This window comes from Centroberyx gerrardi, chromosome 5 (genome assembly GCF_048128805.1).
Source record: "Centroberyx gerrardi isolate f3 chromosome 5, fCenGer3.hap1.cur.20231027, whole genome shotgun sequence".
NCBI lineage: Eukaryota > Metazoa > Chordata > Actinopteri > Beryciformes > Berycidae > Centroberyx > Centroberyx gerrardi.
The window spans coordinates 35,735,300-35,796,247 of NC_136001.1; the positions used below are offsets into that span (position 1 = coordinate 35,735,300).

The 60,948-nt window shown below is 41.6% G+C and overlaps 2 protein-coding genes across 2 annotated transcripts in view; both read left to right on the plus strand.

The window, feature by feature from the left end:
- The window catches only part of lmcd1 (LIM and cysteine-rich domains 1), a 19,901-nt gene extending 2,772 nt beyond the window's left edge, over positions 1-17,129 (plus strand). Inside the window, exons 3-8 of the mRNA XM_078283627.1 lie at positions 6,438-6,553; positions 7,492-7,747; positions 10,704-10,853; positions 11,613-11,864; positions 13,635-13,853; positions 16,756-17,129. Of these exons, the coding sequence (XP_078139753.1) occupies positions 6,438-6,553; positions 7,492-7,747; positions 10,704-10,853; positions 11,613-11,864; positions 13,635-13,853; positions 16,756-16,866 (1,104 nt within the window). The 3' untranslated portion in view covers positions 16,867-17,129. The remainder of the gene's footprint in view (positions 1-6,437; positions 6,554-7,491; positions 7,748-10,703; positions 10,854-11,612; positions 11,865-13,634; positions 13,854-16,755) is intronic.
- Positions 17,130-30,057: 12,928 nt separating this feature from the next.
- On the plus strand, positions 30,058-57,812 carry LOC139911877 (monoacylglycerol lipase abhd6-B-like). The gene is made up of 8 exons (XM_071899480.1): positions 30,058-30,199; positions 42,414-42,573; positions 42,877-42,990; positions 43,845-43,977; positions 51,310-51,467; positions 51,856-51,910; positions 56,542-56,642; positions 57,633-57,812. Exons 1-8 carry the CDS (start codon positions 30,081-30,083, stop codon positions 57,810-57,812), a joined length of 1,020 nt encoding a protein of 339 aa, XP_071755581.1. The 5' UTR covers positions 30,058-30,080.
- The last annotated feature ends 3,136 nt before the right edge of the window (positions 57,813-60,948 follow it).

Below are 60,948 nucleotides of genomic sequence, written 5' to 3' on the forward strand. Positions count from 1 at the left end.
GGGGAAATGAACTCGGCATCGAAGTCAAACTCATCGGCCCATCGTTTCCCCTTTTTCTGTGAAGTCAGGATGTGAACCTGTCGGCCCGGTCGCAGGTGAAACCAGCTCGATGTCTTTCGACTTTAAATAACGAGCTCCATGCAGGAAAGGTGAGAGAAATACGTTTCCTTCGGCTTCAGTTCCCAACTCAGTTTTCTGCTGAGCTAAGTTTTCATTTTCAGACAAAGTTTTTTTCTTAATTGGACCAGGAAGAGCTGGAACAAAAACTTACAGGACCGGACTGGGAAACACTGCCGAAACCCCCGGTCTGTCTGCGGGTCGGCCATGCATGTCTGAGCCGGCTTTGATCTCAGGGGGTGAGGGGGGGCTGTGGTTGGAACAAGGGGGACTCACCCCCCCTCCCCCCGCCCCCGCCCCCTCCCCCCTCCCCCCGCCCCCCGCCCCAATCCCCCCGTAATCTGAACTCTGGTTGTCCGTCCAGCAGTCAGATCTGTCCGAAGAAGATAACCAGACGGATCGGCGTCACCTGTCAGGGGTTTGATCCCCCTCGGCCCACCGGTGCTGGAAAAACTGGCGTAATCACAGTGGAAATACCCCCCCCCCCCCAAACACACACACACACACACACACACACACACACACACACACGCCGAGCCCCCCCCGACAGCTTCACCATCAAGTCCCACATTGTTCCAGCGGCAGTGGTGAGCTGGAATCTCAACCACAGTCAAGTCTGTCAGGAGGACACTCAACACACACACACACACACACACACACACACACACACACACACACACACGCCGTCTGACAGCAGAGAGAGGAGAGACAGAAAACAAGAGCATACGTTTAGAAAAAAAGACAAATTTTAGAGAATAAGTTGGATTTGTTGAACCTTTATCTCTACTCAGATTCACATCCAGGTTTCATCCAGTTCCACTCACAGATTTTCCCTGCCAGTCTGGGATTCAGTCGACAAATCAACAGAGAGACGAAGAAACAGGGAAACTCACACACTCACACACACACACACACACACACACACACACACTGACTAACCACTGAATCACAGCAGCAACAGACAAACTGCAGACAAATCATATCACACACACGTTTGGCGCCTTGTATAACGCTTGCTTCGTAACTCTGTGGTTTGTATAAAAAAGGTTTTAACAAATAGTCAAAGCCCAAAAGCTTCTTTGCGCTCGTTGCCTCATTGGCGGCAGGCACACACACACACACACACACACACACACACACACAGGTTCACAACACACACCTTTCCAATAGATGGAGATTGCAACATGTGGAATATTATCCTCTGGTTTTGCTCATGTGGAACTTGATGAGGAGACGTTTCCAATATTTTCAGATGTCGGCATCAGAATTTGAAAACCTCCTTCGTCAATCAAACAGTGTGGGCGGAGCTTGGATTTTCTGTTGCTGCAGTTTGAGTTTCTCTTCTCTCTGTATGTTCAGCCATGATGGCTATCGCTGCTCATGCTAACTACCCAGTTCTTCTTCTTCTTCTGTTGATTCCAAACAAAGCGGAAACGTAAAACGCATCACTTCCTGAGTGGCAGGAAGGAGCGACCAGACTCCGGCTGTTCAGAACAGACAGAGGAGAAGATTTATGAACTGACAGAGGCTGGATCAGTTGAGTTAGAGAGAGAGAGAGAGGAGCAGGACAGATATTTTGTTATATCAAAATGTCACTGATTATTACTTTAAAATAAACAAATAAATGAACATGGAGGTGATCCAGTGTGTGAAGGAATAAACTTACGATGGCTGCCATAGGATGTTTGATAATGTTGTCATGAAAACATCAAATCAAAAAGGTGATGTGTTACTATGGCGATGGCGTCATTTACCCAAATATTCCAACTTTCTGAGTCTCACGCATGGCCAGTATTTTAAATGATGTTCATTCTCACGGGACATGTCGACCAGCGCCCCTGCTGGCCGAGTTCACTCCTGACAAAATCCCAAATTTTTATTTGGGATTCATTTATTTGATTTATATGAAAATGTCTGAGATTGTTACATTAGTGCTGCGGGCAGACGGCCGGCGGCCCTCTGACCTCCAGCTTCTTATCTCATTGCGTTTCCTGCAGTTTCCCGTTCACATAGCTGGCGTGTTTCAACGCAGCAGAGCCGGCGCTCCGCCAAGTCTGATCCACTTACTGAATATCAGCCTTATCTGACCACTAAATATAGCACCACAGAAAATACAAATACCGCCGTGAAAATACAAGTCTTGTTTGGCTGCTGGGTCGCACACAGTTCAAGGAATAGTTCACCCAAAAGTGAAAATTCAGTCATTATCTCCTCACCCTCATCCCAGCTGAAACACAGTTTGTCGGTCCATATAACACCGCTGGGGCTTCTCCAAAAGAACGGAAGTCTTTGAGGACTGATCTTTAGAGTTCTGAAAAGAACAAAAAATATCCATAAAATTACTCCATGCAGCTCTGCAGCAGTCTCCTGAAGCCAAGCCAATGACTGAATTTTCTTTTTTGGGTGAACTATTCCTTTAACTCCGGGACAGGAAGCTTCTTTTCTTATTCACCTTCTGCTGTAGCTGCTACGACCCAAAATCAACTAGAATTTAAAAATTCCAGCCAATCATTTGACGGACGGCGACATGTAAGAGGGGCGAGTTCAACATCAGCCTGAACCAGCACAAAATTTGATTAGCCTACAATATGATATTATGTCAGAGCAAAAATTAAAGCTCCATATTCTCACTGTCCAGAGTTTTATTTTGTGTCTTTCTGTCCATTCAAAGCTGTGTGTGTGGTGTCATGAACCAAAAACACTCTCAATCCATTTCTCCACGTTCATTTTCCAGCATCTCTCTGAGCCTTACCAAGAACAGGCCGTTTCTGTCTCCGTGTCTTTAAGGCTCATTAATATTAACGACCCTCCGTTCCGATTGGCTAACCGTTTCGAGAGTGAAACGTGAGACGCCGCGGCCCGGCGGCTACAGGTAGGGAAAACTCTCCGGTAATAAACGATGACGACCGCTCGACCGCTTTGAAAAAAACACTTTGTTAGTCTATTATTTCTTACAGAAATGATAATGAGCGAACCTTTGTGACGCCACAAAGTTACGGAAGTCCAAACGGCTCGTTTAGAGGCTCGCTTTTCTAATATGGATTGTGTGGATTTAGTTTTGATACTTTCACCATGTTTAGATACACATCCAACTCCTTTATCATCACAGAGGAGAGGGAGTCCTGTTTACACCATGTGGACCTTTAATGGAAAACTCTTCCACTGTTCTGATCTCATCAGTCCACTGATGTCGGCATCCAAGACAATCAAAATCTAAATTAATCAATTACTTTCACTGTGTACTTACAATAAGTGAGTAATGGCCGCTGCACTTTGTTTCAGTCAGGAGCCTCTGTGAGATAAACCATTTAGTGCAACAAATGGTAATGTAGTTGGATTTTGGCAGTGTGCCTCTGCTCAAAGAACAAATGGATGCAGCGTGACACAGATTTGGCTCGGAGCCTGAGCACATCACTTCAATATAATTACAATATAAGAGACATACTGAGCCAACACAGTATGAATTCCTGCTGCTGCCGGAGGAGCGAGCGCCGGATCTGTTTCTACAGAGTTAGTCCGGTTAGCAGAGTTCGGGCGTGGTGGGATGTGATTGGTCGGCGTGTGGAGGAACTGACGTGTGATTAGATTTGGACACATGCATTTCTCTTTGTTTTTACTATTTTCCACATTTTAGAATAACAGTAAAGACATCAAAACTGTGAAATAATTATTAATTAATTTATTATTAATTAATTTATTTACTTATTTAGTGAAATAAGAGAGATGCTGGGAGTCGGGCGGACGGAGAGATTCGTTTTCAAACTGCAGCAACATTTAACATTCACCAGTATTTAACTGGAGGCTGCTGGTCTTCCAGTGATCAGATCTGCCCTGCAGTTCTCTGTCAGTTCATCAGCTCAGTTACTTCAGTGTGGAGGCTGGTTGGACTGCACACACACACACACACACACTCTCTCTCTCTCTCTCTCTCTCTCTCTCTGTCAGTGGATTCCAGAGGGATGTAATGAAGTGTTGTTGTTGTTCAGCTGTTTCTATTCCAGCTGTCATCAATGTAACCTTTTCAACAGCAGGCGATCAACAGGCTCTTCACTGTCACACACACCTCTCTCTCTCTCTCTCTCTCTCTCTCTCTCTCTCTCTCTCTTTCTCTCTTCACACCTCGAAACACTCTCCATCTCTCTTCTCTCACCACTAATGACCGGCCATCCCTCTCTCTCTCTCTCTGTCTCTTTCTTTCTGCCATTGTCTCAGCTTTCTCTCTCTCTATATAGTTTAGGTGTAAGTAAATTTTCATGTTTGACTGGTTGAAATAAATGAGTGAACTAGTCAGAAGGACAACTGAAAGTCCCGGTCTGAGGTTAGTCAGTCGGTACCTGTAAACATCTATAAATCTAAGGATCTACATCTAAAAATCTAGAGGATCCAAACTGTAAAAGTGTTCCCCACTGTCCTCTAAAGAGTACTTTAAGACCTTTAACACTATTGTAATACACTAGTCATCATTCATCATTCAGTGGCTCTAAAAAAAATCTAGAAGATCCAGTCTGTAAAGTACAGAAGAGTATTAGGGCCATTGTAGGTGAATTGTTTTTGGGGTTTTTTCTCGCAAATTTCTGATCTCAGAATTTCTAAAAGTGTCCTCAGTCATAAATTTATATAAATATAGGCAGCGGTTCATGTTGATACCTGGTGACAGACAGACAGACAGCGGCAGGTTATTTTAACAGAACAGTAGTCAGGTTTCTTGCCAGAAGCTTTGTAAAGACTTTGTAAAGCTCTTTACTGTGCGCACCGGCTGCAAAACCTTCATATGGTGTGAAAAATCAAAGGTTAACGAGCCGTCAACGGGTCATCGTCTGATTATCAAACCTTTATATAACCAGGTCGTCCCACTGAGAGACCTGAGCAGGGCGTCAACAATGTCATTTGCCACCAAAACTACCAAACCCACTGACTGGTGACTGACAACATATTATTATTTGGGCAGCGTGATAAATAAGAAACTAAGAGAAGAGAAGAGAAATTTTTTAAACATTGTTACTGTAATTCTTGGACATTTTTGGATGGATTTCCCCTTTAATGTACTTTATGCTTTATGTGCGAAAAAAAGAAAATTAATTCAAAAGCAATAAGATGAAAGAGGGAGAAGAGGTGAGTGGAGGAGGTGAAAAGAGAGGGCAGGAGGTAGGAGGTGAGGAGAGAGGAGACGAGAGGAGAGAGGAGGAGATAAGAGGCAGAGGTGAATGTATTTGATTTTAAGGATTTTAAGGAGAGGAGAGGAGGGGATAGGAGAGAGGAGACGAGAAGCAAGGAGAAAGGAAGGAAGAGAGGAGGACAACATGGTAGAAGAAGAGAGGAGTGAGGAGGAGAGATGAGAGGAGAAGAAAGGAGTGGGAGAGAAAAGAGGATAGAGAGAAGAGAAGAAGAAAGGAGAGGAGGAGAGGAAAGGAGGAGTGTTAGGACTCCAGATAGTGTCAGCAGGATAGTGATGATGTAACTGGGTGGACCTTCCTGAGAGAAACACAATGAGCTCATCCACCCTGCATGTGTGTGTGTGTGTGTGTGTGTGTGTGTGTGTGTGTGTGTGTGTGTGTGTGTGTGTGTCTTTTCCACACCTCTGACCTCGTCTCTCAACTTTCACAGCTGCTCTAGTTCAGTCACTCCCTCTCTTCCTCCTGTACTCACAGCAATATCTTGAAAACTCTCTTCTTTCTTTCCTCTAGCTCTTCTCTGTCATCATCATTCACAGGAGAATTCGTTCCATCTATTGTCTGGGTGCTGCGAACTCTGACCTTTGACCTCCTCACTACTGATTCCTTGTAATGTTGGTGATCGAGGAATTGAAGCTGATTCTACTGTTGACCTCATTGCATCAAACTAAATAAATTATTAGAATGTCAGGGTTCGCACAAGGTCCTCAAAGTGAAAAAAACATCCTAAAAAAGTCCTTGAATTTAACTTTTCAAAATTGAAGTCCTGGAATCCCTGGAAAATCAACCTCTTATGTGAGATGGTGCTTAAAAAGACCTTGAAATAAATAAATAAAATGTTTGCAGTGTTTGACAGAATGCAAGTCAAAACATAGAAAAGAAGACTGACGTGAACCTGTGATTTAAAGCATCGATGGTTGTTAAAACACAGTAAGGCTTTGGCAAATGTTTCTTGCTTTTTGTGTGGAGTCCTTATGAACAGAAAAATAGTGCTGGAAAAAGTAATTGAAAGTCTTTGAACTTGATTTAATATTGTGTATAAGAACCCTGGAATGTGTTAGATAGTGCATCCGACTTTATTTGTTCAGTTTGTATTTTTGCTACACTGTATCTGTGCACTCCTCTTTTTAATCTCTCCTCTCCTGTCAGATGACTGTAAGGCAGAGTGCAGGAGGAGGAGGAGGAGGAGGAGGAGGAGGAGGAGGAGCGGCGGTGTGTCTGATATGTAAGGAGAGCTGCTCTGGATTCCAGCCACATTCCTGGAGGTAAAAATCCTTCCCTTTCTTCTCTTTTTTTCTCTCCCTGCCAGAAAAAAACGAAAGAAAAAGAAAAACAATGAAAGGAATGAATGAAAAAAAATGAAAGGGAAGTGGCAGCGAGCTCCCAGTGTTGCTATTTCTCCTTCTCTCCTCTCTACTCTTCTATGCTCTTAAAATTAGATTGGATGAAACTTAATTGATCCAGTGGGGAAACTGGGTGGCTGCAGCGCAAGTCATCAGAGATGTAATGGAGGGTAAATTCAACTAAACTCAGTTTACCCAGAACCAGAGACAAGGCGGCAATAAATTCTATCAATGTTGTTGTGATTCCCACTAGTTGCCAATAGAGATCATAGACTACATAATACCGCTTTAAAATCCTGAACAAGCTGGACATGTGAAAGAGATTTTTGTTTGATGCCTCTCAATCCTCTATGAAATATAATTTACTTTCCTCTCATCCTCCATCGTCCCTCTAGCCTGGTGAGACCATCCTGATCACGTGACCTCACATCCTGTTTCGCTCCACGGATCAGCCTGGACTTCCCGCCGCCCACATCGATTTCAGTGGGCGGGAGCACTCGTCTTGACAGACAAACTCCTTCAGCCAATCAGCGAATCCAAATTCAAATCCAGTCGGAAGAACGGCAAAAACGTCTTTTCCGCTGAGAAAATCCGCTAGTGCATACTCTTGTTCTTGTTTAATTGTTGTTATTGAGTCTATTTCTGCAATAACTGCACTTATGGCTGTGTTTACTCTGCTAATGTTAACGTTACCGCTGTTACTGTTTTGCCAGCGGCGGCCTGTATTGGCCCGGTTACATTGTAATTTCAAAAAATCGATGTGGGCGGCTGGAAGTCCAGACTGATCCGTGGAGCGAAACAGAATGTGAGGTCACGTGATCAGGATGGTCTTACCAGGCTATCGTCCCTCCACTATACAGGAAAGCCTGCATGGTGTGTGGCTGCAGTACCATAGACCACGCCCCCGGCAGTGATGTCGAAGACGACTGGCGAATGGGACGCCTTCTGGCGGACTCGCCCTGCTCCCATTTGACGGCGAAGGTGAAAGGAGGCGGTGGCCTTCGTCTGTACAAGAGGAACCGCATGATCGTGACCAATCCGGTGGTGTCGCGCAAAGACCCCACCTTCAACACCACGACGTACGACTGGGCGCCGGCCGGCCTCAACCAGAAATTGGTGAGGATTAAACACACGGGCATTGAGTAAAGTTTAGGTTTAAGTTTTTAAATTTATTAAGTACTCACATGGCAGCTGACAAGTCATCTGAAATATGTTTAAACGGTACACATCATGAGATAATAAATAGCCACATTATAGATTATCAAAACACTGTGGAATAAAAAGACATTTCAGCACATTATGCACCAAAATATGAGCCAGTATATATAAAAAGGAAATAGTAAAAGAGTAGGCTACAGATAAAAAAAGCTATTACAAGTCTTTATTTGGGTTAGTCTGGTTTGGTTTAGTTTGGTTTAGTTTACAACTAGGCCCTGACTAGCCTCAACCAAGGAAAAACTCCCATGAAAACCTCATTAGATAACAAAATGGAAGAAAAGTTTAGGAATTGGGAGAGGTCGTTCGGTTCAATCGGTATATAGAGTTTAGTGTCGTCAGCGTAGCATTGAAAAGAAACGCTGCCGATTTCACAGAGAAGTGGCGTGTCGATGGAGAATAGCAATGGGCCCAGAACAGAGCCTTGTGGTACACCAAAGTCCACATTGTAATACTCTGAGGTCATGTTGTTGTAGAAGACACAATGCGTTCTTTCTAAACCGAAACCACGAAAGCTCAGATCCTCGAATACAAATATAGTTGTCGAGACCAAAGAGTATGTTATGGTCGACCATATCAAAAGCTGTGCTCAGGTGGGGTAGTAATATCACTGAGGTTGAATCAGAATCAATAGCAAGTAGGAGATCATTGACCACTTTAGTGAGTGCTGTTTTGGTAGAATGAGAAAATCTAAAACCCAACTGAAATGTTTCATATAAATCATTACTACTGGGCCCACTAGTTCAGTTTAAAACTGAGCCCCGGCTGGCCTCTACCAGAGACTGGTGAGGATTAAACATTGATACTGGTTTAGTTTGGTTTAGATATGTTTGGTTAGTTTGGTTTGGTTTGGTTTGGTTTGGTTTAGTTTAGTTTCTGTAGCCCTCTCTCCCTGCCAAACAATCCAGACTGCCTGGTTTCCTTTAAAAACAGACTTCTGTCTGTTTCAAGTTTCACAGCCTGTAATTATAATGACAGTGATTATTGAGCATGACACTCAGTCTGTTTAGTCAGCTCTGAGTGCGTATGTGTGTGTGTGTGTGTGTGTGTGTGTGTGTGTTTGTGTGTGTATGTGTGTGTGTGGAGGAGGTGGAGGAGGACGGGAACATTACTGTGGTTTAGCTTGTACAGACAGGTCCAAACCCAACACCATGCCTGATCGCTCTCTCTCGCTCTCTCTCTCTCTCTCACTCACACACACACACACACACACACACACACACACACACACACACACACGCACACACACACTTAGAGCAGTACATAGAAAGTTTCTGTCTTTGATTCTTTCTTTTTCAAGGCTTTTTGGAGAGTCACAAGACAACAGCAGACAGCAGGCTAATGCATACAAATTATATAGAATACAAAGGTTACAAATAAATAAACACACAGAAACATGACTGTCATGAAAATATGATCAGCGGTATCTGCGATATTGTGCGTGATGTACACACAATTAAAAAAACGTTGTAGCGCCTCCCTTAGGCCAATCAGTGTAATTTTGAAAATGCAAGAGCGGAGCAATGAGACGTGTAATTCCCCAAAGTTTTGTCAAAATCTGATCAGTGGCATGCAAGATATTGTGCGTGAAGGATGGACAGACGATCCATAATCCCTCCTCTGATTTCATTGTGGGGGACAAAAAGTAGATCCTGAACTGTTTGACATAGGACGGCTTCTGATGTTACTGGTGTATAGAGGGCTTTTAGGTGACCTAACCCCCCCTCTGGCAGCCATATTGGAGGTCCTCAGCTCTTGGACAAAGGTGGCTGTAAACAGCTTATGGTGTTTCTAAATGTACAACTTGTCCGTCTCAACAGAATTGAACAGACGGTTAATTTCTGTCTGTTTCTGACTGAACTGATCATTTCATCACTGATCCATCTGATTGATTTGGTGTTTAGATAATGTCAGCTTGTTAGCTAGCTAACTGGTCAAGAAGACACTTTTCACAGTTCACAGTTTACTGACCTCACTGCACAGGGTTCCTAGGTAATGAAATCCTCAACATTCAAACTGCCACCTCTCACGGCCACTAGGGGCCGCCAAAGTGCGAAATCACCTTGTGCAGCTTCATGTCCTTGGTTGACTCCAGATGGTGGTTCTTTTTAGCCCCACGACAGCAGGGGGTCTATGGATGGTTTTGTCGGTCGGTCGCTCCCGTCACCACTTCACGGGTCACGTGGCCCGCAGGGAGTTAAACTGCAGACTCTGAAGCGGGAGACCCGAGTTCGATTCCCGGCAGAGACGCTTCCACAAAATTCAACGTCGCGGCTGTTAGACTCTAGTCTTGTTAAAGTAAGTAAGGAACTTCAGTCCCTGGTGGACTAAATGAGAACAGTTTTACAGACTGGATCCTCTACAGTTTAGAGATATTGAGTGATGAACTTCAGGTAATGATTTTATTGTAAAAAAAAAAAAAAATGAATGTATTGAATGTAATGAATGTATTTAGAAAACTTTCAAGCCAACCCTTCCTCCTTCTCTTCCTCCTTTTCCCTCCTTCCCTCCCTAACTCTTCCTCTCTTCTTCCTCCTCCTCTCTCTCCCCTTCCTTCCTCTTTCATTTCCTGCTCTCCTCCCTCTCCTCTTCCTTCTCTCCCTCCCCTTCTTCCTCCCTCTGTCCTCTCCTCCTTTCTCCTTACCTTCTACTCCATGCCTCCCGTCCAATTCTCCTCCTTCGACCCCCTCCTCCTCTCCCTCTCTCCTTCTCCTCCCTCTTCCTCTCATCCTGCTATTCTTCCTCCATTTCCTCCTCCCTTTATCCTGTCCTCCTCTCCACCTTCTCCTTCCTTCTCCTTCCTGTCATCCTCCTCTTCCTCTCTCCTTTCCTCACCTCCTGCCCCCCCCCCATCCAGGCCATGCAGTACATGGAGCTCCTCCCTGAGGGCAGCCGTCCGGTCTCGGGGACGGGGGGGGCGTTGGAGCGGCGCAGGCAGCTCCTCGGTCAGCTCCCCGCCTACGATCAGGACCCCATGCAGTGTCAGGGCCTGGCCGGCCCGGAGGAGGTACAGTACCCTACTGGGACCCCAAAAGTCATAGATTACTTCTTACTTAGTTCAAAAGTAATCACTTCATGACACAACTCGTCATATTACCTTACATATTCCTCCCTGGTTGCAGGGATTACTGTAGTTACACTGCTCATTATATTATTTTACTTATCATGCTGTAGTTACAGTAATTAGTTACACTAATCTTTACAGGGTATAGTTACAGTACTTGTTATATTAATTTGCTTATTACTCCACTGAGAGAAATAATTTGTTAATCTAGTCATTACAGTACGTAGTTACACTACTCATTATATTACTTTACTTATTACTCCCTTGATAGAAGCAGTTACTTATTATACCTGTTATGTTACTTTGCGTACTACTCCCTAGCAGCAGCAACTTACTTACTTATTATGGTCTGGTAGCAGTAATTAAGTACACTACTCACTACAGTACTTAGTTACACTACTCATTATATTACACTATTTATTACATCTTGGGAGCAGTAATTGGTTAAACTACTTATACTAGCCTACTAAATACACTACTTTACGGGCCGGGAAGTGAGTTTCGAAAGCCAGAAATCTCAGCAGCTGGCCAAGTAATTGATGAGTGACTGGTATTGGTCAACAAACCTATCAACCCCTGCAGATATATTATGGTCTGTTCGTGATATGGGACAGTAAAAACAGAGTTATTTAACAAATCCATGGGTTCTTTGCGTCATTACGGTTCTATATAGAACCAGTGATTCAGAGTGTCGTCCTCCAGATCTCCTCCATGCTGCTGTTTGTAAAGCACTACAAACAGGAGGTGCTGGGAGTCGGGGAGGTGGCCTTACCCGGGGAGGGCGGGGCTCTGAGGGAAGCAGCCAATCAGAGGAGAGCGAAGGAGGCCAAGGACCACGGCAACACCGATAGCAAGGCCGGTCCGCAGCACCAGGACCACGGCCCGACCGAAAGCAATGCTGCTGCTCTCGCCAGTTCCACCAATGGGACGGATAACACTGAGAAGACTGAACATGTAAGTACTGAAAACCTCCATCTGCGATCATTTCTATGTGTCTCCCAGCATTCCTCTGTCATCCATGATCATTCTGGGGCCACGGGTATATTTGTTCCATCTATCAGGTGAATGTCCAATCCAAGAACACACAAGTCGACACTTGTGTCCTTGTGGAGAACAAGGTCAAGTCAAGTTTATTTGTCTAGAATGGAGAAGGTACACAACACAGAGTCAACACAGTAAGAACATTCGGGTGAAGCCTGCGGATCTGACGTGGGGCATCAGCGTCAACTCGATCGCCATCGTCAGCAACGACGGCAGGTGAGGGACCTCAGCACAGATCTCAAGAACCTGGGGGCATCTGTCACAGTTTGAGGTGGACTGTTTGCTTGACATCGCGTGATCAATTAAGGCGTTTTCCCAGCTAATTGAACTGGCTCAGTATGGAGACAACGGAGGTGTTTGGATGTGATGTGTTGTTCTCGCAATGAAACTTCTCCTCCTCTGCCGTTCTTTTAGATGCTGGAGGACACAAGAACGCACAAGAATGCTTATTGAGAAAGCATGCATTGTCAGGGTGCTGTGACCTCTGACCCTTGACCTCATTACCATTGGTTGCTTGTAATGTTGTTGATCTAGGAATTGAAGTCACAGAAATGACTAGAATGGAAAACCATGTCCGTACTGTATAGAAAAGAATCCTGTTTCTTAAAGCTATTTTTAGTTTTTAATATACTACTCATACCTACACTACTTCTTTATATTCTACCTCATAAAGAGACCTATTCCCTAATTTCTACTTCAGTTTTTTTATGTACTACTTCTTTTATAATTTTGTGTTAGTTTATGTTTAATGTGACCTAACCAGCACTCCGTCATCAAATTGCTTGTTTGTGCAAACATAGTTTGGCCAATAAAACTGATTCTGGTTCTGATAATGCCAGTCAGAGCCTGTGGAAACATAAGGCTGAAACCAGAGAAGCCTCTAATTGGTTCAAGACCCTCTTCCTGTGTGTGTATGAGTGTGTGTGTGTGTGTGTGTGTGTGTGTGTGTGTGGTGGCAGGGTAAGAAAGGGAAGGTGGAGGGTTGTAATGCTTTGCAGAACTGCTTTGAGGAAACAGAAATATTACATTTCAGACTAGATCTTACCCGGAGTGACTAACGTTGCATGTTGGTGGCCCCAAATGGTGGTGAGAGGTAACTGTTTGAATTTTGCACACCACAACACCCAGAAATCCTGTCAGAAAACCGATCTGTGACAGTTTGTACCACAAGATACCACAGGGACGAGAGGGGAAAAAACGTTGGTGAGTCCAGCTTTCTGTGGACGCTCGCTGCTGCTGTTTAGGAGACACTCTTAAAGAAAAACTCCTCCCAGATCCTTTTCCACTGTTCATCTGTGATGTTCAACACATTCCAGGAGTTATTTAGTGATGAAGTGTTGTAATTTACTTTTTTGTTGTACACACTTCCTCAACCTGCCTCGTCTACTTCTACCCAGTGATTTCCTGTATTTGGGGCGTGCAGCACCGATGATGATGGCCTAATGGGCTGAAATGTCTGCTGTAATTGTTCTGTACTATTTTGCACTTTTTGGGCAATTTTTGCACCATGTCTTAGTAACGAACTCAAAGAACAAGTATGTGGGTTCCTCTGTTGGCTAATGTTGTACTGGGCAGCTGCCAGTGACCGACGGTAAAACACTGTGTTTGTACTCCCTGAATAAATAGGGAGGTTAAAAAACAAGGATTTCTCATATTTACATTCATATTCTCTCCTCTCTCTAGTTGTGTACTGGTTGCCATGGAGAGGTTGCTAAGGACAGCCCGGTTGTTTACGCCGAGCGGGCCGGTTACCATAACGCCCTGTGGCATCCCACCTGCTTCCTGTGTTCGGAGTGTGGCCAGGGATTGGTGGACCTGGTCTATTTCTGGTCCAACCAGAAGCTGTTCTGCGGACGACACTACTGCCAGACGGTCTGGCCACGATGCTCAGGCTGTGACGAGGTGAGGACAGTCTAAAGCTGAAACGAAATACTGGGAAAACAAGATACACTTTTGGTTATCTGGTGTAAACCACAATGTATACCACACAACACCATACCATACCGTGGCGTACCATACTGTACCACACCATACCAAGCCTCGCGTAGCTAGACATCAAGACTCGAGACCATACGAGCTTCATCTGGTAAACTGTTCCGTAGGCCGGGTGAACTCAACGCTGGGAGCCAACGGCCTCTCAGTCATTGGGTAATTTCACAGCAAATCAGCTCTTCTTTTTGTTTGGTCCGTCAATCTTTGTCATCCGAAGAGCAACAAGATAAAAATAATAGCTACCCGCTGAGCTGTTCCTCTTAACCAAATATCAACTCTGAAGCTACAACAGAGTTTCCGACAGCAGCGACAAATGTCTACAACTGGAGGGAGTCGCCATGTTGGCTCTTTGCACCACTCCGGACAGTGTTGAGATGCCCCACCGATGCTCCTCCCACAAAAAGCCCTATGTAGACATGATGGCGCTAGCTGGTGAGAAGGTTCCACTCTTCTGTAATGGGTGAGCCAGGCGAGTTTCCCCTGTCTGTTGAAACAGAGTTAAAGAAAGACTGGGACTGACTCTATACCATATCATATCATACCATACCGTACCGTCCCGTAACGTACCACTGCTCCAAATCTGTGGCCACATCAGTTCTCAAGCAAATCTGTGTCGTCATGATAGACTTTATGGCTGTATTGCACAGGCTTGTGTTGTCACCATAGCAATTAACCCCTAAAATTCCACAATCGCCATTTTATGCTGTACTAGCCAAATTACCACGGCAAACAGTGAAATGCCATTTCAATCCAATTCAAGTTCTGTGGATGTACCTAACACCAAGGACCTGATACAGGCCAAAACAAATTACTAAGATTATATTTACTGGAATGTTCCACCATGTTCTCAGTAGGTTACAGATAGCATCTCAGTCATATCTCAGTACTGTATCCTTTTTTTTTTTTTTTTAACTGCCTCCTGAACGTTGGGTAATTAGTAGCCATCTTTGGGCATTTGGCTAGCGCTGCCACCAACGTGATGCTAACCGCCCCCAACCAGCGCAGAACTCCCCAACATATTTTCTTTTATCAGAGCCAAATGTCATGAAGTGAGCTCTGATGTCTGTTTCATATTTTGGTCTGGTACACAGTTATTTTCCTTTAAAGACACACAGGAACAGTAATGAGCTCAGGTCATGATGTCTTCCTCTGATAAACAGAAATATGGAGCCAGCGGCGGTGAGATTAACAACAAAGATGTCAAGGTAGTCCAACAGATTTTATGACTATATTTGCTGTAACGTACTGGGATCATTGTGTCTTTTATGAATTCTCTGACCGATAGGCATAAGCTCAGGTGATGATGTCACCACCTGTTGTACTCTATAGAAGGTGACATCATCACCTGGCACCAAAGATCAGCCAATGGTAGATGGGCCATTTCAGTAGCATGCTTTTTACCATTAGATGTCCGGTTTTACACAGATTTGGGTTTGGGGTTAAGTTGATGTTTAAGCGCTATCCGATTACAATCCAATCAGCCAAGACGCAGGTTAATGCAGGTGGGAAGGGGGTTATTGATGAATAAACAGATCAGGACAGATCAGGACAACTCAAGTCAAGCGGTCTGCTGCCCAAAGAAATATACTAGAATCTGGGTTTGGGGTTTAGTTACTCTTTAACCACATAAAAATCTGGGATCAGAGTGTGACCACACTGAATCACGTTTTTAATTCACATACAATAACTGTATAGGTGGAAATACTTCACCAGCTTTGACTTCATCCTCTGAACAGCGGAGGCTCTGACCGGCTGAAATGTCAGCAGCTGCAGAAAACAGCTTCTGCTCTGCTGTCTAAGACGGCTTCTTCCTCTGTTTAGAAAAGTAAGAAAAAGCGAATAAAAAAGCACAACTTGATGCGCAGCCGCCATTTCAAATGACCCGTAGCCACGGTTCTCTCAAAACAGAAACACTGGGGGAGGAAGTGAGGTAGCTGGTTGAGTGAAGTTTGTCTCAGTGTGGACTTGATGTGGACTAAAGAGAAAATGTAAAAGTGTAAATGTGATCTGGCTGAATCGTATCCAGATTGTTTTCCTACTTCTGTTGAACATTAAAAAGTGCAGACTTTCATTCCAAAATATGATTCCTGCTCTGACTAAATGATTGCTGGCATGAAAGTAAAATTCACTGAACAAATACAGCTGAAGCAGTTTACTTACAAAACAGCAACATTTTAAAGGATGAAACCATCTGTGTTGATTAAATATTGACCAATGTACATACAGTAACAGGTTTTCTCCTCCCCTCTCCCCTCCTCATCTCCTCTCCTCTCATCTCCTCTCCTCTCCTCCCCTCTCCTCTCCTCTCCCCTCCTCATCTCCTCTCCTCTCCTCCCCTCTCCTCTCATCTCCTCTCCTCTCCTCTCATCTCCTCTCATCTCCTCTCCTCTCCTCTCCTCTCCTCTCCTCTCCTCTCCTCTCCCCTCCTCTCCTCCCCTCCTCCCCTCCTCTCCTCCCCTCCTCCCCTCTCCCCTCCTCTCCTCTCCTCTCCTCCCCTCTCCTCCTCTCCTCTCCTCTCCTCTCTCCTCCTCTCCTCTCCTCTCCTCTCCTCTCCTCTCCTCTCCTCTCATCTCCTCTCCTCTCCCCTCCTCTCCTCATCTCCTCTCCTCTCCTCCCCTCTCCTCCCCTCGTCTCCTCTCCTCTCCTCTCCTCTCATCTCCTCTCCTCTCCTCTCCTCTCCTCTCCTCTCATCTCCTCTCCTCTCCTCTCCTCTCCCCTCCTCTCCTCTCATCTCCTCTCCTCTCCTCTCCTCTCCTCTCCTCTCCTCCCCTCGTCTCCTCTCCCCTCCTCTCCTCTCCTCTCCTCTCCGCAGTTGATCTTCTGTCAGTCTTTCCACTCGGGGACAGATGGACAGATGTGGCATCATCATCACTACTGCTGTTGGCGTTGTGGAGAAAACCTGGATACACCCTGTCAGCACTGACACACACACACACACAAAGTAAAATGAGAACAAATCAGACGAATATTACAGCAGGAATCAAACAGGTACAAACCAATTAGATAAAAGCCTGTAGGTGACACAGCGTTTTTAAGAAGTGATTTAAAAGAGGACATTGCTTGTGTGTGTGTGTGTGTGTGTGTGTGTGTGTAATGTTGAGATACTGATGACTTTGAAAGAATGAAGGGAGGGAAGAGAAAAGAACAACATTGAATTTTCATTTAGTCGTTTAGAAAAACTTTAGGAAGTGCTTTCAATACATAAAGAAATGTGGAGACTAACTAACTAGGTCACCTAAAAGGCAAAAATACAGAAATGTAAATCTAAAAACAGGTTTGAGTCTTCCTGAGAAAACTTGGAGGGTCCAAGGACAATAAGCATAAAAAACGAGGTTGAGAGATAAAAATGAACTTTAATGCAATATAGCTTGATTGTCAATTGTGTGTTCACAATATTCAACAAATAATTTTGAATATGTTAGAAGCAAATTAGTTTCTTTTAGTGCAAGGACTCATTTGACTTGTATTATTATTACATTATTTAGGTGAAAAACAGAATCTGGACTGGATTGTGAAATATCTTAAAATGAAACATGATATCGACACCCGTCACACTCTTCAGCACCCTTTTTCTGTCAAAAAAGGCCCTTTCATCACTTAAAACAATACAATCTGACATTTCAGGCGATTTCAACGTGTTGGGTTAATTAGCCAATGACGAACAAGAAAATTTGGGGTGGCACCAAGGGTGGCCTATCAGATTTCAAGCCCCCGGAGAACTCTTAATCCCAGTGCAGAGCGCCCTCTAGTGTGTCATGGCTTTTCTACAACAGTTACCAACAGGAGTACTGTTTGAAAAGTTTTCTCCAAAGTACTGAATATACATAAAATTCTATCTAGAGTATTATGGGAATGATCAGTACAGTTTGACCAATCAGATTGCTTGGCTGAATGTAAATATCATATAGAATGGAATCAGGAACGTGATGTCAGACTGGTCCCAGAATTAAATTCCACATTCAAACTTACAATAGACATTGATTTCCACACTCATCACAGCTAATAGCATTGATTTGGTCTTACCATCAATTTCTAATTTTAGGTTGAATCACAATGTTGTTATGTAAGTTATCTTTGACATGGTATTTTATTGATTACCAATGTCTACTACAAATTTTGTTGCATGTTAGTGCGTCATCACTAAGTGCACTTCTAGCGCAGTGAGCGCGCTCAGTCTAGCTACATTTTAAACTTTGCTAAATTTGCTTCACTTCTTACTTAAGTGACCTGATGTGTTTTTAAGGAGGAGATGAGGAGGATTCAGAGGCTGAAAATCATTGCAGCTACGTTGGAAACGGCTAACTTGTTTGACGCAGCTTTTACGACTTAACACTGAGTTATTTGATTGGTCGACATGCAGCCGGTTTGCGCCGTAGGAAATATTTTTGACCGATGGCAGTGAATAGGCATACACTCTTGTAACCTTAATTTTTTTTGGAGAATGTTTACACCCCAAAGGATAAACCAGAAACGATGCCCACTAGTCCACTGAACAAAACTAGAATTGCTGTAAACAACAGGAAACTGAGGAGTTTCCTTTGGGATTTACTTCCAGCACCAGCGAGATGGAGCGGCTGTGTCAGCTCTTGCCCTTCCTATAATGCATTATACTGCTGGTAACTTTCTGATGTGATTATAATGCAAGAAAGGTGCCCATAGACTTGCAATACACTTGTGCTAGTGCTAAGTGTTAGCTAATGCTGTTTGTTCTCTGGACAGTTGTTTTTATGGTGGAGGAAATGTTCCTCCTCAGTGACATTTGATCAGAATGAAAGATGAACTTTTGTGGGCTAGTAAAGATTATACAGCGGTGGCTAGTTCCAGCCAAGCAATCTGATTGGTCATCTGACCAATCAGATTGCTTCAGAGAACATTTGAAGCCAGCCAAGCAATCTGATTGGTCAGGTAGAAGCTTCAAATGTGCTTTGAAGCAATCTGATTGCAAACACAAAGTTGAGAAACACAAAGTGTTTGGTGAAGGCTTTTATCCAAAGTGCCTTACAGCACCAAGATACATTCATATATGGGCAGTGGGAATTGAACCCCTGACAGTGTCAGTGCCTTGCTCAACTCGCTTAGCTACAGGACCACAAAATATAAATGTAATTTACATTACGCTTAGTAAGGGAAAAGAAGCTAATATGGAAGACACAGTAGGTCCTGTCATTGAAACGCTGGGTCATCATCTTCTGGAAGCTTCTGTACATTAACATTGTGAGAAAGGAAGTAACACGGGTTAGCTTGTTAGTTTTAGGTAAACAAAAAAATGTTAATGAAAGGAACTTTTCATTAAAATAGTAGTGCTAAAATCTTTAAAGAATTGTTTAAGAATCATTTAGTTGATGTATTAATGCAAGAAACATTTAGTTGACATATTGGTACTTAAAGTAGCTTACTCAAAGAAATGTCTAATTATAGCACTTAAAAATGTTTAGTTGAAGTAGGCTATTAGAGTCTAGAGAACTTAAAGAAGTTTTAGTTGAAGCATTCGTGCTTAAAGTTGTCAAAGTAACAGCATCAAATCAGCCTGCAGCTTTAATGCAAATAGTGGATTGGTGTTTAACTCAAGCAGCCAAAACCACAGATGAATTTTGAAGCCAATGCGGAAGTGGCGGCAGCAGCAATTCTTTGACCTGGGGCCCGGCTCCAAACCGCCCAACTCCAAACCGCCCAACTCCATGCAAGTCAATGGGGCCACAACCCAACTTCTCACTCAAAATATAAAGTCAATACATTTTTTCTACAAGAGGTTTTGGTCTCAATAGCTAATTTCACTTCTTCTAATGTGTGTCCATATGGAGATTTTCAAAATAATTGTGTCATTAACGGGATATAACTGTTAAAAAACAGGGTTGTATTCCTAGTGATTGACAGGTCGATTATGGACCAATAGCAGGCGGAGCTGTGGCTCTGTGATGTCACTACTCCATGTTTTTACAGTCTGTGGTTTCATTTCTAAATGTTTCTAGCCATACTAGCCTCTAGTTATCTAGGTAAGCTAGTTAGCTAGCTGCTGAGCTTCCAAGATCACGAATGCCATGGTCATGAATGAATGAAAAAAAAAAATCATTGCCATTCATATTTTTTATTTTTTGACCAGAGTTGCTTGTTGCCAGTTAGCTAAATTGCACTCAGAAAAACTGTGGTTCTTTGGCTCCGCCCACTGAGGTTTAACTCAACCAATGAGATTATGTCTGCCTCCAAGAAATCTTAGTTAGAACTAAAATTCCAATCTGCATTCATTTAGATTAAAGCCACACTACATGTATGTTAAAATGCCAAATAATAAATAAATATAATGAAAAAGTGACACCATGTGAATATAAATGTTGAGGTTGTGATAAACGAAGGACTGGAAGACGTCAGTCGGTGCTGCCAGAGAAACACTGGGCCATCGACACAAACTCAACATATAAACGGAAAAATCGTAGCACTAGTTAGATTGTTATTTTTAACAATGTTACAATTAACAGACACTAGCTGTCTTTCATATGGAGAGGACAGCAGAGGAAATCTTTTTGGGAGAAATTTAGAATACATAGAGAACTGGATGTCTGATGGAAGGCTGGAAAAATGTTTTACTAACATATCACTTATTAATAATTAATACTATTCTATTGGTTTCTGTTTTTATTCTGTTATTTTATTCTGTTCTCTATAATCTTTGTATGATGCACCTTACCATTGAGCGTTTATAAAATGACACCAGTTGGCAAACTCCAAATTCAAACCTGTTGAAATTTCTCACTTACATGCAATCTGTCACAACAAACAGATAAATCATACAGAACCATATAATTATATTTTCTAGAACTAAAGACTTTTCTTTTCCACATAATGGAAATTTCCCAGCCGATATTTTAGGACTGCGTTTATATCTGACCGGCCCGCAGGAGGCGCTGCTTCACTTGAGGAGGACAACATGTATACTGGAGGCTTGTTTTGCTTTTTTCTGCCAAAATTTCACAAATCAATATTGCTTTCTCTTGAAATCTATTCATATTTTACATTTAACTGCCCTTCTTTTTCCTTTACAAATATTGTACAAGTAAAAAATGTTGATGTATTGCCCGCTTTGTCATCTCTTCTCTTCTGTTTAACATGTTTTTTCAATATGACTACAGATCCATTTATATTTTATGTCTTTGTTGGACATGGATCTCTGATAACGACTTCTTTATTTTGCTAATTATATATCTGATGGCGTTTTGATTTTTGGTAACACTTAATAATGACCAATTTCATTCTATTACCCTGTGCGTAAACCTATGGAAAACTATTATAAATTCACAGTAATCCTGTCATTCAAAATCTAATACATAATGTGCTTACAACACAGTATAAGCACAGTTTTCATTAAGCGCTAACACAGTATTATTGCGTACTTACAGTACTTTGCGCAGGTTAATAGACTGGAATAAAATTAAATGTTACCTAGTTTTGGTTTTAAAGGATGAATTGTTGCCTTGTTGAGACTTTAGATCCACATTTATTTTGTGTCAGCAACCAACTGGTCAGCTGGTGACGGTGAATTAACAAGTTTAAGTTATATTGTGTTGTGTTGTTTGTTTTAAAACAGCAGTGAAGGCGTGTTAATGTGGTTAATCTGGCTGTGATGTGATGAAGCTTTAACCTGCAGAGGATCAGAAAGCTGCAGATACTTCAAACAAAACCTCCTGGTTGATGTGTTTGTTGCTCATTGGGTTGAAATAAAGTTCATTAAGATTGAATCCACATTGTCTTTCATCTTTTTGTAGGGAGATGGGGGTGGGGGAATGTGAATATCAATTAGAAACCAGAGGAATAGCTGGCATTCCTGCTGGGAGTAGGTCAGTGCGCGCACACACACACACACACACACACACACACACACACACACACATCCTTGTTACCGTCCTGTAACCAAAAGGTTGCAAGTTCGATCCCCACAACAGAAGAGTCCTGTAGGAAGACGCTGAACCCCAACCTGCTGCTGCGGATAAGAGAGTCAGGTGGATGACTAAACTGTGTGTGTGTGTGTGTGTGTGTGTGTGTGCACTGACCTACTCCCAGCAGGAATGCCAGCTATTCCTCTGGTTTCTGGCCCGGCGTTCCCGGTCCACTGCGTCACCCAGCAGACCGTCTGCCAGCCGCTTCCTGAACCATGAAAGAAAAACCAGATCAGGATATTTTTAGTCCGAATCGAGACGGACGGTGCTGGAATTTGTTTTCTTTGTTGGGTTTGAAGGCCTGTAATAGCATCCGCCGCATGGCCAGGGAGGATTTAAAGAGGCCCTATTACAGGAAATCAAATGTTCCTCTACATGATCAAAGACAGTCAATGGAGACATTGTTAAAATTTGATTTTGTCTGAGTGATTCAATTTAAAGTTTTGTATTTTCAAAAATCCATCCTTTTTTCCAGGCAGTTTAAAGGACAGTTTCCCCATTTCCTGCATTCCCTTCCTGTTTTCCATCACTGCAGATGGTTTTCCAGCTTTTATCACATTAGCAGATATTTGATATTTTTCCTTTGTTCCTTTTCCTTTGTTTAAATCTAGCTTTAATTTCTGTCTCATGTTCCAGGCTGTAGGAAGAGTCTGGCTTTGGTTTGTCTGTTGGCTTGACTGCGTTGATTGGCAGGAGGCGGGGCCTAACAGAACCACAGCAAACGATAGCTATTGGCTGAAAAAAATATTTTGGAGAGGAAAATGTGGTCTTGCCTCTTCTTGTTTACAAGCAGAAAGTGGAAGTACGACGCCCCCTGCTGTCTCATCTAGTCTCGCACATTAATATGAAACAAGAACAGAACAGAACTTCTTTCAAACTGTAAAGGTTTCCAGTCTGATATCAGCATTCTGATGCAGATTGCTGCTTCTCATCACAGTGATGGATTATCTTTACTGACTGAATCAGAGTCTCCAGTTCTCTGCTGTTTGGAATTGAATGGGAGTGAATGAGCTGACAGGTTTGGAGAAGATTTAAAAATGTCTTTAATCGAGGTGCAGCAGGTAAAAATGGTCAGAATTAACATTAAAGGGATGTGAAATGTGAAAAATGAGCAGAAAACTCAAATCACTCTACAATTATCCTGTAAGACTAACTCCAGTAAACGCATCACAGCTGGACTCGGTCCTGATTGGCTGCCCTGGCTAATTGCTCAAAATCTTTCCAATGAGGTGAGTTTGTAGCTTTGTAACTGAAACGGACAGAAAACAAATCCTCATCAGTGGATTAAAACTCCAACGGGTAGTAGTTCAAATTCAGAGAAGAGGAGTTTGTGACAGGAAGGTTTCTGCTTCAAATCCCTGAAAGGAAAGTGATTAAGAAGCGCTCTCCTCAATGACGACTGCTGAGTTTCCCCTGAGCAAGGCACTGAATCCCAAGTGTGAAGGTGTTGAACTGGATGAATGTGAAGCAGAGTGGAGATCTGGCTGCAGACCTGAGGTGGCGGCGCCCTCTGGTGGAGGCTTTACTCTCTGCATGGAAAAACACAAACTCTTTACTCAAGTGAAAGCAAAATTACTGCAGTAAAATAGCAGAAATCCTGAAGTCTGTTAAAATGTACTCAGGAATCCAAAGTAAGCATAAGCACACAGTATATATGAAAGTTTTGTGTAGGAACCACACCCTAAAATGTTACAGGTCGTTCTTCATGTTGCGGCCTGAGGGGAACCCCAGAAGGTTCCTGAAAGAACCTCTTCATAAAGTCTTCCGAGCCCCGTTGGTGCTTCCAGGAACCTCCAACACCTGCAGGTTGTTCCTGCTGTTCCTCCACCCTGAGGTGCATGTTGGCTCCTTTTGGATCAAAGAAGAACCCTTGACGAACCTCAAGTTTTTGTTTTGTGTTAAAGAGCAAAACATATCCCAAACTGCTTTAAATTACAATGGCATTATTCATTAACCTTTGGAAAAGTATTGTAAGTACACAATACTGTCATGGTAGTACTTAATGAAAACTGCACTTACATTGTGTAAGAGGGAGCAACTAACACAATATTATTGTGTACTTGCAACACTTTTCCATGGGTTAATGTTCAGGTTAATATGAGGCTAATGTAATTAAAAGTGATGCATATAAGTAAAACATAATTTTTTAATGGAAAGTTCCCTCATACATAATGAATTGACAGCAGCCAGTGCCGGTCGGCTGCTGTCAGACATCTTTGACCTACAATAGTAGTATTTTTCGTCGGAGGTTAAAAAAAAGAGCTGCTATTGTTCAGTACGGTAGTGACGCGTTCAGGTGCTCCTCAGAAGCTCTGAAGTTGTGAAGACGTAAATACGACTTGTAGCAAATTCAAGTGATTTTGGTCAGAAATAAAAAAAAACAGGCAAAAAAATTGCTTTTAATTATGCAGGGAAAGTCAGCTGTTTATTTCTGCTCTGCTTCACATTCATACAGTCCAACACATTCACACTGGGAGCTGCCCAGTACAGCCACAGTCTGCTACTGGTGGCCAGTGAGCAGCTCGACTGCAGCAGCCGGGGGTTCAGTGCCTTGCTTATGGGCACATTGCTTATTCAGGGATTCAAACCAGCAAACTTCCAGTCACAAGCCAGCTTCTTGAACCGCTGGGCCGCAGCACTTTGTAAACTCTGCTTTTTGAAAAGTGCTATACAAATATAGTTTATTATTGTTCTTATTATTATTGTTGGCAAATTATATTCAATGGGACGTTGCCATAGCTTAGAGTTTAGTGAACTGGCCTTCCCACTATTTACCACTTTGTCAAGAGACCTATTCCTGAACTTCTACTCCTTTTGTACAACCTGTTTTATTTTTTAATATTCGTGTTATCTTCGTGTTTAATGTGACCTACAGATGAATTCCTTGTATATGCAAACTTGCTTGTCCAGTAAAACTGAATTCTGATTCTGATTTGTTGGGTTGTTCATCTGCAGCTCAACTGGTAATTGATATTTCCGACAGCACCTGAAGGCAGCACGGGACTTCCCCTTTAAGGCTGCAGATGAAAGGTTGTTGTGTAATCTGGGTGAAACAGACAGAGAGGAGCGGACCGCGTGGAGGCTAGCCGGCTGTTTGTCTGACAGACGGAAGAGAAACCAGAGAAGAGGAAGAAGAAGAAGAAGAAGAAGAAGAGAGAGAGAGAGAGAGAGAGAGAGAGAGAGAGAGAGAGAGAGAGAGGGGGAGAGAGAGAGACAGAGACAGGTATGTTGGTGTTACTGTAAGACAACAGCAGGTATTTACACTGTGTGTGTGCCAATTTAGTTCTTGATGTGTGATCTTGGTCAAATTTATTGGTTGTCATTGAGCCAGCTGCTCTCTCTCTCTCTCTCTCTCTCTCTCTCTCTCTCTCTCTCTCTCTCTCTCTCTCTCTCTCACACACACACACACAATGCAGCAGTACCTCAGGTTACTGTATAAACATGTTAATATAACTGACATTATCTGTCTAAAGGTCCTTTTTTAAGCCATCAGTATGGAACAATATGACACCTGCTCAGATAGGACCCCCCTACGCCACACACACACACACACATACACACACACACACACACACACACACACACCTACTAGTTTAGTGTGGTTTATTACTGACTCGCTAGTTGACATAAGGGTTAAAGGTTAAAGGTTGTCTTTAATGCAGACTTATGGTTTTCAGATGTTTTGTTACACAAGATAATCTTCAAAAAACAACACTGCTTTTACGAGTTTGAAAGCATAAATGTTATTGATATTAGTGACAAGCTAATGCTACACAAAGTTGTGAAAAAATGAACTGCAGCAGAGTTCACCAATACTCAAAGCTAAAGGAAACACGCTAAGTAGCAGGCTAATGCTACGCTATAGCTAACTTTAGAACCTACAATTAGGGCTGGGAATCGATTAAAAAAAATTAACTAATTAATTGCACAATTTTCTGTGATTAATCGCGATTAATCGCTTTTTTTCCCTTAAGACTGAAACATATTCAAACGTAGAATGACCAAATCAATCACTAAATGACCAAATGAATGTAGAATCAGCACAAAGGAAATATATTTGAAATCGAATACTATTGTTGAATGGCATCTTTTTAGTTGAAAACACAGACTCTCCCCTGTGAACTACAGATCATTTCCAGTGTTGGGGGTAACACAAGAAAGTAATCTGATTACTTTCTCGTGGTAACGAGTAACAAGTGCAAATTAAAAAAAATGAACGCTACATGATGCTATTACAGCAGACTGCAGCAGCTGCGGGGCGGTGGAGGCTGGAGAATCATCTCATCTGATTCATCTGTCTCATCTGTCTTATCAGTCTCATCCATTTCATCTGTCTCATCTGTTTCATCTGTCTCATCTTCTCATCTCTCTCATCTGTGTCATCTATTTCATCTGTTTCACCAGTCTCATCTGTTTCATCTGTCTCATCTGTTTCATCTGTCTCATCTTCTCATCTCTCTCATCTGTGTCATCTATTTCATCTGTTTCACCAGTCTCATCTGTTTCATCTGTCTCATCTGTTTCATCTGTCTCATCCATCTCATCTGTTTCATCTGTCTCATGTTTCATCTGTCTCATCTGTTTCATCTGTCTCATCCATCTCATCTGTTTCATCTGTCTCATCTGTTTCATCTGTCTCGTTTCATCTGTCTCATCAGTCTCATCTGTTTCTTCTGTCTCATCCATCTCATCTGTTTCATCTGTCTCATCTGTCTCGTTTCATCTGTCTCATCAGTCTCATCTGTTTCATCTGTTTCATCTGTTTCATTTGTTTCATCTGTTTCATCTTTCATTTCCAGTGTTGGGGGTAACACAAGAAAGTAATCTGATTACTTTCTCGTGGTAACGAGTAACAAGTGCAAATTAAAAAAAATGAACGCTACATGATGCTATTACAGCAGACTGCAGCAGCTGCGGGGCGGTGGAGGCTGGAGGTGACGACTCGCTTTCAGAATGAACAACAATAAACTGCAGAACTTGGAAATATTCACATAACTTTGAACTGATCGAAGAGAAGGATAAGAACATTACTGCTAACTGTAAGTTTAGCTTTCACTGTCATACCTAAGATTTGAATTGAAAGCGCTTGTGAGCGCAGTCTGCCGTTTAGTTTGAGACCAGACCGGATCAGTTCAGGCTCTGTTGATCACCGGGTGAAGTTAGTTTGAAGTTTGATATTCACCAGTTGATGTGCCTTTTAACGTCAATAGCTCCGTGTCGATAGCATATTTTTTCTCAAATTAGGCTTTTTTGTAGACAGGAACACGGAGCCAATGTTTCACAGTGTTGATAAAGTAAATTGAATTGAAATTGAATTAAATTGAATAGAGTGTGAGCACAAGAGCTCAGAGGCTTTAAGGCGGACTATTCAGCGTAGTGACGTGGTGATCAAGTGCAAGTTAGCCATTTGTTAGCAACTTACTTTATTAGCTTGTCTGAACCACAGACCTTATTTTCAGGCATTTAACCAAAACCCCATTCAAATGCTCAAGTTGTTCTGACTGCGGTTCTGTCTCATCTGTTTCATCAGTCTCATCTGTCTCATCTGTTTTATCAGTCTCATCTGTCTCATCCATCTCATCTGATTCATCAGATTCATCTGTCTCATCTGTCTTATCAGTCTCATCTTTTTCATCTGTCTCATCTTCTCATATGTCTCATCTGTCTCCGTTTCATCTGTCTCATCTTCTCATCTGTTTCATCTGTTTCATCAGTCTCATCTGTCTCATCTTCTCATCTCTCTCATCTGTGTCATCTGTTTCATCTGTTTCACCAGTCTCATCTGTTTCATGTCTCATCCATCTCATCTGTCTCATGTTTCATCTGTCTCATCTGTCTCATCTGTCTCATCAGTCTCATCGGTTTCATCTGTCTCATCTGTCTCGTTTCATCTGTCTCATCAGTTTCATCTGTTTCATCTGTCTCATCTGTTTAATCTGTCTCATCCATCTCATCTGATTCATCTGTTTGATCTGTCTCATCCATCTCATCTGTTTCATCTGTCTCATCTTCTCATCTCTCTCATCTGTCTCATCTCTCATCTGTCTCATCTGTTTCATCTGCCTTATCTGTTTCATCTATCTCATCTGTTCATCTGTCTCATCCGTTTCATCTCTCATCTGTTTCATCAGTCTCATCTGTCTCATCTGTTTCATCAGTCTCATCTTCTCATCTGTCTCATCTGTTTAATCTGTCTCCATCTCATCTGATTCATCTGTCTCATCTGTCTTATCAGTCTCATCCATTTCATCTGTTTCATCAGTCTCATCTGTCTCATCTGTTTCATCAGTCTCATCTTCTCATCTGTCTCATCTGTTTAATCTGTCTCCATCTCATCTGATTCATCTGTCTCATCTGTCTTATCAGTCTCATCCATTTCATCTGTCTCATCTGTTTCATCTGTCTCATCTTCTCATCTCTCTCATCTGTGTCATCTATTTCATCTGTTTCACCAGTCTCATCTGTTTCATCTGTCTCATCTGTTTCATCTGTCTCATCCATCTCATCTGTTTCATCTGTCTCATGTTTCATCTGTCTCATCTGTTTCATCTGTCTCATCCATCTCATCTGTTTCATCTGTCTCATCTGTTTCATCTGTCTCGTTTCATCTGTCTCATCAGTCTCATCTGTTTCTTCTGTCTCATCCATCTCATCTGTTTCATCTGTCTCATCTGTCTCGTTTCATCTGTCTCATCAGTCTCATCTGTTTCATCTGTTTCATCTGTTTCATTTGTTTCATCTGTTTCATCTGTCTCATCTGTTCATCTGTCTCATCCGTTTCATCTCTCATCTGTTTCATCTATCTCATCTGTTCATCTGTCTCATCCGTTTCATCTCTCATCTGTTTCATCAGTCTCATCTGTCTCATCTGTTTCATCTTCTCATCTTCTCATCTTCTCATCTGTCTCATCTGTTTCATCTGTCTCATCTGTTTCATCTGTCTCATCTTCTCATCTCTCTCATCTGTCTCATCTCTCATCTGTCTCATCTGTTTCATCTGCCTTATCTGTTTCATCTATCTCATCTGTTCATCTGTCTCATCCGTTTCATCTCTCATCTGTTTCATCAGTCTCATCTGTCTCATCTGTTTCATCAGTCTCATCTTCTCATCTGTCTCATCTGTTTAATCTGTCTCCATCTCATCTGATTCATCTGTCTCATCTGTCTTATCAGTCTCATCCATTTCATCTGTTTCATCAGTCTCATCTGTCTCATCTGTTTCATCAGTCTCATCTTCTCATCTGTCTCATCTGTTTAATCTGTCTCCATCTCATCTGATTCATCTGTCTCATCTGTCTTATCAGTCTCATCCATTTCATCTGTCTCATCTGTTTCATCTGTCTCATCTTCTCATCTCTCTCATCTGTGTCATCTATTTCATCTGTTTCACCAGTCTCATCTGTTTCATCTGTCTCATCTGTTTCATCTGTCTCATCCATCTCATCTGTTTCATCTGTCTCATGTTTCATCTGTCTCATCTGTTTCATCTGTCTCATCCATCTCATCTGTTTCATCTGTCTCATCTGTTTCATCTGTCTCGTTTCATCTGTCTCATCAGTCTCATCTGTTTCTTCTGTCTCATCCATCTCATCTGTTTCATCTGTCTCATCTGTCTCGTTTCATCTGTCTCATCAGTCTCATCTGTTTCATCTGTTTCATCTGTTTCATTTGTTTCATCTGTTTCATCTGTCTCATCTGTTCATCTGTCTCATCCGTTTCATCTCTCATCTGTTTCATCTATCTCATCTGTTCATCTGTCTCATCCGTTTCATCTCTCATCTGTTTCATCAGTCTCATCTGTCTCATCTGTTTCATCTTCTCATCTTCTCATCTTCTCATCTGTCTCATCTGTTTCATCTGTCTCATCTGTTTCATCAGTCTCATCTGTCTCATCTGTTTAATCTGTCTCATCCATTTCATCTGATTTATCTGTCTCATCTGTCTTATCAGTCTCATCTGTTTCATCAGTCTCATCTGTCTCATCTGTTTCATCTGTTTAATCTGTCTCATCCATTTCATCTGATTTATCTGTCTCATCTGTTTCATCTGTCTCATCTGTCTCATCTGTCTCATGTTTCATCTGTCTCACTGTCTCATCTGTCTCATCCATCTCGTCTGTCTCATGTTTCATCTGTCTCATGTCTCATCTGTCTCACTGTCTCATTTGTCTCATCTGTCTCACTGTGTTGTTTTAAAAGGGCGTGCGGCGATGGAGCTGGATGTTTCTAACATGCTGATGCTTGCAGGAAGCACTCTGGCTCTCCCCATCCTTGCCTTCCTCACCTCCTTCCTGCTCTGGCCTGCAGCGCTCATCAAGGTCTACTACTGGTAAACACACACACCCACACACACACACACACACACACACACACACACACATCCTATCGCCTCGTTCACAGTTGACCATTCCATTACGTTACAGTATGCCAGAAATCCATTCATTCCTATGGGAAACAATTTTGACGGCGTGACAACGCAGCGCCTCCTTGTGGACAGCGGTCCAACTTTTGCGTTTTCTCCAGTCCGTCTTGACTTGGAATCGGAAGTTGTTTTCTGGACTGCATTTATGAGCTATTTTAAAAAAAATTCTTCAAACGCTATAAAATATTTTACAGTAGAAAACATATTTCACTCTACATTAACCATTTTAAATTGTGAAAACATGTCTGATGATTTGGTTACAGTGAGAACATTATGTAGGTGTTCACCTGATAGGCTATTACTTTGCTTTAACGAATAAAGTAGCCCCCCTCCAAAATGAACTTTTTAATAGTTTGTGAACAAAATAGCCATCCTTCCTCCATGTTGCATGTGCACATAGAGATATAACACTAGACGGGACATGACGTCATTAAGCGTGGGATAATCATCTGCCATCTTACCTGGGTCCAGTTTACCCGTAGCTACAACAGCTGTCTATGGGAAGCAACCACTGTTGTCCTGATCTGGACCAAACTGCTGCACTAAAAGGACCAAAGAGACGGGGTCACGTGGTGATGCAGAGGAAGATGGCTGCTTAGGAAGTGAGCTCTGGCACCATCGCCACTCATTTTGTTTTTTACCCGATTACTGGTGATAATTGTACTATAATTTTTGAGTCTTCTAATTCGTTATATATCCCTGCCATGAGCGGCATGCCGAATTCCAAGAAAACCGATCCAAATTCGACTCAACAGCACTAGTACTAGGGCCAAAACTAGCCAGACCGCTCAAAATGGCGCCGAGGCTAACGCCATTACAACCTCTGAGGGCGAGCCGACATCTAACACTGCGATTCTTGGGCTTCTTCGACAGCTGTCCGAGGACCCAAAGATGCATTTTACAGACATTCGGAAGGAGCTATCAGATGCGCGGAGAGGCATTTTTGCTGTCGAGGAGAAGCTAGCGGATGTCCTAACCTGAATAACTAGTGCAGAGGCCCGTCTGGATATGCTGGAAGACGCCGAAAAACAACGCCGAGACCATCCTTCGGCGTCTACCTCGGAGGTCGAGAAATTAAACGCCAAACTGACTGAATATGAAGACAGAGATAGACGCGTAAATCTGCGCATTTATGGCTTTCCAGAGCATTGTGAGAATAAGGACGCCATTTCTTTTTTAAAAGAAAAGCTCCCAGAGATCCTTCATCTTGATTTTCCGGAAGGGCCTGGACTTGGACACACTTGCACATCGGGCGCTGGCTCCTATCAAGCCCGGGGCGCCGCCGAGGCCATTCGTTGTGCGTTTTTTACGATTCCAGCAAAAAGAACGCTTGAGGAGTGCAGCCAGGGAGATTGGCGATGTACGGTGGCAGGGGAACAAAATTAGCATCTACCAGGATTTCTCAAAGGCTACTCAAGACCGGCGACACTCTTTCCTGGAATGCAAACGGCTACTTCACGCAGCTAAGATCCCGTTTGGCATTGGATACCCTGCCGTGCTGTCCTTCACTATGCCCGGGTGTATCAAACATCGATTTGACGACCCGAAGAAGGCTCTGCAATGCATCAAAGCGCTTTGAGTCGAAGCTGTCATATCAGCTACTGGACTGGCTTAATGCATAGGTATATATCCATGCTCCCGGAGAACATTTGTACTGGTAAGAGGCTCAGTAACATGCTCCACAATGTTATTTTTCTTGTTCTATTTTTGGACATTATGATCTATTAAATGTTTGATTTGGAGCTCTGCACTGCCTAGCCGGTTAGATGCTAGCTAGGCTAGGCTACCATGTTAGCTGGCAACTTCTTTTTTCTATCACTGCAGCTTGACATTAATGGCCTGTGCCACTATGAAGGATGGGAAGAGCTTAGCATTGATTTCTGCCTACGCCCCAAACAATTTTGACCCCGATTTTTATAATCTTCTAATCAAAACCCTCCTGGATCTAACAGGCTTTAGTTTGATTCTAGGCGCAGATTTTAATGCAGTGTGGGACAGTAACATTGATAGGTCGGGCAGGGCAGAGAGCAAGCATTACGACAGTGGGCTACCCACATGGGTATGATCGATCTCTGGCGTTTATTGAACCCATCCGTCAAGGATTACTCTTTTTTCTCAGCCAGACATAGATCTTTCTCAAGAATAGATTTTCTCTTTGCGTCCAAAGATTTATTTCAAAACGTCCAGAACACTATTTACATCCCAGTCGCATGGTCCGATCATAAACCTGTCTACTGATCTGCCTCCATAAAATCTGCCCCGTCTAAAGCTCCCAGGTGGCGTTTTAATTCTTCACTGCTCGACGATGAGGCATACAAGGCACAGTTTGAGATTAATTTCCGTGAGTTTCTGGAGTTTAACCAGGGCTCGGTTGCCGACCCGAGGATCTTATGGAATGCTGTGAAGGGCTTTGTGAGAAGCAACACCACCTTATTTGCCTGAAATCGAAACAAGGCACATGCGGCTAGACTGGAGGCGCTAGAATCGAAATATGCAGAGTGCGATTTGTAAAATCGGGGGGGGGGGGGGGGGGATATTTTTGGAATGTATTTTTGCCGGGTGATATTTTACACAAGAAGGCATGAAAATGAAAAATACAAGTGCAAACCCCTATAATACACATATTATTGTTCCCCAACGAATTCTATCCATACATGTCCATATATATCATATATGACCATATACATATGTCATATATGAGCCACACAGAGAGAGAGAGAGATTAGGAGGAGTAGGAGAATGCCGTGTATGCATGCTTGCATACCTCCACGCAAGCATGCATACATTCATGCATGCTTGTGTCAGCTCCCGGTGAGTATAGCTATGTGGCAAAGAGAAGGATAATATAAAAGAGGGAATTTGTGCGGCATTTTATTTTGAGCCTTAAATGTAATACATGCGGGCGTTAACATCCCTTTTCTACAAACCTGATTTCTATTCTAGTTGAGTAAATAGGTTTATATATTGTTACCATATCGCACAGTAATGTGGGAATAGGAATAACGCACATCAGATAATAAATCAGACCTACTGGTGTGATCAATCGGGCCATTATGGCTCAAAATATACAGCGGTGCCGGTGCGTAATACAGTGGTTGCTTTGGCTTGAATCTACAGTTTTATGTGTCTGGCCCGCAGGTGATGCCAGCTGTGTGCCAGTCAGCGCGTGTTTGTGGACAGCAGCGATGCTGACGAAAGGAAGAAAGATTTCTCACATACCGTTCTTTTAGCAAAGCAAAAATTAGTGTTGATGACGGACCTCCTTTTCTTTTTACACTTGGTTGCCCTTCTTTTATCCACAGCTCTGCAAATTTATGAGCTGGAAAGAACGCACCTTCTATAATCCATGCGGGTTTTTTTGGAAGTTGTTTGCGCCATGTACTGTCATATTGGAGAAATACATGTATTTAATTTACTGACAGAATAAAACATGAGAGTGGGGGGAAGCGTGTCCCCACCTGCGATTGCATTTCATTGCGCAACCTAACTGTCGGGCATAGGAAATGCATTTATTTAATTCAGTCTGACCAGAAGCAGGGATAAAACGTATCCCCACCGGCGATAAAAATGAATTACCAGAGGGGGGGATATCAAAAGCAGAGGGAGGGAAATCCCCCCCATCCCCCCCGGCAATTCGCACCCTGGAAATATGCTTCCCTAGATGCTACTCTCCAACATAGCTACAGTGATTCGGTCTCCCTCCTGAAGGAGGTGGTTAAAAAATAAATTAATTCTCTCCTCAAGCGCCGCTCAGAATTCCTCATGCACAGAACCAGGCAGAAATATTACTTCCATGCTGCGAGGCTCAGTCACCTGCTGGCCCTGAGACTTCGGACCAGCGAGCATTTCTCAGACATCTTTGGCATTAAATCTAAGGCGGGTAGACAGTCCATGACAAACCCAAGTACGACAGATACCTAAAGAACATCCATATGGAGCGTCTCTCCGGGAGTGAATGTGAAGACTTGAATGTACCTATTACATTGGTGGAGATTGAGGAGGTGTTGAGGGACATGCGCAAGGGCAAATCACCGGGCCTGGATGGAATTCTGCTGGAGTTTTACCTTGCTTTTTGGCCCTTGTTCGGTTCCCTGCTCTACGATATGATTCAGTTCTCGATGAAGGAGGGTTCATTCTCGAGAGACGTTAACATTGCTTTGATTTCCTTACTTTTGAAAAAGGGCAAGGACCCAATGGAATGTACGAGTTACAGACCCCTCTCGCTGCTGAATGCAGACGTAAAGATTTATGCTAAGGTGCTGGCCCGGCATCTTCAGGGCTACATGACAAAACTAGTGCACTGTGACCAGTCGGGCTTTATACGATCCAGGTTAGCGTCTGACAATGTAAGGAGGCTTTTACATGTCATAGATAGCGCCCGCAACCTGAAATCCCCTGCTGCAGTTCTTTCGCTAGACGCGATGAAGGCCTTTGACTGGCTGGAATGGCCTTTTCTGTGGTCGGTGCTTGAGGCAATGGGCTTTGGCACTCCTTTTATTGATATGATCAGAGTGCTATACTCGAACCCTACTGCTATGGTGCTCACGGGTAAGAATTGCTCACCCCTTTTTGACATCGCTAGGGGGTCCAGACAGGGTTGCCCTTTAAGCCCGCTGTTGTTTACATCTCCCTCGAGCCCTTGGCGCAGACCATCCGTCAATCACCCTTGCTGTTTCCGATCTCGATCAACGAAACACATCACCATATTTCGTTATATGCTGATGATCTGTTACTGTATGTCGACAACGCAACACAATCCATACCCCGGATACTGGTTATTTTTGACCAGTTTGGTGATTTATCTGGGTTTAAAATTAATTGGCAGAAGTCTGCTCTGTTGCCGTTGAACGAGGCTATGGCCCATGCATTCGTCCCTCCAGTTGTCCCAGTCGTCAAACACTTCACATACTTGGGCGTTGAAATCTTTCCGTCGATTCAAACCACAGCGAAACATAGTTTTGAAAACACTCCTAGTAAAATTACTTCAGATTTAAACAGATGGTCCTCATTACCCAATTCTCTGCGTAGCCGAGTCTCAATAATCAAGATGAATATCCTCCCTAGAGTTAACTTTTTTAGCTCGATGCTTCCTCTTCCTCCACCAGCCTAGTATTGGAGTAAGCTACAGATAGCTGTGACTAAATTTGTATGGCAAGGCAAACACCTGCGTATCAAGCTCTCCACGATGCAGCGGGAGAGACTGGCAGGCAGTCTATCTCTCCCAAATTTTAAATTTTATAATTGGGCCTTACGCTCAGACCCTTACTAACCTGGTTTGAGCCTAACGCATTGGTGTCTTGGCGAGCTCTGGAAGAGAGTCTTGTACATCCATATTCTCTCTAGGATCTTCTATACTCCAACGTGCCCCCAGCACGATGTAGACAAACGTTCGGCCCCATAGTCTCTCAATTGCTCACCGTTTGGAGGGCGGCAGAGAAGCTGCGTGGGTTCCCCTTTGCGTGGAACCCATGCTCACCAATATTTGATAATTCTAAACTGTTGATAGGTGGCCGCCCTATACAATACCCCCGCTGGAGGGAGAGAGGTATTTGCACGTTGGGGGATATTTATGGAGACAAGGGCCTGCACTCCTTTCAAGACCTGTGCATACAGTTTGAATTGCAACGTTCCTCCTTTTTTTTTTATTTGCAATTGAGATCCACTTTAAAGGCCTGCAGAGTCCCATCTCCTCTTACACCACATCCATTACATACAATTCTGTGTAGCACCAGAGGCACAAGAGGTCTGGTTTCCAAACTTTATTGGTTTATCTCGGAGCATGCTTATAGACCCATGGCATTAGACGTTTTGTGGAGGGCTGATATCCCGGACCTCGATACAGATTTCGATTGGAACATAGTCTGGTCTAACATTTTGTTGGCCTCTAGAAACCCTGATCACCAGCAGATTCACTATAATTTTGTACACAGAGGGGCGAATTCACAAAGAATGGATTGCGGCCGCTAATAGCACCATGAATTGCGTATCATTTGCAACCGCTATTTGCTCCGTCTCAAGGACCGATTCACAAAAGATATTGCGCTAATGATATGCCAGCGCAAACACGCCCATAACCTGTTGCAACTGAGTGCAATTTGCCCCTGTTTTGCATCTGATTGCAATTGCCAATGTGGCAAAGTATAAACGTTGCCTTTGCGCGAAGAACACAGTAGGCAGGACAATGGCAGAGAGAAAGAGAAAAATGAAATTTTTAGACCGCGAGCTGCAAGCCCTGACGGACGAGGTGCAGAGGCATTCCTCAAAACTTCAGGCAAGAAATTTAACCGGGACTGCGAGAAACCATATTTGGGATTTAATATCCCAGTCTGTCAGTGCTGTTGGTGTTTCCAAACGCACCTTCAGACTGCAAAAGAAGATGGCATGATTTGAAGCGGAGAACAAAGGAGAATGTAGGGGAGCTTTATTCATTTATTTTTCATGACACAATTGCATCCTGTCACTGCATCCTTTGTTTGTCATTGCATCTCACTGCATCCCAAAATAAACTAGAAGGGCACTCGCGAGCGCAGACCTCCGCCAAGGCCAATCCAGTCTTCTATGATATGCAAATGTACAAGCGCAACCAATATACGGATCCGCTCCAAAATTTAATGGGTTCTTCCTTGGCCCATGCTACACCCTTCCACGAAGTTTCATGAAAATCGGGCCAGTAGTTTTTCCGTAATCCTGCTGACAGACAGATAAACACACACACAAACGAACAGCACTGAAAACATAACCTCCTTGGCGGAGGTAATACTGTAAATGAGTTTGAGCGGGGCTGTCCATGGTGCTGAATCTTTAGGCCAAAATAAGGCCCACTGTGCTGACTAGTGAGATAAGTGAAAATATTTTCAGAGTGAGAAACTGAGTTGTATTGATTGTTTGGTTGTACTGATTTATTTGCTTTCGTTTGTGAAGCAATCTGTGTTAAAGTTCTATAGTAATAATAATAATAATAATAATGTCAAAATATTATTTACAGACTGTATTTACAGACAATCTTATTTTTTAGGTCACACAAAGGTGGAATTGTTGCAGAGACATTTGCAAGGTCAATTCAATTCAATTCTCAGTTAAATCAACAAGTGATAAAGTCTAGGCGTGACACCCCTTATAAATGCGCTTCAGTTACCACCAACTCTCTGAAGACGCTAATAATTTCACTCTAATTAGCGCCGACCTTTGTGAATTGGACTGTTTTTGCAGTGAGGCTCATTTGCATAGAAAGGGGCCAATTTTGCGCCAAATGTATGCATATTACCTAATTTAAATACGTGCAAATAGCACAGGAGCACCGAGACGCTATTTGCGTGGCACTTATTTCCATATGATTTGGGACTGTCCCCCAGTGTTTGAGTTCTGGGAGATGGTTGCCTACAATATTTCTGAGATGTTTGGGATTGAGGTGCCTCCGTCACTTGTCATATTGATTCTCAATGATTTGTCCACCCTGGGCTTGACGCCGATCAAAATTCGTGCTCTATTGGCCGGGCTCACTGCGGCAAAAAAATTGGTCGCCACACGGTGGAAGCCACCCCATTCCCTTTCCTTCCGGGTGTGGGTTCTCATGTATTTAGATATTGTGTACTTGGAACTATCGACAGCCCGTGTGCATGGGCGAAGGAGCCAACAATAGAAATCTGGAACTCTTTTTCAGTAAACCTTAAAAGTCTTTTAGAGTGACTGTCACTTCTTTATTGCGCGCGATGCTTTTAAATCCCTAGAGGGGGGAAGGGGGGTGGGGTGGATGTCTTGGTTTTATTTTTGTTTTTTGCTTTTTGTTTTTCCCTTATTTACTCTGGTTATTATTATAATTACTACTTATTTTATTCTTATTTTCTCTCATTGACTGTGTGTAGCATTGTTATATTATGCTATGTGATTTTTCCTTTTCCTTATTGTATGCATAAAACCTTAATAAAGAAAAATTTGATCACACAAAAAGGACCAAAGAGGCCAGAGAGGCTGGCATCACCTTCCACACGTCAGTAGAGTAGAAGATAGAGGCTGTTTTATATGCTAAATTTAATTGACACAACTTAAACACAACATTGCTGGCTAGTAGCCAACAGACTGGAATTGTGTTTGAAACAGTTTGTAACGGTATGTGTTAGCTAGTTAGCTGTTAGATGTAATCTTTACATTTCAGCTGTATGTTAGTTGGCTAGTTCTCTGCTGCCATACAAACACGTTGTTTCTGAGAACAATCAGCACACATCATTCAGCATTATGTCCAACCAGTGTTTATATTCTACTGTGGCAGGTCGCCGCCGTAAAGTCGCGACCCGCCATGCTAAACATACGTTCTATAGTGTTTTCTATAGTATTTGTATAGTACTCAGTAGCGGCACACACACACACACACACATGCACACACACATTGCACACACATGCACACAGACACACGCACGTTTGTGCTGCTATACTAGAAGATACTGAGGTCTTCCATTTGTTCTCCAGTTGAGTGGTTCTCAACCTTTTCCATTTTAAGAACCTTTTATATTGTCGTTCCTATGAAAGTATTTCCCAGGTCAGAAAAACAGAAAGTTTATTTCAGCTGTCCATGTTGAGCCTGCAGCTTATTAGTTTTTGTTTTTATATAGTTTTCAATTTTTATTTCATTTTTCATTTAGTTTTAGTTTTCCGTGTGGATTTGGTAGTTGTAGTTTAGTTTTTATTTAGTTTCAGTTCTAGTTGTAGTTGAGCTGGTGTAATGACAGAAATTCAGAAGAGTTTTTTTTTATATATATATTTGTTTGCAACAAGTATGGCATAATCCAAACAATAGGCCTAAATCATATATTGATTGAATGTGAATGTAATCACTTGAACAGTTTTTATACAAATCTTTTCAAATTTGGTATGGACATTGATGACCCCTAGAGGAAGAACTCTATTGATTTTGATGTGTTTATGATTATTATAACTATTATTAATTAACTGATTAAATGAATGTCCATGCTATTTGGACCCATATCTCACCATTAATGCACCATCTGGTGCATTATATTGTATTGAAATTTGTCAAGAGAATTGTTCAGGCAATTATGGAGATTTGTATGAAGTTTGAACTTTTGATAATAATTATTAATAAATATATATTGTTAAATAAATATTTGTTATTGAGTTCATTTATTATTGCGTGTTAAAAAAATAGTTAAGGTACATGCCCTTTATTATTGGGGAGACAATCCCTAGAGGATTATATCTATTCATTTCGGAGTGTTTAGGAGTAATAATAATATAATTAATTGGTTAACTTTATTAATTTGTGATATAAAAATAGTTACGGCATGCAAGCTTCATATTATGAAGATTAGTCTAGAACGAAAAATGTTATTATTTGGTGAAATAAAAATAGTTGGGACAAACAACCAATATAATTGGGAAGATTAACTGTGAGTCTTATTGTGTGATTATTGAATGGCTTTTATTACATTTGACTTAAAGGGGCCTTGAGGATTGGAGGATTTTGGGTATATACCCCTGCTGTCGCCCCGTCAGCATACTAGTTTACTTCAGTTTTCTCACAAAATCTTGTTTTTATTTTTATTTCAGTTTGTTAACACCTCGTTTTCATCTCTGTTTCAGTTTTATTTTATGATAATAACCTCAGAACACATTTTTATTTTTTCACAGAATTGGTTCTACTCGATTACGCTTTCTATCACCAGGAAGTCGACAGTTCAAATCAGGCAGCAGGGAAAATTTTGGCAGGTAAAGCGAAAGCAGATCACTGTCCCAGCCCCCAACAAACTGTTATGGTGCGTCTGAGCAAGGCATTTAACCCAGAACCAGCAGCAGACTGGTCGTACTGGGCAGGGTTTAAAACATCACCTTTTACAAGAGAGAGAGGGCCTAACACACACACACACACACACACACAGCAGTATTTTCAGTGTGACCTTGCCTGGTGGACTTTGACTAAGCTGTAAAAGAAACTCCTAGTTGGCAGCTTGGTAGATGACTGTCCCTATTACACACACACACACACACACACAGTGCTGAGTCACTGTGTCATGTAATATTAAGGCATCTTGGTTTAAAGTGGCACAGTGTCTTTGTCAGCAGCCTGACGCTGACTGTAAAATGATATTTCAGTACACTGAATTAAACATTACAGGGATTTCATCACCATGCGAAAAAACTCTTTCTTTATTGGTCTCTTGCAGGCTGTTAAATTAGATTAAATTAATATACAACTTTATTGATCCCTGTGGGGAAATCGGGTCGTTGTAGCAGAAAGTGCTATCTTATCTTATCTTATCTTATCTTATCTTAACATATCTTATCTTAACTTATCTATGCTTATCTATGCTGACGGGGCGACAGCAGGGGTATATCCCCGAAATTCCCCAATCCTCGAAGGCCCCATTAAGTCAAATGTAATAAAAAGCCATTCAATAATCACACAATAAGACTCCAGGGTTAATCTTCCCAATTATATTGGTTGTATGTCCCAACTATTTTTATTTCGCCAAATAATACGTTTTTTCCTTCTTGGGCTAATCTAAAGTTAATTATATTATTATTACTCCTAAAGACTCCAAAATGGATATAATCCTCTAGGGATTGTCTCCCCAATAATAAAGGGTATGTACCTTAACTATTTTTTTTAACACTCAATAATAAATGTAACTAATTAAATATAGCCACTAGCGGCGATGGCTGGGTTCATGCCAGTACAGCAGCCAGAGCTGAAACGTGGAAGTTTGCATTAAGATTACTGTCAGTTTTGTCATATCAGGCTGTTGAGCCGTCAGGCCCCGAGCATCAAGTCTGATACTGAAGAATGTAACAGCAAGTTAAAGGTGTCAATATCCAACTTCGTATTGGCTTTACTGTGTTTAGCTGTACACTCAAAATGCTGCTGTTGGGCAACATCTGGTCAGATCTGTATGGAAATTGGTGTGCATGTTCCACATAGAGGTTGAAACATGATTACCCAGCTTCATAGCGATTGGTGACATTCTGTTAGAGTTATAAGTCAAAAAGTCATAGGCCACGCCCACTTTCACTAATGACGACCAAACTTTAGATTTTGACTAGGACATGATCCTAGAGCATGTGTACCGAATTTCGTGTAATTTCACCAATTGGATTAGGAGATACAGTTTTCTGGCCTTTGTGGCGCCCCCTATTGGTCAATATTTAAATGGCTTTGCATACATGTTCATTCATTATATGTTAACATGTTGTCCAAGAGTCATGATGATTGGATCAAGTTATAACTATTTAGTAATCAGTCAACTGTGTAGGAGGATGTTAAATAATTCAAAATATCTCAAAACTTTTCCAGGCGAACCTTGAGGGTCCTGATGGCAAATTTGTAGAGTACAGTTAGGTGGACACGTGTACTAAGTTTAATGTAAATCAGACAAACTGTGTGGGAGATATAGCACTTTAAACTTTATTTTTGACCTTTAATTATACCACCACCATCAGGCCGATGGGGGTCATATTTCTTGTGGGTCTAATTGAAGCCATACTAGACCATGGTGCAAAGTTTCATGGCTCTAGCATGTACCATCTCATGGGAAATTGAGCCCAAATAGACACACACAATAATAATAGAAAAAAGTACGAGTACAAAAATTAATTGATTTATTTATGAAGTGATTATGTTCACGCGGAGGCGGCGGCGGCGGTGGGTGGGGTGAATCCATAATATCCGAAACTCATTTCGGCGATATAATTAAAATCACCAAATGTATTGAAAATAAAACAGCAAATAAGAAATAGAGACGCAGCTTCTTCATGGACAGATTTACTAGCTATTCGCATAGAAGATAAATATCGAGAAACACATGTCCTGAAGTGTCGATATTTACATTGTCAATATCAGGTTTACATATGAATGAAATATGAGAGAAATTACAGAGAAATAAGGTAGGGAAATTAGGTAATGTGCTGAGAAAAACATGTATGTGCAGTGTTCGCTCTCACCTTGTGAAACATGCAGCTGGCGCTAACAGGCTCCATGAGACAAATTGAGCTGATATTATGTTTTATTGTGGTTAAACTGCAGGTTCTGGTTTCTAAGCTGATCTGTTTAAAGATGAGACGCAGGTAGTTGCTGATTAGAATCAGGAAATGACTCAGCCCCCCCCCCCCCCAGGTACTGGAGGAGCAGGTTGGGGCTGCAGCTCCGTTATTCCTACAGCGGAGGCTACAGGTTCTGTTATTCCTGTCGGGGGAAGCCAGGGGGCGCCACACCCTCGCTGCTGCTGCTGCACGGCTTCTCTGCACACAAAGACATGTGGCTGTCCGTCGTCAAGGTAACGCACACACGCGCACACACACACACACACACACACACAACATTGAGGAAATAGTTTGTGGAGGAAAGGAGGGATGGGGGGAAGGAGGTGAAAGAGAGGGTGATAATAGAGGGAAGGATGGAGATGAAGGATAGAGAGGAAGGAGTGGGGAAAGGAGGGAGGGAAGGATGGATGGATGAAAGGAAGGTGGGAGGGATGGAGGGAAGGCGGAAAGGAAGGAAGGATGGATGGATGGATGGATGCATATAGGAAAGGAGGTGTGGAGAGTGTCAGTGAGTCTCAGTTTGTTTCCTTCTCCAGCACCTCCCCAGCAGCCAGCATGTTGTGTGTGTGGACATGCCGGGGCACGAGGGGACGAGCCGCACTGGAGCCGAGGACTACTGCATCCAGGGCCAGGTGCAACGCATCCACCAGGTGTGTGTGGGCATGCGTGTGTGTGGGCGTGCGTGAGAATGTGCACGCTCACCTCCCTCTCTTCCACGCTGATTCAGTTTTCTTTTCCATATTCTACTTTTGGTTTCAGTTACATCATGGACCGACGTCTGAACACTCCTGTTTGTATTTCTATTTTCGTTTTTTTGGTATCTTATTTTCATTTTTGAAGTCCCCATGAAATGAACTCCCATTACTTCTCTGTTCCTGGAAAACAGAATATCTTTCATGGTAACTTCATGCTGCACCAGGAGGTGTAAATATAAATTTCTAACCAATAAAACCATCAGATTTTTGAACGATTCTGCCCCTCCCATCAAATCAAACTGTCTTTCTCTCCCTGACTCATATTCCATTGGTTTAGACTTTGAATGCTCCTTCACTGCATTAAGTCCCGCCTCAACATCCTGTTTCAAGAAGAAATACATCAAATCAAGGAAGTAAAGATGCCATTTCATGGGGTCTTTAAAATTACAGTCCTGTGGAAGCTGTTGCAATATATTTTTTCTTGTACAGAGCTATAAAACTATAAAAAATAAAAAAAACACTGAAACATCGATGAACATATTGTCCCCAAGAATGATGAAGTCCCCATCTGGACCAATCAGGAACCTAATATGTCACCTTTGTTTTGAGCTGTGCTCACAGCGGTGAGATGCATCATTCCCCCAAGTTTTGTCAAAATCGGATCAGTGGTGCATTGAGATTTTGTGTGCGACGCATGGACGAGCGAACATGTGCTGTTCAGTGGAGAGTCATGTTGTGTTTTGTTTGTGTGTCCTGCTGCAAACCACATTTCCCATCAGAGGCAATAAAGTCTTCGACTCTGTCTCCAGTTTGTCCAGAGCGTCGGTCTGGACAGAAATCCTTTCCACCTGGTCGGGACGTCGATGGGTGGGAACGTAGCGGGGGTGTACGCCACCCGTTACCCCAGTCACCTGTCTGGCCTCACCTTGATCTGTCCTGCAGGTAAACCCACCTGGAGCCTGACACAGCACAGTGCAGACTGACCACAGCCACACTAGCATAGTCAGTGCTGGTGAAAGTTATTTTATATTATAAATATATTATAACTAACTAGTTACTTTACTTTGTTATTTGTCCTAAATAGTAACTAGTTACTTTACTACATTAGTCTTTATTAAAAGTAGCTCAGAGTACTTTCAAGTTACCCACTTAAATACAGACTTTAAAAAAAAATCTGTCTTCTGGTGATGTCATCACTATGTAGAAATCATCCCTGAGTAACATCTACTATTATCTAATTTACCTGATTCCACTGATATACAGTAAACTAGTCAGATCACAGAGGACTAAAGGATCAGTTCATACATTTAGTTCCTCTACATAATTCCTCTCTTCCTCCTGTAGCTGTTGGACCCACAGACAGTATTGTCTGTAGCTGTTGGACCCACAGACAGTATTGTCTCCAGTCAGCTGTCAGTTGAAGCTCCGCTGCCTCTTGCTGCAACGAGTCCAAACTGTTTGTCAAAATATCTCCAAAAAAGCCGTTTGTGTCTCCACAGAGTCGAGAGGAAACAGACTCAGTTCCTCCGTTACTCAACTTTCATTAATCAGGAAATCACAGAACTATTTTTCTCTGTCGCAGCACAGACCGCTGTGGGTTGAAAGGCGGTTCCTGGCGGAGTGATCTAGTTCTGGACGGTCAGGTCAGATTGTAAACAGTAGAGTTCGGTAGAAGACGATCCCCTGAGCGGAAACGGTTGGTGTCTTTTTGGAGATATTTTGACTCATTGTTAGCAGCCGGAGGCAACGGAGCTCGCTGTTTCAACTGACAGCTGACTCTGGAGCCAATATTGTCTGTGGGTCCAAGTACTGCAGGGATGAAGAGACTTATTATAGGTCCAATAAGTTGGAGGATGAACTCCATTATGTTCATAATGAACTCATTTGGAAGCCTAGAGTCTGTACGTTTTTGTAGATAGAAATGTAAACCCTCTAAGCCTAACTCATGGGATACATTAGTGTAAAGAGAACACACACAAGAAGGAAGCCTACTTGGAACTACACGCCAGAACGCTCAGTGAATATTATTGTGCCGACAAGATACCAAGAGGACTTAGGATTTGCTTGGAGCCCACCACTGGAAGAGGTGACAAAGCGTTCTGCAAAAAGTGTGCGAAATCTTGAATCACTGCTCTATCATCTCCCACAGCAGAGATGAACTGCCAATCATAAAGGACTCTATTGATAAGCTAGTGGACGACGCAAAATGCCTATGCAATGCTACAGACTATGACAATCTTCCTAAAGATACTCAAGCGCAGATTGACAAATACAAACAGGAGATTCAAGCCATGAAAATACAAGAATACAAATAATACATACAAGAAATACAAAAGAGACACAATGGACTATCAAAACGATCGGGTGTACTCCTGGCTGTCTCAAGAACCTCAAGCCAGAAGGCGTCCAACATTCAGTGATAGGTCCAATACCTCTGTTAGTGAACATTCCCAGGGATCCATATCGAGCAAACAGCGTTTTTTAGACCGATGCAAGAAGAACCATCTCCCACCTGCAGATCATGTGTCCTGAAGAGGGCTTCAGGATGCACATGCAGGGGCAAGAGGGGCAAGGGGCAGCATCGGATCTAACCGTCCCGCAGAACCTAGTCTTCAAAATTTCCTCAAGAGAACTGAATAACATTCATACGCAAGTACTATCCAAAGGACTATCTTTTGTTCCCACTCCTTCATTGAACTCTGCAAAAACTGAATTGTTTAGATTCTTTCGCAATGTGAAATTGAAAGGTTTTTTCACTCAGTCTGAAGACAATACTAAGCTTTCTTATACAACCACAGCTAGAAACATGTTTAAACATCAAGGTAAATTCATGGCTTTCATTGCTAACACTTCTATAAATACTTTTTGTAGATTGGTGGAAGAGGAAAGTGCTGTAAAAATGCCCCTTAAAAAAGATGTAAAAAGACAAAACTTCACTTTTGCAGAGAGAAAGGCTTTAAATGAGTTGGAGCGAGACAAAACCATCACCATAAAACCATGTGACAAAGGGGGTGGCATAGCAGTCCTGGACACAAATAAATATATTGACAAAATGAACAGAATGTTAACAGATACTAAATATTACAAAAAAAATAACCTTCAATCCAAAAAGGTTGGGATAATAATTGGCTTACAGAGGAGGAAACCAAATTCCTAATAAATGAACATCCTCTCACGGCAGTGATTTATGGACTGCCAAAAATTCATAAATCTGTAATAGACCCTCGCCTTCGTCCCATCATTTCTGGTAAAGGATCGCTGACTGAAAACATTTATAAATTTGTTGATTATAATATCCAACTGCTAGTCAAGCGGTTGCCATCCTTTATCAAGGACACAACAGATTTCCTGTTAAAGATCAACTCTCTTCAAGATATAACAGTGATTGGTTGGTAACTCTCGATGTAACTTCTCTTTACACTAATGTATCCCATGAGTTAGGCTTAGAGGCTTTAAATTTCTATCTACAAAAACGTACAGACTCTAGGCCTCCAACTGAGTTCATTATGAACATAATGGACCTCATACTGACAAGAAATTATTTTCTGTTTGGTATCAACTATCGAGTATGTTGAACAACAACATGGATCGGCAATGGGTTCCCCCTCAGCTTGTGCTTACAGCTGCCTATTCATGGGCAAATTCGAAAATTATTTCATTTACAATGATATTATCCATAAACGAAATATTTAACACTTCTCCAGGTTCATAGATGACATATTCATGGTTTGGTCAGGTAGCAAATAACATCTTTTGGATTTTTTTTCATATGTAAATTCACGTCTTGAACGCATATCATTTTCTTTGGAAAGGGATCTGAACACCATAAACTTCCTTGACGTTAAACTTATTAAACAAGATGGAAAAGTCTCTACCACAATTTTCAGAAAAGCCACAGATAAAAACAATTTGTTGAAATTTGACAGTTACCATCCAACTCCCCTGAAAAAAAGTTTACCATTAAGTCAACTAGTCAACCTAGATAGTCATCTTCGATCAGCATCCGAATTAATTGAAAATAAAAACAGAAAAGATCTATTCATGAAAAAAGTAAAAACTAGCAAACTGTGAATTACATCATGGCCTACAGTCCCTTCAGTCATTTCATTAAGTCCACGGTAAAGAAATATTGGTACATATTGTCTTCAGATAGAACATTAAAGGATAAGGCTGGTGTTTTTTAATGCATTTCTTACCGTCAACAAATCCTATGAAAATAAAAAATCAGCAATGAATTTGTTTTGCTAACAAGTCTCGTCCATGTAGCCGGTGCCCAATGAAGCCTCATGTCCCAGCAGCCATAGAACTCCATTGTATTAAAAAAAATATATTAAAAACCCGTCACAGAGCCATGCTGCTGCTCTGCAACATATTTCATCATTGCTATGCACCGGGCCAGCCGACTTTTTCCTCAAACAACTTAATAAGCCGACTGTAAACACATTTTCCATCTCAGGAAAGTAGTTCCGTAGCACCGAAAATAGTCCCCGGCGTAATGAAGAATTTGTTCCCATTTGAATTTGATTTGGTAATAACTACAACAGCCTGACTTTTCATGGTAACACTTTACGATTTTTAAAATTGAAACTATGTCTTTGTGAGCTGTATTTAAAGGTTTTTAGCTTACAATTGGAGCCAATGACTTCCGGTTTGAAGGCTAAAAACGAATTGTTGATTTTGTTATTTTCATAGGATTTGTTGACGATAAGAAATGTATCTAAAAACACCAGCCATATCCTTTAAACAATGTATTTCAACACCCTCCTTATTTTACTTATAAAAGAGCTACAAATCAGTCAGTCACTCAGTCACTCAGTCAGGTAACGCTAGTGAGATGATGCACTTCGTCAGATGGCCTGTAGAGGGCGTTTTTGACTGTGAGATGTAGTGTTTCCATACAGAGGCACAAAATCAAAAGTTGCCCAGTGTAAAGAAATGGATCTAAATCGATCTCTAATGCACCTGATGTGCACATCATGTCATGTCTGTAATGTGGAGATGTACAGACAGCAGACCAGCAGCACTGAACTCAATCCACAGAGTCTCCCGGTGTGAAAACAAAAGTGAAACTTAACATTCCACAGTCTGTAACGGTGCTTCGCTGCCCTACAGACTTTAACGGTAGGTGACTTTAATGTTACCTTGTGGTATTTAAGTAACGTTAATGGAATTAGGCAATTTAACGTTTCGCAGTGCTTCAGTGCAGAGTATTGAACATGCGCCATGGGTCTGTACAGGATCTGTGCTTGTTTAAATAAAGGACACAGATTGGAGGACTGCGACAAAGTGGGCATGACCACATCATTTGTCACTGTTACATTATCTCTTTATCCATAAGTTAATCTCATTGGTACATCTCTACATGTTTGTTAAGTTCCATCACGCATTGAGTTGACCAGTAATTTCACCGTGTAATGCGAACGTACATAACTATCCCAGGTCTGTTTGTGTTTAGCGTTATATTTTGTTGAGATTTCCAAATTCCATATTTATCGGTTTAACACTGTAATGACAGACAAACAGTTTCGCCATTTAATTTACCTTTATTGTTGTTTTGGTTACAGGATTTTCAGAATTGTATAGTAAAGTTTTCTTTGTTCACAGAAGTACTCTTACCTACCACGGGAAACAACTGTTTGGGAGGGGGCCACCCTGCAGTTGCGTCTGTTATGTGGTCAATGACATCACTGATGATGTCATGGCCTATTCCATGTCGTAGGGGGGGTTCTTACTTTGCTAATGTGTATTATTCTTTTGCTAAGCGAGACCGCGAGTATTTACTCTATTTTGGTGATGTATTCAGGTACAGTAGGAAATTGGAGATTCTGTGGAAAATAACACTATGGTTAATAATATGTAAAAGCTATGTGTGTGTAAAAGCTGGTAATATGTCTCACCCCTGTAGTGAGGTTGGTGAAGGCCAGGGGGATGTGTCTCTGAAATTGATGGCTGTATTTAAAGAGTTGCTCTGATGCCAGCCAGGGAGGAAGGTCAGGCAGTGCAGATGCCAGTGCACGTATCATGATTTTGATTTGGTATTTGATATGAGTTGAGTTATCCTCTGTTCTGTAAGTCTTCAGTTTTTTTGAATTTTTGTTTTCATTTTTTTTTTGTGTTGCACTCTTGGTGGGACCTTCAGTTCGCCTTCTGAGTCAGCTTCCTACTTCACTAAGACCCTCAGGCTACAGCTATCTCACAAGGACTTAAAATGTATAGACACCGAGAAAGTAAGGTTGAATCGCAGAGGGGGTAATAACGAAAATGCCTTATTGAAAATGGAATGTTTCTGGATACATACCTTAAATACATTGCATCCTAATGGGTTAAACAAGGAATGCAACCTGACAGTCTTTTTATGAATGAATGACTGTTGAGGTCGGGCTCCCGTATGAATATAGTAGCCTAATGTTTAAACTTAGAGACTATTGGTATGTCTGATTTATGAACGGCTGACCACCTGATGTCTTCAGATATCCCATAGTTTTTTGACATATATATATAAAGTTTTTTGACATTTTGTATAATCTTTTGACATGTCTTGTTGTACATGTTTAACAATGTAAATTGCACAAATGACCCCTGGTGGCTACATCAGGAACCACATGTTGGAGTTTAGTTTAACACCAGGGATTTATAAAGCAAGACCTTCATATAATGATTCTTGTTATGGGGATTAGATCCTTCATGTCAAAACGGTAGAGGTATTTTGAAAGTGGTGTCTGCATGTATGAAATACTTTGAAACCTCTTATTTTGTTGATTTAATGTTGTAACAAAATCATGTTGAGATGATGAGATCACCTGTGTCTTTCCACACACCTGTGACAATTAAGTTTCCGTACATATAGAGGAAAAATATTTGTTACTATTAGACACTGATGAAGGCCGGAGGGCCGAAAATAAAATAAGTGCTTAACAAAGTAACTACCCATCATGTGCCACCCCGTCCTTATCAATTTATATGATCTAATAACTGGATACTGAACTGAACAGTCTGAGCACAGTGGCCGTACTACGATTACTTATTATAGGTCCAAAATCAACAAACTTATCCTTTAAGTGATCATGTCTACTCTCAGAATAAACAGCAGGTGGCGCTCACAACACAGTGGAAAGTGCTTTCAATTCAAATCTTCCATATGATAGAGAAATGTAAGTTACCAATAATATCCTTATCTTTTCTTCAATCAGTTCAGAGTATTGTGTATATTTCCAAGTTGTGAAGTTTATTGTTATGTTCGTTCTGAAAGCGAGTCACAGCCTACAAGCCTCCACCACTGCATCGTCTGCTTTTAAAGGAATAGTTCACCCAAAAATGAAAATTCAGTCACTATCTACTCACCCCCATGCCAGTAGAAAATCAGGTAAAGTTTGTTAGTCCGTACAACAGTCCCGGAGATCCCCGGAAGAAGTACATTGCAGTGTTCTCCAAAACAACTGAAGTTGCTGGTGACCTGTCTTCAGAGTTAAAAAAATAACAGAAAATAACCATAAAATGGCTCCATACAGCTCTTACAGCATAATCCAAGTCTGTTTTTTATATTTTTTGTATTTTTCTTTTTAATTTGCACTAACTAAAAATGTAACCATTTAAAAGGAAAATAAAAGCAACTAAATGTAAGTTTGAGAAAATAACTAATAACCGATTACATAAATTGACACACTAAATCACTTGTTTCCACAAAACAGTAATGTGAGTAGTGTAACACAGAGCCACAGTGCAGACTGAGGTCCAGGCTGCAGGACAACAGGAACTCACACACACTATGTATCTTCTTTTAAATCACTTCCTAACAATTATCTTTAAATATTGCAGATGTTTGCTTTTATGTGATGTATTTTATCTGATTTTTTTTTTTTTTTTACAAATATATTGTTTCATCCTCCATCCTTTTATCATGCAGTGCCTCTTTTTTTTACTCTCTTGCCTCTTCATTTCTAGGCTACTCGTTTTAATTTATTTTACAAGTTTGATTGTTGGTTTTTATTTGATTATTAAAGCGCTTTAAAATAGTGCTTTACAAATAAAGTTTATTAGGATTAGTATTAGTATTACAGTGCAAAGTGACAATACAATAGACATCTCTCCTCCTCTCCTCTCCTTCTCTCCTCTTCTCTCCTCCTCTCCTCTCCTCTCCTTCTCTCCTCTTCTGTCCTCTTCTCTCCTCTTCTCTTCCTCCTCTCCTCTCCTCCTCCTCTCCTCTCCTTCTCTCCTCTTCTCTCCTCTTCTCTTCCTCCTCTCCTCTCTTCTCCTCTCCTCTCTCCTCCTCCTCAGGCTTGGTGTGTCCTATAGACAGTGTGTTTGTCAGCCGTCTGAAGGAGTTGGAGAGGAGCAAGCAGAAAGAGTTGATCCCTCTGATCCCCTCCACTGCTCAGGAGATGGAGGCCATGTTGCAACTCTGTTCCTACGTCCGCTTCAAGATACCACAACAGGTACTACCACTACTACTACTATTACTATTACTACTACTACTACTACTACCACTACTACTATTACTATTGCTACTACTACTGCTACTACTACTACTGTTACTGTTACTACTGTTACTGCTACTTGATTTGATTCTTTTAATGCAATGCATTTTGCTTGTTCTTTTATATGAATTTTATCTTTTTATCTGTCTTTTACTGCCTTCTATTGATGTAAAGCACTTTGAGCTGCATGTTGTGTATGAAATGTGCTATACAAATAAAGGTTATTATTACTATTACTACTACTACTATTACTACTACTGCTACTGCTACTGCTACTGTTACTGTGACAAGTTTTTGGTGAATATCTCCTGTGTGTGTGTGTGTGTGTGTGTGTGTGTGTTGTCAGATCCTGCAGGGCCTGGTGGATGTCAGGATTCCACACAATGACTTCTACAGAGAGGGTCAGTCAGTACTCGTATTGATCACCAATACTCTCTGCTGGAAACTAACTCTCTGTTCATCTGGTAACAGTGACTCTTGGATCCACCAGCCGCTTTCACTATTTAACCAGCCAGCTGGATGTTTAGAATAGAATAGGACTCAAGCTGATGGTCAGTTACCTGATACAGAGCCTGGCAGCTGAGAGTGAGTTTGCACCATTGGGCGATGTAAGTGATTCTTAACCTGGGGGTCAGGAGCTAATTTTGGGGGGTTGTGATTTCTGGGATAAAAAAAAGCAATGCAAATTTGTTATTATATCTATTTTTCTTTTCAGATTTTTCTCAAATTTTTGCTTTTTCTTGTGAAATAGGCCTACTGAATAGTTTTCAGTGTCATGGCCTGCCTCCTCTCATAATGAATCAAATGAGACTTCAGTACTCTGCACATGCAGTGGGGTGGGCGGGGGTCATGAGCCGGGATCAACCACATTACCCATAACCTCCCTCTGGATATTGGGAATTATCTGAAGCCTCCAGGGCTGCAGGTTTTACTTCCATGGAGCGAAAGTTAGCTGTCCAGTCAAAACTGACTGGCCGATTGTTATCTGGTTCTGAAGCTCAGTGGGTAGAGGAAGGAGCTAACACCGCCATTTTGATGTCAACCAAAAACACTGCACACATTACGATTAGCAGTAAGAAACTGTTGCTCATTGCTTGCCTGGCAGATCCGAAGGGAAGAAGCTAATAGGATAATCACTACAATTAAACTGACAGATGGCTCAGTAATTAGGGAGCTACAGCTAATTAATGCAGCATTTACAGAATTTTATAGAACATTATACACTTCTCAGGGAAGTGACACGGCTTCAACAGAGGCTTTCCTAAACACTTTAGCTGTTCCTGTTATAACAGAAGAGGATTGGGAGATCTTGAAGCTGATATTACTGAAGAGGAGGTCCAAAGGGCTATATACTGTCTGCCAGGGGGCAAATCGCCTGGGCCAGATGGATTCCCAATAGATTTTTATAAGAAATTCTTACCTGGGCTTCTTTGATCCTTGGTAGACATGTATAGGGAGACTCTTGTCAATAGCAAGCTACCTGATACATTAGAGCAAGCATTAATTACTCTGCTACTTAAACCAGGGAAAGATGCTAATCTTTGTGGTTCATATAGACCAATATCTCTACTGAATTTGGATTGCAAGATTCTGGCTAAATTTATTGCTACTAGATTAGCTCGTTTCATACCTGGTCATGTCCATGGATCAAACTGGGTTTGTTGTTTAATGTTTGAAGGCTCTATAATATTCTCTATTTTGCTAAACAGATCAAAGTACCTATTCTCCTTAGATGCTGAAAAGGCCTTCGACCGTGTCGAATAGAATTTTTTTTATTTACCGTCCTTGAGAAAATGAACTTTGGTCCCAGATTCCTGGCCATGATTCAAATTCTCTATCAATATCCAAAAGCAGCAATTCTCACTAACTCTGACATCTCCTCTCAAATCCCTTTGACAAAGGGAACCCGGCAGGGGGTTGCCCTTGCAATTGAGCCATTGGCTATAGCAATTCGATCACATCCATGGAGTAGAAGTTGGGAATATAAAACATACCATCTCATTGTACGCTGATGATATTATGCTCTATTTAGCAAAGCCTGGGATCTCCCTTACAAATTTGGTTGAATTACTGGATACCTACAGTGCTATATCAGACTATAAGGTAAGGTAATGCCGCAAAGAGCATTGTCATGCCCCTTAATTTAGCAGCAGAAGTAATGTCCAAATTGAATGTACCCTTTTCATGGAATGATAGTTGTCTAACTTACCTTGGTTTACAAATATCAAATAGATTAGACCACACATTTTCCTTGAACTACAGCCCTCTGCTCAAGAAGATAGAGCAAGAGTTGGGTAGATGGAAATCATTGTCTGTCTCTTTAATAGGTACAGTAAACTCTATTAAAATGAGTATACTTCCTAAATTATTATACCTATTTAGGACTCTCCCCATTCATGTCCCACAGCACTTTTTCAAACGTTTAAATAGTGTGATAATACAATTTCTCTGGCGGGGGAAGACGGCTAGAATGAAATTGAAGGTTCTCTGTCTAAGCCCATGCAAGGGAGGATTAGGCCTACCAGATTTCCACCTGTACAATTTAGCAGCACAATCTATGGGTTTGGCAAACAAACACACAGAGTCCCCCCTCTTGGCTACAAATTGAGCAACATCAATTATTGAATGTTACCCTTTCTAGCCTTCCATATATTGCTTTATTCCATACATTTAAAGGTGTTGTTAATAACCCATTTGTTAAGCATGGTTGCAGAATTGTCAGATATTATTTATATTTAGGGTCTAAGGCTGGGGTGCCGGGTAGGTTAGGCTATATAGAATAGGTAGATTGTTTGTCTCGCTAAATCTGCTCCTACCTACCTTGTGTTTTTCATCTGCTGTCCTATAAAATTTTGTTTACCACTGATTGTGTTTAGTTAGACCTAGCTAGACACATTCTCTGTAAAGCCCTCTGAGACATGCTTGTGATAAAGGGCTATATAAATAAATAAACTTGAAACTATTAGGAAAAAAAACAAAAATCAACAATCCACTTACACAGCTACCCCTTTCTACACCAACCCAGGTCTATCTGAGGTACTTCATTGATTTGGTATTGTAAGAGTATTCAAACATTTGGGGACCTATTTGAAAACAAGGTACTGACCTTTGAGCAATTGCAGACAAAATTCCAGTTGCATTCCACACAATTTTTTAAGTATTTGCAGGTTACAACAGGGTGGTCGATTATTGCCTATGGCCCCTATGGAGTTGGACACTAACATAAGGGGCAGAGAATATGCAAAGAACTTTGTTTCGTTTATGTATACAATTTTAATGAAATTATGTAACTGTGGCCCAGTGGGAGATAAGGTAAAATGGGAGCAAGATCTTGGTATTGCATTTAAGGACGAAGAGTGTAAATTAAGTTGCCAAAAGAGTCATACACTCTCTTTCAACAGTCACCATAAACTGCAACAATTTAAGATTATACACCACAGCATCTAAATAAAATACATCTGAACTATTCTGATTTATCAGAATAATAATTTATTTAACAGAAATCGGACCTCTGGTCCATATGTTTTGGTCTTGCTCCCATTTAGAAGAGTATTGGAGAGTTGTGAAGGACTCTATTGAAAAGGTGACTGGCTTAGAGCTAACTTTAAACCCAAGGCTGGTATTGTTGGGAGATTAATCTATATTGCCTTCAAGGAACGGTCAGAACATTTATATTTATCAAAATGGCTTTGATTGCTGCCAATAAGTGTATTGCATTAAGATGGATGGTGCTGTACCACCATGCTCTACTATGTGGCTGAAGGAGCTTTCGTCTTATGTTCCAAAAGATAATGTATAACTTGAAGAAGAAACCAAGAACTTTTGACAAGGTGTGGGGTGGATTTCTTGCCTACATGGCAGGCAATGGAAAACAGGAAAAACATGCTTTCACATGGGAAATTAATGTGTTTTTTCTATTATTATTATTATTTTTATTATTTTTTATTTTTTAATTATTCATCCATTATTTATTTTTAAATTAAATGTTGTATTGTTGGGTTTTGTCATACTTTTTCCCTTCCTGAGGGTGTGGGAGAGTATGAGTTGGTGTGGATTTGAAGCCCCTGACTGTGATTCTGCCTGAAAGTACCCTTGAGTATAATAAATATATTGTGGAAAAAAAAAAAAAGATACTGTTGCTCAGTCAAAAAGGGAGGCAGAATATTCTGTTGAATGGTTTATTCATGGAAACATATGAACCTGAGTGAGACCTTCACCAGTATGACCAGTAGTCAGGTCGCTCTACATGAGAGATTACATGCAGAAATAGAGGGTAAACCCACTTTTATTAGAAAATAAATTGGCCCATTTTTTTTACTAAAAATAAATCCAAGGTGTAAATTCAGGGTATACATGATAATAAGTCATATAAAACTTAAGGTAAGAAGGTTAAAATATAATTGATTTTTTTGGTTGTTTGCCTGATTGGAGGTCAGTTCACCCTCATTGTAATTTCCCACTGCATCACTGTGCACTGTGCTCAGTGGTTAGCACTGCTGCCTCACAGCAAGAAGGTCCTGGGTTCGAACCCCGGTCCGTCCCAGGTCCTTTCTGTGTGGAGTTTGCATGTTCTCCCCGTATTTGTGTGGGTTTCTGCCGGGTGCTCCGATTTCCTCCCAGCATTAAAGACATGTACGTTAGGGTTAATACTCTGGTCAGTGCCCCTGACCAAGGCACTGGCAAAAGAACTGGAGTTGGTCCCCGGGCGCTGTACTGCGGCTGCCCACTGCTCCTAGTGTGTGTATAGGATGGGTCAAATGCAGAGGATAAATTTCCCCACGGGGATAATAAAGTATATAAATACAAATACAAATATTGTTGACATGCTGCTCTGGAGCTTCTTCTAAAACCATCTGCAGACCTCAAAACCACATGGTTGTCATGCTCTAAACAAGGCTGTCTTTGTCAGTCCCTGAAAAGTTGACATTTTGGAGAGTCAAGGTTTTCACCCAGCAGCCATAATCCCAGGGTGATATTACTGCTACAATAACTGGTGTGTGTGTGTGTGTGTGTGTGTGTGTGTGTTGTACAGTGTTCATGGAGATCGTGGGAGAGAAGTCTCGCCACTCCTTACAGGAAAATTTGCATCTGATCACAGCACCCCTACAGGTCATCTGGGGGAAGCACGACCAGGTAAATAAATACCTATCCACACAGCATGCTGCCCCTTGATGCAGGTTGGAAGTTGGAGCGGGGCTACATGTTGGGTGGAGCTTCACGTGTAGCTCCACCCCCTTCTTCTTGTGCTTTCGAGACAAGATGACACACTGCCACCGCCTGGTAGAATCTTACCATGACAGCTCACACTGATCTATGGACTTTGTTCATACACCAGTCATTAAAAAGTTTGCAAGTAACATTTCCAAAATAAGTCTTTAGTTAAATAAGAACCAGATTACTCATATCTTACTATTTCTATCTATGGTCAATATGTTGATTCCATTTGAAGTAAATGGGATATGTATTCAGAAGCTCCACTTCCATTGATACTGTAACAAAAACCTCATAACAAATTACATCTTTTTTTATAATATTTTGTGGAACAGTATTAAAGTGACTAATAGTGTCATTTTTGACGGGGGAAAATCTTTAAAAAAATATGTGGCCAATGCTGCCTCTATGGATAATTAAAAAAAAAAAAAATGAATATATTAAACTGCTTATCACAGAAAAAATGATATTCACATGCATTATAAATAAAACGTTTCCATTTTAAAGCCCCTACGTGTAGAATTTTTATCTGATTATATCATCCTCCAATTAATTTTGATACCATAAAAGTACAATGCTGTCATTAGGAATAATATAGGAATTAATGCTTGAGCTACAGTTATCTGCAGCAGTACTTTGTTTACATATTCCAGTTGCATGGAGGGGGGTGTCGCCCGACATGTGGCCCCGCCCCAACTTCCAGTTTGCATCGAGGGGTACTTGGCTTCTGCTGATAATCCCCAAATTTCTTGTTTTTCTTGATTTTTGGCGACACTTCTGGTGATCAGCAGTCATTGCATAATCACTTCTCTTTGTCCCTTCTCATCTCCTCTCTCTCTCCTCTCTCTCTCTCCTCTCCCTCTCTCCTTCCTGTCTCTCTCTCTCCTCTCTCTCTCTCTCTCTCTCCCGTAGGTGCTGGATGTGTCGGGGGTGTCGGTGCTGCAGGCGGCGCTGCCCGGCTGCCAGGTGGCGCTGTTGGAGCACTGCGGTCACTCTGTGGTGCTGGAGCGGCCCAGGAGGACCGCCCAGCTCATCATGGACTTCCTGTCTGCACAGGAAGTCGACGGCGAGGGCGGCAAGAACATTTCCTGAAGACACTTTGTTGACCTCTGACCTCACCGCAGATGATGATGGTGACGATGATGATGATGAAGATGAAGTTGATGAAGATGATGCTGAGGGTGATGATTATGAAGATGATGATGAAAGTGTTGAAGATGATTATTATGATGAAGATGATGAAGGTGATGACGATTATATTTTTTCTAATGCCCACTGGAGACTCAGGGAGCTGCCTGGCTCAAAATACCTGTCTGTCTGTATCTCTACCTGTCTGTCTGTATCTCTACCTGTCTGTCTCTCTACCGGTCTGTCTTTATCTCTACCTGTCTGTCTCTCTACCTGTCTGTCTTTATCTCTACCTGTCTGTCTGCATCTCTACCTGTCTGTCTGCATCTCTACCTGTCTGTCTGCATCTCTACCTGTCTGTCTGCATCTCTACCTGTCTGTCTGTATCTCTACCCATCTGTCTGCTGAGCTGTGTTTTTGCTTTAGATTTTAACATGAAATGCAGAAGGTATATTTCCATATTTCTGTCTTTACAGATGCGTCTCTGTATTTACAGCACTGTGATACACAGTACGTTTACTAATATTTGATTTTAACCTGATTAAGACAATTAATCAAGGGCAATGGAAATGATCATGTAAACACCTTTAAAGGAGGGATATCATTTGCTTTTTCAGCAATTTTATATAATTACCTGGTGTCTATAAAATACATCTGTGAATTTTTTTTCAGTAAAAATCGTTTAGTTATAGCTTTAGCTATTCACTTCCCAGTGTTTGTTTCCCACCTACAAGAAAACAGGTCGTTTTACATAAGCAGTTTCTTATGCTAATGAGCTACTGCTCTGATTGGCTGGCCTTTCTGGAAGGCCCGCCCTCCTCTTAGCGCTGATTGGTCAGTCCAGTGTCTACGTAGAAACTGGAGCAAAATCTGACTGGCTTGTACAAGGGGGCGTGTTTTATAGTTAGTGACTGTGGGGAAATGGCATAATAACATGATTCATTTTTTTTACTGTGATTACTTCACACCTCCAAGTACCAAAATCACCAGAAATACTAAGACTTGCCACATCCTAGGATACCCCCCCTTTAACTGATTATCATTGCACGATAAACACACTGAGATTTCTGCTCAGGTAGAGGCGCTAAATAAACAACTACAAAGGAAGAAGTAGTGGTTTCCGGTTAGCTAGCTAGACTACGCTGGGCGCTCCATCTGACCACTGAAAGTCATCTCGGTGGCTTTCCAGACTGCACTAAAATGAAGTGACATGATTCCCTATTGGCAACTTTCAGATAAAAATGAATTGAAATTGATTGTTAGATGTATGTTATTTTTACAATCATGTGTTCACTTTTGAAAACTTTTTCCAGAAATGGGGACTTCAATCCACCGTTAATTTTAACGGATATTGGTGATGTTTCGTCCCTCTTCACTGATGTTGCAAGGTGATGTGGGACTTCCTGCTGTATGGTTACTTCAGAATTGGCCAAAACAAGGTCCCTTAAAGTGAAGCTTCCGATGTGTCCTACCTGGATGAGGCAGAACTACAACAGGAAAATGTTGAAATTCTGCCTAGATAGGAAGCTTCCTTGGGTTTGAGACAGAGCCTTTCTGTTTGGTAGTTATCTGGACTCTGATTCGCTGTCTGACTGTCTGTTACACTCAACAAACTCGTCTGTCTGTAATATCGGCTTGTCTGTTTATTTAAGGACCAATTTCAGTACGAGTTTCATTCCATAATGAAGCTGTCGCTCCGACAGAAAGCCTGGCGGTGTTGCTGGATTATCTGTTCAGCTACCTGATGTGTTCGCTAGTTCCATAGTTCCTTCCATTTCTCCTCCTCAGAGCGACATGTTGGAAGGTTAATGGTATAATCCATTTGCCGCTTAAAAAAAAAAAAAACTCTCAAAGCACATGGAGAGGTCAGTTGAGTCATCTGATCTACTCTGGTCATCCATTTCTTCATTTGAGCATCAGTCAATGTGGAGGGGGGCATCAGGGTCAGCTTAAAAGATTTATCATAACAAATATCTTCGGCTGTTTTCTACAGAAGCCCATTGAGGACATACATTCATACATTTTATTTGTTGTTTTCCCATGATAACGAGTTCATTTTCTTTGACTTCACGAGATAGAGTTATTTATGTCATTATCTCAGGATAACTAACTAAGTAATAGTTATCTTGTTATCTGAAACTTTGTTGTCCTGAGATAATAAATTAATTAATATTGTTCCTCATTAATAATAATGTGCTTTCCTTTAGTTCCAAGCAGAAAATTATCTCATTATCTCGGGAAAGTTATCCCAAGATCTTGAAATACGCAAGTTTCTTATCTTGAGAAAACAAAGGAAATTTAACTTATCACAGGAAAACGGCGTAAATAAAATGTAGGAATACATGTCCTCAATGGGCTTCTATAGTTTTCATATTCAAACCAAACTTTGCTTGAATTTTCCTCATAAATGTGATCTGTAGCAGCAGCTGCTCATAGTGGAGCGAAAAAAACAGGCTACAGCGTCACTTAGCCTAATGCCATTCATGATCCTGGTTAGTGTTCCTTTGTGTTTGTATCCTAACTTTTTTTTTTAATTAAATGACACAATATGAAGACACTGAGCATAAGCAGGTACTGAGTATACAAACAACTAGCCAGTTGGGGGGCAGGAAGTAAGACATATAGACATACATTTAAAACTGAACATCAGATATTGACATAAATTGACATCATATATTCACAGTTTTAACAGTTTGGCATTATCTGAGGAAATAATGTTTGAAATGTACAGTTCAAGTTACTTTACAGGTACAGTAAAGGTTTTCCATGACCGTATGTGTGAGTATGAAATGAGCCGAACACACATGGCAGCTGAACAGATAATCCACCGACAGCGGCACAAAAGGAAAACTCACTGTTGACTAAGTTTTTACCTTTCTGGAGCCCTTTACTTCCAAAATAACGTTGAGGAATATGTACACTCTGTACACACTGTTTTAAATACCGAGTAATGAACGTCAGGTAACTTTCTCCCCAATAGAAATGCAATGTTTTGGAGTGAAACCATTCCCTCCTGCATCCTAGAAGTGCTGTACTGTATTTCTCATCTCCTGTTTCGTTCAATTTAAACCTGAAGCACAGATGAAACTGTTCTGCAGTG

Coding starts and splice junctions, on each gene's coding strand:
- LOC139911877 (XM_071899480.1), top strand. CDS start 30,081: ATGGAGCTGGATGTTTCTAACATGCTGATGCTTGCAGGAAGCACTCTG. Junction 42,574..42,876: donor TGTGGCTGTCCGTCGTCAAG/GTAACGCACACA, acceptor TTCCTTCTCCAG/CACCTCCCCAGCAGCCAGCA. Junction 43,978..51,309: donor CACCTTGATCTGTCCTGCAG/GTAAACCCACCT, acceptor CCTCCTCCTCAG/GCTTGGTGTGTCCTATAGAC.